At 34.3% G+C, this 54074-nt stretch overlaps 1 protein-coding gene and 1 pseudogene across 2 annotated transcripts; both read left to right on the forward strand.

Moving 5' to 3' along the window:
• The first annotated feature begins 9452 nt into the window (after positions 1–9452).
• UBXN4 (UBX domain protein 4) lies at positions 9453–49638 on the forward strand. 2 transcript variants are annotated; one of them, XM_074301926.1, is made up of 13 exons: positions 9453–10833; positions 14212–14314; positions 16401–16429; positions 17073–17191; positions 18096–18273; positions 29080–29188; positions 34047–34101; positions 35305–35490; positions 38318–38445; positions 38815–38917; positions 42421–42552; positions 44924–45126; positions 49425–49638. In XM_074301926.1, exons 1-13 carry the CDS (start codon positions 10752–10754, stop codon positions 49561–49563), a joined length of 1566 nt encoding a protein of 521 aa, XP_074158027.1. In that variant the 5' UTR covers positions 9453–10751; the 3' UTR covers positions 49564–49638. The 2 variants fall into 2 exon arrangements, with proteins under 2 accessions (XP_074158027.1, XP_074158028.1); XM_074301927.1 differs by having other exon boundaries at positions 35326–35490.
• Positions 22189–26059, forward strand: LOC141561828 (large ribosomal subunit protein eL6-like; annotated as a pseudogene).
• Positions 49639–54074: the final 4436 nt, after the last annotated feature.

Genomic DNA, 54074 nt, shown 5'->3' on the forward strand with positions numbered 1-54074 from the left:
GATGGTGTTGGTTAGAGGGAGAGGATGGAGCATGGAGAGGGAGGTATACAGTGATTCAGCCCATTCTGCCCCCTGAACTAAAATGTTTCCCTGAAGCTTGAGAAATTATCTCTTCTGCTGTGGCCAAGAGGGTTTCAGATAAACAGAGTTTTAAACTTGTGAATATATAAAAATTAATATTGAGCTTAGCTAGATCTGGCAAAGATCTATAGAGAGTGAATTTGCTGCATTATGCACCCTTAAGTGGCTTCCCTTCTTCTGGTCTAAGGACATTATATGCATCAGATAAAATATTTCCTGATTATACAAGGTGTTGTATCTCCTCAATCCTTTCTCAGATGTCATTCAGTAATCCGTTAAAAATGTCTTTGCTGTTGTTTACTCACATTATAATATCATTAGCATGTATTAGCATGGTCCTTGTCAGTATAACTTTTAATTATCAGGGTCCATTTTCAAATATATCTTTTTCCCATGGTCTATTGCTACTTCTCCTTATTCAATCAGAAACTGTCCTACATCCTTAAGATAATATGCTGGCTACCCTTTGATCCAGCAGTATTACTACTGGGCTTATATCCCAAAGAGATTTTAAAGAAGGGAAAGGGACCTGTATGTGCAAGAATGTTTGTGACAGCCCTCTTTGTAGGGGCCAGAAACTGGAAACTACGTGGATGCCCATCAATTGGAGAATGGCTGATATAAATTGTAGTATATTAATATTATGGAATATTATTGTTCTGTAAGAAATGACCAACAGGATGATTTCAGAAAGGCCTGGAGAGACTTATATGAACTGAGTTGAATGAAATGAGCAGGACCAGATCGTTGTATATACTTCAACAACAATACTATATGATGATCAATTCTGATGGATGTGGCCCTCTTCAACAATGAGATGAACCAAATCCGTTCCAATAGAGCAGTAATGAACTGAACCAGCTACATCCAGCGAAAGAATTCTGGGAGATGACTATGACCCACTATGTAGAATTCCCAATCCCTCTATTTTTGTTTGCCTGCATTTTTTATTTCCTTCACAGGTTAATTGTACACTATTTCAAAGTCCGAGTCTTTTTGTACGGCAAAAAAACTGTATAGATATGTGTACACATATTGTATTTGACTTATACTTTAACATATTTAACATATATTGGTCAACCTGCCATCTGGGAGAGGAGATGGGGAGAAGAAGGGGAAAAATTGGAAAAGGTTTTGCAATTGTCAATGCTGGAAAATTACCCATGCACATATATTGTAAATAAAAACTATAATAAAAAAATTAATATGCTGGCAATAATATATTCTTTCTCCCCACCCCAATAGTCACATTGTAAAAGAAAACAGACCAAATCACACACACACAAACACAAAATAAAGTGGAAAATAGCATGCTTAGATCTACTTTCAGATTCCATCATTCTTTCTCTGAGGTAGATAGCATTTTTCATTATGGTCCTTCAGAATGGTCTTGGATCATTGTATCGCTGAGAAAAACTGAGTCATTCAGTTAATCCTCATTTAATATTACTATTACTATATACAATTTGTCCCAGTTCTGCTTACTTCACTTTGCATCAGTTCCTGTAAGTCCTTACAGCTTTTTTTTTTTAAACAATCCTGTTTGTCATTTTTTAAAACACAATAGTATTCCATGACTATTATATACCACAATTTGTTTAGCCATGCCCATGAATTGGAAATTCTGGAAGAATACATAGTTTTATAGCCTTTGGACATAGTTTCAAATTGCTCTCCTAAACATGAGTTCACAACTCCACTAAAACTGAATTAGTGTTCCAATTTTTCCATATCCCCTCCAATATTTATTGTTTTCCTATCATATTAGCCAATCTGACAGATATGAGATGATACCTTAAAGTTGTTGTAATTTGCATTTTTTTCTAATCAATAATTGATTTCTGATTTCATCTGAAAACTGTGTTAATATCTTTTGACTTGTTTTCTTATAAATATAACTCCATTCTCTCTATATTTGGAAAATGAGGCCTTTATTAAGGGACATCTGCTATAATTTCCCCCTAACTTTCGGCTTTCCTCTTAAACTTGGCTACATTGGTTTTATTTGTGCAAAACCTTTTTAATATACTCAAAATTATCCATTTTGCATCTTGTAATGCTCTCTATCTCATTTAGTCATAAATTCTTCCCTCATCCATAGATCTGACATGTAAACTATTCTATGCTCTCCTAATTTGCTTATGGTTTTTCCCTTTTATGTCTAAATAATGTACCTATTTTGACCTTATCTTGGTATCTGGTGTGAGATGTTAGTTTGTACCTACTTTCTGCCAAATTGTTTTCCAGTTTTCTTAGCAATTTTTGTCAAATAGCAAGGCTTTGTCCCAAAAGCTTGGATCTTTGGGTTTATCAAACTTTAAATTATGGCCATTTACTACCGTATACTGTACCTAATCCATTCCAACACCACTCTATTTCTTAGCCAGGACCTGATTGTTTTGATGGTTACTGTTTTATACACTTTGAGAGCTGATAGTTTTTAAAAATTAATTCCATTAATATTCTTGGCCTTTTGTTTTTCCAGATGAATTTTATTACTTTTTCCAACTCTATGAAATACTTTTTTGGTAGTTTGATTGAAATGGCACTGAATAAGTAAATTAATTTAGGGAGAATTGTCCTTGTTATTATGGATCAGTCCACCCAAGAACAATTTCCAATTGTTTAGATCTGGCTTTATTGTGTAAAAAGTGTTTTATAATTGTGTTCATATACTTCCTGGGTTTGTCTTGGCTGATGCAATTATGTATTTTTAAGACTAAAGCTAACAGAGTTAATGCAAATACTATATCAAGGGCTTTTTACTTCATAGCCCTACCCCTTGGACAATTTAATACATTTGGTTATATCATATTCATCTCATATCTCCTATGAAGTCCCTATGACAATATGCTCAAGATTTGTTTTATCTTTCCTTATTGGATCTATGTGGGGAAAAAAAAACATAAAAGAGAGCTTTTTTACTTCTCAAATTTTCCTTTTTATTGCTGGCAGTTTAAATCCTTAGAAGACATTAATAGGGCTATATGTTTGCTTTGGGTAAAGGAATACAAATTCTGACTTTTTCATTACACAGATGATAAACTTTGGCCCAGAAAAGTTAGATGATTTACCCATAGTCATATAGTTAGTTCAATGGTAGAATGAAAAGAAAGAATGGAAGAGTTTAGGGGTTTTGGAGATGTAAAAATTTCATTTAAAATAAAAAAATCAAGTTAAGAAAACAAGCCACCAAAAGGGGGATATCCTATATAATAAGATCTTTCTATAACTAGAATTAAACCTTAATTGTTAAATGTTATCAATTGGAAACCTTTTTGATAAAACACAAAATGCTGGGAATCATATTGGAATGCAGTCTGTTTATGGTCAGTTGGATGTTCATTGTCCTACATTCTCAAAAAAGACCAAAAGACATGATTATGTTAGAGTCAGTCGCCATCCAGTATCCAAGTCAGTCGCCATCCAGTATCCAAGTCAGTATCGAATTGTGGCTGATTAGACCAAGATGAGTTTGAAATACTCTGCCACAGGTCAGACACAAATAGTCCCTGTAAATGTCTGGGGAGGATTCTCTAAATTTGCATATCATGTGTTTCTTTTGAGCTACTTTAATTCTGCTTTACTCAGAGAATGGCACCTTTTCTGATGAGGGCACTCCATGCTGGGCAGTCCCATGCCAGTGTCTCCCATTTTATACAATCAATTTCCAATTTCTTGAGAGAGACTTTGAGAGTGTCCTTGTAACACTTTTTCTGACCATCTTGTCAGTGCTTGCTCTGTGTGAGTTCTCCATAAAATGGTCTTTTTGGCAAGCATACATTTGGCATTCGAACAATGTGCCCGTAACAATGGAACTGTGATAGAGTTAGAATGCTTGGTAGTATGAGAAAAACTTCAATTCATGGTACCTTATCCTGCCAAAGTGATCTTCAGGATTTTCCTAAGACAACCCAAATGTAAGTGACTTGTTTTCTTGACATGGCGCTAGAATACTGTTCCGGTTCCCAGGCCTACAACAAAGAGTTATCACAAAGCCTCTATAGACCTCCAATTGGGTAGCTGGACTAATACCCCCTTTCTCCCATATTTTCCTTCAGAATCTTCCCCAACTCTGAGCCAGCCCTGGCAATGCATGCACCAACGTCATTTTCAGTGTGCACATTGCTAGACATGCTCCTACAGTCCCAAAGCAAAGGAACTTCTCCCCATCATTCAGAACTTCTCTATTTGCTATAAGCAATGGTTCCACACATGGATGGTGTGGTGCTGGTTGATGCAGCATCTGTGTTTTCTTGGTGTTGTTAGACCGAAAAGCAGCAGAGATTGCTTGCTTCTCAGCTTTAGAGGACACAGTGAATGCATAGTCATCTGCCAAAAAAAAATCATGAATCAGCATTTCCTCTATTTTAGTCTTGGCTTCTAGCCTTTTTCAAGTTAAAGAATTTTACTTTTAATGTGATAACTGACTTTGATGCCATGTTTGTCCTCACTGGCAGCAGCTCACAACATGCTAAAAATCATGGGAGCAATCACAGCGCCTTATTTCACTCCCTTGGTAACAGGGAAAAAAAGTTAAGTGACTTGACCAGCTACACACATAGTCCAGAAGCGAGATTTGAACTCATGAAGATGAATCTTCCTGACCCCAAACCCCACACTCTTGTGCTACCTAGCACAAATACAAAATATTGGAAATCAGATTGGAACATAGTCTGCAAACTAGTGTAAACTCCTAGTGAGGAAGAAATTTTGGAATGTGTCAGCTTTTTATCCTTACAAAGATGATGTTGTCCTAGAAAACTGTTAAATGATCACATTATTCTAAGAGGAATTTAATTAATGTAGAAGTTAAATTATTCAGCTTATTCCATCAAGACTATTCAGTCTTTAGACAAGAGCTATGGAATGAATAGCAGCTTAATGAAGCACATTTGAGGTTTAGGCATTTCATGAAAAGCCTCAGCTAGAAGTAGAAAAATTCTTCTTAAAGGCAACTAACCACAAAGTGTTTCCCTTTTCTTGATTACAAAACAATTATGTAAAAGTATTTAGAAAACAAACTTGTTTGTACTTTCCTTTTGTTTTCTCTCAGGAAAAGTAGCTGTCATAAAAATATGGCTAGAAACTGATCTTTGGAAATGATCAGTACTAACAACTGTAACCTGTGATCCAGAAGGTACATAGGATCCAACATGAGATGGAAGGGACCTCAGAGCCCCTTCCCGATCCTCTATTTAGGTGAGAAAAATGAATATTTAACCAAGATGACATAGGTAATAATAATCAGCAGCATGGTTTAAGTCCAAGTGTTCTAATTGCAAGATTAGTTTTCTTCCTACTGTATTAGATTACCTCAGTATTCATAATTGTTTTCAACCTTTTCTTTACTTCTCAAGTCTGGGTGAAATATATATGTTTCACAAAATATTCAAAAGCAAAATTTGGTGTCTAAATATAATGGCATATTCACTATACATTGGACTATAAAGCAAAGATAAATATGAAGAATTCAGAGAAAGTTGGGAAAATTTGTATAGACTAATGATCAAGTAGAAAGTAGAATCAGGAGAGCCATCAAAACTTCTACTGTTCTGCTGGTGCTACAGCCACATTTACGGAAGACCTGGAAAAGAAAAGTTCTTGTCACCAAAATTCTTGAAACTGAAAAAATTGTTCAACATCAGAAACTGATAGCATTTTATCAGTGAAAGTGATATCCAAGAGGAGGAGGTACTGTTTGTTTCGCTGCTGTACCCTATGAACCAAAAGACCTTTCCAAATGAATCGCCCTGAAACCTTCCATGTGTTTTCTCCCCTAGAGTAAGAGCTCCTCAAGGGGAGGGATTGTTTTATTTGTATTCCTAGCTTTCAGTATAGTGCTTTGCATGTAGTAAGTGTTCAATAAATACTTTTATTTATTCATTCAATAAGGTGAATAAAAACATGAAAAGACATTATAATCTGGCTAATTACTTCAGCTTTAGAGAATTTTTTATGAAACACAATCCTTTCAGTTTAAAGATAAGGGACTATGGATATGGATTGTGGTATCAACTACCAGATATGTTACATGTCTGGGTTTTGGTTTTAGGTTTGTTTGTTTTTAGTTTTAGTTTTAGTTTTAGTTTTTAGTTTTTAGTTTTAAAGATGGAGTCAATGGAAGAGAATGTAGTTCAGAGGAAATGACTTTGGCATTAACAGTTATAAACTTTAAAAATCTTTTTTAAAAAGTTTGCATAAGTGCAGTAGTTTGTACCTGATAAAATAAAAATAATAAATAAAATAAAAGTTATGGGTCAAACCCCACAAATGGTTCCAGACAAGAAAAATTATTTTATAGCTATGTACTATATCCCTGCTCCATAATATATAATAAGTAATTTATATATCACTTTAAGACATGAGTAGTACATTTCCCCAACTACCCTATGAGGTAGGTACATATAAGCATTTGGATTCTGATTTGAAAAAATGCTGAAACTGCATCTTGAGAAACTTACCTATGTATTATATAGATATGGCTTACCTATAGAGTCTAAGAGAAAATTTTTAAAAATTATTGGAAGTCCAAGTTTAACATTCTACTCATCACACCTTTGTACTTCCTCATTCCACCTATGTGTACTTCATAAGGGGAAAGAGGTAAAAGCAAGACTGATCCAGGAAAAAAAAAATCACTTGTACTAGGAAAACAACTCAGTGCCTAATAGTTACCAAATTAGAAAAACCAAAAATTAGGACATGTGATCTGACAAAGAATTTTGCCTTTTGCATAGGTTAATGAAAAGTATACTTTATTTTCTTAAAATCAAGAGTGTCCTAGAAAATACTGGATTGTGTGATTACATTGAATATTGTACAATAAGCCATGGTATTAAGCTCTAAGAATCATAAGTTGTTATATTAATGGCATAACCATGTGGCCAAGAGCAAATAATTTAATATTTGCCTCAGTTTCCTCATCTGTTAAATGACTTTGAATGGTTGTTGCAAGGATCAAATGATAACTGTAAAGCACTATTACTATTATTAGAAACAGCTAGGTTTAAATACTTCTTGAGACATTATCTTTTGTGAACCTGAGGCAAATCATTTAACTTCATTGTGCTTCAGTTTCCTCAAGCATAAAATGAAGATTTAATGACTTCTAAAATCTTTTCTGGCTCTAAATTTATGATTCAATGAACTTTTCAATGAAAAAGAGAATCTTTCTTTTTATGATGTTTTCTGTTTTTCAAGAGGTAGATTTTCACAAATTGCAGCATGCAACAAACATCTTTATAATTACAAAAGTACTTAATAAATGCTTCATTTATTCATTAAATAAAGAAAAATATGAAAAGGCAATAGAACTGTGTTAATTTTAATGACTAACCTCAGCCTCAGATTGATGATGAAATACACCTTCCTTCTTTCAGTAAGAGAAGTAGGGGACTATGAAGATTGTGATATATTTTATCAGACATGATTTTTTGGGTCTGTTGGTTTTGCTTACATGCTTTCTTTAGTTGTAAAGAAGAATTCAGTGGGGGTGGTACAGTTAGGGAAAAGTAACTGGTATAAAAATTAAAAGCAACTACTGTTGCTTTAAAAAAATTTAAATAAGTCAAATCTAGTAAGCTTATGGTGGGCATATTTTTTTTGGTCAACTATATTACAATTAAAGAAAATTTATTCTTAAAAGCTTTCCTCTAAAGGAATTTATGACCAGAGGAGAATTAGAGATCATTATTAATCACAAAATAGAAGATTTTGATTACATCAAACTAAAAAGTTTCTGTACAAACAATACTAATGCAAACAAGATTAGAAGGGAAGTAACAAATTGGGAAAATACTTTTACAGTTAAAGGTTCTGATAAAGGTCTCATTTCCAAAATATATAGGGAAATGACCCTAATTTATAAGAAATCAAGCCATTCTCCAATTGATAAATGGTCAAAGGATATGAACAGACAATTTTCAGATGATGAAATTGAAATTATATCCACTCATATGAAAGAGTGTTCCAAATCACTACTGATCAGAGAAATGCAAATTAAGACAACTCTGAGGTATCACTACACACCTGTCAGATTGGCTAAGATGACAGGAACAAATAATGATGAATGTTGGAGGGGATATGGGAAAACTGGGACACTGATGCATTGTTGGTGGAGTTGTGAAAGAATCCAACCGTTCTGGAGAGCAATTTGGAACTATGCCCAAAAAGTTATCAAACTGTGCATACCCTTTGACCCAGCATTGCTGCTATTAGGCTTATATCCCAAGGAAATACTAAAGAGTGGAAAGGGACCTGTATGTGCCAAAATGTTTGTGGCAGCTCTTTTTGTAGTGGCTAGAAACTGGAAGATGAATGGATGTCCATCAATTGGAGAATGGTTGGGTAAATTGTGGTATATGAAGGTTATGGAATATTATTGCTCTGTAAGATATGACCAGCAGGAGGAATACAGAGAGGCTTGGAGAGACTTACATCAACTGATGCTGAGTGAAATGAATAGAACCAGAAGATCACTGTACACTTCAATGCTGTATGAAGATGTATTCTGATGGAAGTGGAAATCTTCAACATAAAGAAGATCCAACTCACTTCCAGTTGATCAATGATGGACAGAAATAACTACACCCAGAGAAGGAACACTGGGAAGTGAATGTAAATTGTTAGCACTACTGTCTATCTACCCAGGTTACTTATACCTTCGGAATCTAATACTTAACATGCAACAAGAAAATTGGATTTACACACATATATTATATCTAGGTTATACTGTAACACATGTAAAATGTATGGGATTGCCTGTCATCTAGGGGAGAGGGGAGGGAGGGGATAATTTGGAAAAATGAATACAAGGGATAATGTTATTAAAAAAAATTACTCATGCATACTGTCAAAAAATTTTATAATAAAGTGACTTTTCAATTAAAAAAAAAAGCTTTCCTCTAACAAGGTATCTTCCATTCACATGTCAAAATCATAAAAAAAACCAAAACAAAAAAAAAAACACTCCTTAAAACATGGAACAATAAAGATAACTTCATCTATCTTCTCATTGACTTCAGTCGAGGCAGGAAGCAGGTTGAATTCTCTAAAGATGAGGTTTCCAAATAAATGTTTTTGTTTGCGGATTATGCTAATTATATCAAGTAAATAGGAAAAAACAAGTAGCTTAAAACTAGTTTATATAATTGTAGTTAAATGGACAGCCCACAGAGCTGGTTCATGTGAGTGCTTGTGTGTATGAATTTATAAGTGTGTGCAAAACTTGGACCTAATTTGAACAACAAACCAGCTCAAAATTGTGTAGGAAGAGAAAAGCAGCTTATATTGCATTTGGGAAAGTGAGCTTTCAATGATTCTTAAGTTTCTCCCTAAAACAAAACACAAAATCACACAGCTCATTTTTTGAATACCAGTATTCCTCCTCCATTAGAAATCAGTCACTGAAAAATCAGATGGGAGTTACTCGGGACAGCAGATCAAGTGACACTGAGGGCGAAAACGGGGTGTAGCGTTATCACCACAGATTAGCGAGAAATAGCTTGAAAACACATATGCCTGGAAAGGACGGCATCAATGTAACAAGAGCCAGGAAGGATAAATGGACAGTGGAGAGTTCCAATGGTTGATAGGAAGAGCACCAGCATTTGGGGGGGAGGGGGTTCCGCCGAGGAGCATATCTGGGACCCATGAACCAGGGCAGCAGAGGATGAGGTTTGGATGGGTCGCGATCTACTCCGTCCGAGGGACTATCCACATTGATGACATCACAGATCCATCAAAGTCAGCTCTCTCCTCCCCCCCACCCCGCAACCGGACCAGGAGCTCCCTGAGGGTAGGCGGGGGGCCCTGTGTCTCCTGCTTCCCCTGTCCCCCTTCCCATGGTGGTGACCGACGGCCTCTGCCTCCTTTCTCAAGGCCCTTCGGAGGGACCGAGAGAGGCCAGGCTCGCCTTCTTTGCCAGAACGCCATGCTCTTAGTCTAGGCAGATGGAGGTTGTGAGGTCCAGAGAGGACAGAGCTCTGTGAGGGAGGCCTCCCAGAGGACCGGCAGGCAGACCCGGCAGAAGCCACCTGCTTCTGACAATGAGGGAGGCCGCTTTCCTTCTCTTCCGCGTCATTCTAATTCCGCTTCAGGCCCGGGGTGCTTTATTATAGCGAGACAAATCTGAGCTGATGAAATCACAGTTACCCCTGACTCATTTCAACATGGGCGGAGCCCCTCTCAAAACTACAATTCCCGTGATCCCTTAGGGGAAGTGGGGGAACGAGTCGGCGCGTGCCAGCGGTTAGTCATCCTTTCCAGTTTCCTACCTCCGCTCCCTCGGCCCCGGTCTCGACGGGCACGCGCGCGCCTGTACGTGTCTTCGCGTCACGCAATACGTACTCCGGGGCCTCTTTTACTCTACCGGAGCCCCCGACGGGTTCTACAGACTGGGACGAGACCCGGAGACGGGAGAGCCGTGCCCGTGACACGCCGTGCGCGCGCCCTGGGAGACGGCTGAAGGGAGTGTGTTCGTGTGTGTGTGTGTATGTGTGTAGGGGGGGAGTTGTGTGTGCGTGTGTTGTGTGTCAGGGGGCGGGGGCCCTGGTTGCCGGCCTCCCCGGCGGCTGCGGTGAAACAGAGCGGGCGACGCGGGGGCGATAGCGACGGCTGCCGGGCTTCTGTCCATCTGACCGTCCGTCCGTCCGGGCCCGAGCGGGACGATGCTGTGGTTCCAGGGCGCGATCCCGGCCGCCATCGCGGCGGCCAAGCAGAGTGGAGCAGTCTTCGTGGTCTTCGTGGCAGGTGAAGGGGGCGTCCCAGGCCGCGGCAACCTCCCCCTCACCCCCTCAACCTCACTATCCTTGGTTCCTTCACTTGCCAAGCCTTCCTCAGCCTCCCGCGGTCCATCCCCGGGCTCCTTGCCCGTGACGGCCGTGTCGCGGAGGGTCCCGCCTTACCCCCGGTCCCTTCGTCACTCCCCTCACGTTCCCCCGGGGCCAACTTGACCTCCCCCTTCTATCCTCAGCCTCACTCCCCTTCTAACGTTGAGAGACACCGAGATCCTTCTCTTCTCGTCTTTCCTCTCTATCTCCCTCCCCACGTCCCCCCTAGTCTCCTTCCCTTCCCCGCGGTCCTAATTTTCTCCTCCCTTCTTGCTCAAATAAACCTGACCTTAGACAGACATTCCCTGCCTCTTGCAGCCCTTCGTCCTTTGACTACCGAGAAATGCTCCGGGTCGGGTCTGTGTGCCTTGGCCTGGCTTTCTGAGACAGCCGGGGCGGGGGAAGGGGGCAGGGGTAGTAGTGGTGTCCTGGGGTTCTTTTCTACCTTCATCTCTCCCCTCCGCTGTTACCCTCTCCCTCCCTCCTCCCAGCTGGCTGGGTCCGAGGAAATGTCATTTCCAAGCTAAAGCACCGTGGTGATGGCGACTACATATCCTCATCCATAGCTAATGATAGGTATCGAGGAAGAGCTTTCCATCACCTAGAGTTTCAGAATGCCTTAGAACTACACACTTAATTTCAGAAGTTTTGGATGGAGGCAGGGCCACAGTTAGAAGTGATTAGATTCATAATTAAGTTATGGAAGACCAGGAAGAAAGCTGTGTCATTGGTAAACAACAAAGAAAAACCACCTGATGATCTTAGTTACCGTTGTTAGTTTAGGAAATCCAAAACTTTTGATCAGTACAATGTGAAAGTGTTATTGTAAGGTGAGTAAAAAAATCCTTTTTTATTTTTGTTTAACATTATATGGATCTTCAGGACTTCTCCCTCCCCCCTTTTTTAAACCTCTCAACCATTTGTCACAATTGAAAATGTGGCTTAATTAATTTCTTTAATTATGCTCACAGATTGTATTTGTCTCCACATTCTCACATTTTATTGCTGTCACCCAGATTTTCAGTGTGCCTTAACACTAATCTGTGTTTTTTTTCAGATTTGAATTATGGGAATCTGAGCAGAATATCTGTGGCTACTATTAGATCAGAATTGACTAGTTATTTTTGTTTAATAGCATTAATACATTCTCCATTTTCCCATTTCTCTTTTGGACAGTATAACACAGCACCAAAATCACATTTATAGCAAGTGAAAAATATATAAAACCATTATATTAAAGTCTGATTTTCCTGGGCTGATGAAGTTTTCTATTTTTAAAAATTTAATTCTAAGGCTCTGGCAAATGGAAGATCATTTTAATCTAATCTTGAATCATTTCAATTGATACATTCTATACCATGTTTTTGGAGATCATATAGTGCCTACCATATTTCAGAAAAGAAGGGAAATCAAGTGGCATATAATTATTTTTTACTGAAATAATATTTTATACTCATTACTTTAAAGATTTCAGAGCATTTTCACATACATTAATTTGATCTTTACAGTTACCTGTTATAAGTAGGCAAGGCAGTTATTAATCCCTGTTTTACAGAAGAGCAAATTGAATGAGAGATTAAATAACAAGCAGATAGTAAATGGTAAAGCTGGAACTTTTTAACCCTCTTCTGATTTCTTAATATAATGGCAGTTTAATGGTATAGTTGTTTTAAATGGTTCTAATGATTTAAAATTCAATAGTTTTGTTCACATTTTACAAATAAAATTACCATTGGGGGTTAAACTTGTCAGCTTTATTCTTAATCTAGAAATTTAGTTTTAAATATTAGTTTTGCCAAATACACTCTGCTGTTTTCATTCCATAAAAGCATGGCAATTTTGTGGAATAACTATGGACTGCTCGATTTCTTAAATTGCGCAGAAATTAAGAAATCTAGCATTCTGGAGTCTTAAAAGTCCTCATTTTGTGCTCGGAACAGGCAGACATATCTTTTTACAAGAAAATGCCCTTAAAAGTTTGTTATATTTAAAATGATGTGTCAGAGGTTAGATTAGATTTAATTACATACTTAGGAATCCACTCATATTAATGAGATATATTTATAATAGGATAAAATATTAAATATTTTGCTTTAAAACTTAGCTCTTTGGAAGTTGGTTCTTTTTAAATTAACTTTATACTGACAAATATATTGCATTCAGTTAGCATTCTAATTATGACTGTTTTGTTGGAAGGTTTGTACATTGATTCTTGGCAATCTTTCTGTGCCTATCTAATGACCTGTTCCAAAAAACTGTTGGCCTTCCTACAATTACAGCAAATTAGCCCTTGTGCCTAGCTAGTCTGAGATTTTCAAAGTAGTATTTGTAGCTCTTTTGCAAATATATAAGCAGTGGAAGTAGGAATTTATAGCACCTGCCAGCCCTCTGGAACTATGTCCAGTCAGGGTTCAGATTTGGGACCATTATAGCAGTATACATATTTAATATAAATAGAATATAAGCCAGTAGAAAACTTGAAAGACAATTTCCAAAGCTTTAAAGAATCTTGATTTTAGAGGTAGCTTTTGATTCCTGTAACCTTTTATTTGTTAAGATTCTGTAGCCAGTCCATGCTTTTGACTAGTGAAATTTTCATATATAAATTGAAAAAATCAGAATTGTTATTGTTATGAAACTAAGATTATTATATTTCAACAAAACTATTAGGATTTCTAAGGTAATTTAGATATAACAAAAAGAGCGTGTGAAATTGCAAAAGAGTTTTTATTTTATACTTGGGAAAATGAACGAGTCTACTGGAAGCAGCCTAGGAAGACTTTGGAGTCATTGTGTCTGTTAGACTGTTTACTAGCATAGTGATTTTAGACAAATCTGTAAAAGAAGAGAAAAACATACTTTGCACTTTTCTACTTTGTTGAGATTTTGAATGAACAGATGTCCAATTTTATTGAAGATGTTGAGCTCTTTCAAAGAAAGGTGCTATTTACCAATTCAACATATTAAAATCTTATTTTTTGAAGTCATATAATGCCGGTGAACTTTTTGTTCCTGTCATACTTTTTGCTTTATATTTTGAATATGTTTCATGAAAATAATTCCATATGCAAGAATATCATTTCCATTTCAAAATATTCTTTAGAATATTTTAAATATTTTATGAAAATTTCAGTTTTCATATTTGGCATGAAAAGGTATTCATGGCAATTACACTTTCAAGGAAATGCCCTTTTTTCCCCCCCATTTAATATTTATCCCCAGAAAAAATAATTTCATGAATTGGAAATTTGGGATTAGTAGATCTTTAGGTTCTAAGAACATTTTAAATGTTTTACAGGTGATGATGAACAGTCTATACAGATGGCTGAAAGTTGGGAGGATGAAAAGGTTACAGAAGCTTCCTCGGACAGTTTTGTGGCAATTAAAATTGATACCAAAAGGTTTGCTTACATCTTCATATTTTTTTCATTTCAACTTTTCTAGTCATAGTTATTGTAGTCTTTAATTATGCAGTATCATAGTATACATTGGACTATAACTGGATTTGGCAGGGATTAGAATGTTTTAACAGGCTAGAAACTTATATCTTGTATTTTCTAGATTCATCAGTATTTTTGATTGAAACTGTTTAAACTTTTAATGGTCTGCCATTGTGTAAAATCTGATTTCTCCAATATTCTAACCAATAGCTTGCCTAAGTGTTTTACGTATTTATATTACAATGATAATTGATGTTCATAATAAAGACTGTAAACTTCTGTAAGATTCTAAAGGATCTTCCAACACATAAAAGAAAAATTAGGTGCCATGTGCATCAATGCCTCAGTTAAGAAATCCTCTGGGAACAAAAATGTTTTGACAGAGTTGGTAAAAGTTCTATCACTAGATCAGTGTCAATAGTAATCAGAGAAGTGGACTTAAGTATAGGCTTCTTCATTTGGGCCAAGGCTCAGCCAGAAGGAGGGACCTCGGGTATTTTCAGGACTTATATAGCTCAGCCATTTGTGAGTATGGAAGTAACTGCCTACCCTGTAGGCATATGTATATGGAGAGATCCTCTTGAAAGGATGTTCCCTAGTTCTTGAGGAAGGTTCTACTTTGACTAAGGGAGAAAAGGAGTGTTCCATGGAGATTTGTTGGCTAGAGAATCTGTCTTAGAACACATCTATTTGCTTGCTGTATTATAATTTCTACCACAGGTAATGAAGGTAATACAATATTTGAGCCACATCCTCTTTGTTAATAGAAATGTTTTGCATAATAAGCATGCTGTCTTATATTTTTGTAACTTAAAAAACTGGTCATTTACATATACATGGGACACATAATAGCTTTTTAACCAGATAGCCCATTCCCAAAGGCATTAAAAATTTAGGTGATCTGTTGGTAAATATGTAGAACCAAAATATGAATCTAGATTTTTTGACCCAAAAGACAGTGTTCTCTCTCCCCTTTGAACCATATATCTTTTCTCCCATGATGATTTTGAGGCATTGATAATCATGCTGTCTGGAAATAGGAATTGGGCTATTGTACAAACCTAATTATTCAATCAGGAGAGATTGTTTTTTGGAAAGAAATTAATACTCCAGGTGGCTTTCTTTTTCCTCTTAGTATAACTATTTCTTCTATTTATCTCTAAAAACTGCTCACTTGATATTCATAGCCTCTGTAAAATTGATTAGTAGAATTGTAAAATGTTGGAATGCTAGATATTTTCTGCTTCCCAAATAAAAAACTGGAAATTAAAGTAAAATTAAATAATCAAATGGCAGTAATTGTGGGATCTATCAAACTTTGAAAATGAAACAAATTCTTTAGTTCTTGGGAAAAAATTAATTTGGTTTTGAAGCAGTCACCTTAATCAGTCAAAATTTATTAAGAGAAGAGCTTTTTAATGCAATTCAGCACTATTTTCCTATGAGAAAATCTGGTGCAAATAGTTCTGGAGAGTTTAGCAATAAGAACATAGCAGATAAATTCATAGGGGACTGGTGATTGTATTCATCTGAAAAGAATGATATAAATCACTCCCAAATTACACGTAATAAAATTGGTGGGGATTTTCTTCTCTTTTAGTTGATTTTTATATCTTGGAGAAATGACTGTAGTGAGTTAGGATAATTCATAAAGTCTCAATTTGGAAAGGACCTTAGAAAGTATTTGGTCCAACTTTTTTGTGTTGCAGGTGAGGAAATGGTGTCCCAGAAGTTAAAATTTTAAGCACATAGGCAGGCAGCAGCTATGATGGCACAGTGGGATAGAGCCCCATCCCTGAAGTCTAGAGCACTTGAATTCAAATCCAGCCTCAGATGCTTAATAGATCTTAGCTGTGTGGCCCTATTCACAATCCCAATTGCCTCAAAAAAAGAAAGCACATAGGTAATAAGCAGAGCCAAGCATCATCTCAAGTCCTCTGATTCCAAACCCAGTGTTTTTTCCACTAATAACTTTTCATTTAAAAAACTAGCACTTAAAAAACATTCTTAATAATCTATTCACTATGTATTTGGTTTTGTTTTACAGTGAAGCATGTCTACAATTCTCACAAATCTGTATCCTTTGAATGGAAAAAAAATTGTTATATAAGTTTGAGGGCAATAACTTTAATGAATTAAGTAGTAGTAGTAGTAATAGTTCATGAATTTTTTTTTAAATCACATTTTTTTAAAAAGAAGTAATGTATTTTTATTTATAGTGATATACCTATTATTTAAGATAACATATGCTGATTTCAGTGTGTGTCAGGGAAGCCACAGAGGGGCATCTTCTTGTAGTTTTTAGAAGTTTTCAGGACAGTTATATAGGGAAGAGAATGAGAGTCACTTGTCAAGAGAATAGAAACAGTACATTTGACCTATTTAATCAGAGATATGAGGGGACATTAAATCATACATCTTAAGGTACAAGATTATGGTTTGATAACTTTGTTAGAATACTTTATTTTAAAAGTGATTAATAAGCTAGCCCAACCTCCTGTTTATAGCTGAAGAGAATGAGGCCCAGAGACAAGAGTTAGCTCCAAGGTCATACTGTTAGTAAGTAGCAGAGAGCATAATTGGTTATTATGCAAAAGGCCTCAATTTATAGAAGTTAAAATGGAACTGCTCTTATTCTTTTTTTCATATGCCATCAGCATATTATAAAAATAACCAGTTTTTTTCAAATAAATTTGTTAGCCTTTATTTTATTGCACAGATCCTGTAGTATGTGTCCCATCCAGTTTCTTTATAGGGGATAGTGGAATTCCCTTGGAAGTAATAGCAGGAAGCATTACAGCAGAGGAGCTTGTTAACAGAATTCACAAAGTCAGACAGGTAAGAAACGGCAGAAGTATACTTTTCATAAAAATAAGAAAATGCAGGGGTTCTTTTTTACTCAGTACAGAAAAGGTTTTGAAGCCCCTTTTTGTATTTAGAGCTAGCCAGTTACATTGAACCTTTAAGGTAAAATTAATCAGAAAGTAATAATAAGCCTTGTTTTGGTTTTGCAAGCTGTTCTTATAAAGGAAGCATCCTTTAAAAAAATACTTCTGTCTGTAGGATAAATAGGACTGTTGTGTATAGCCCCATATTCCTTTTTTTGTCCCTGCTTCTCCTATTCCCGTGGTTCCAGTACTGTATACTTCTGTGTTCCTTTTACTTTCTGTTCCTGTAAAAAAATCATTTGTTCTTTACTGCTTTTTGATTGCTGCACCCCTTCTGCATTCTGTTAGAATGAAGAGAAACTCTCCTGAGCTAACAGCTGCCCCATTTCATGCCCTTGTTTTCTTTCATTTTTAAGATTAATTTAGGGGCAGCTAGGTGGCGCAGCGGAGAGAGCACCAGCCTTGAATTCAGGAGGACCTGAGTTCAAATCTGGTCTCAGACACTTAACAATTCCTGGCTGTGTGACCCTGGGCGAGTCACTTAACCCCAGCCTAAAAAAAAAAATAATGCCTAAAAAAAAGATTAATTTAAAGTTGATTTAAATGGAATTCAGTATTGTCTTAAACCCTTTATGTTGCAGGAAATAACAAAATTCTATAATATAGTTATGAAATAATTCTTAATTAGAGATTATAGATTTGTTTGTTTACGCTAGTTTAAATGTGTTACAGGAAGTCTTGGCACATGTTTTTAATCCTACATAATAAAAATCATCTGAGCTCACATTTCAGGCTTATCTGTTAATACAGGCTTAGAGCATGTGTTGATTAAATTCTCATTTGTTTTTCTTCAGATGCACACACTAAAAAGTGAAGCATCGATTGGAATTGGGAGCCAGTCAGCTAATCTAGTTTCTAACCCTTGTTCTTCTTTTGAACATAACAACACTTCAGAAAATTCTCAAGCCAGAAATGTAGAACTTTGTGAAACACCATCCACATCTCCTGACACACAATCAAGCTTTTCTATAGGTAATTTTAATATTGTCATTGTTAGATATGCCCATCCAGTTCACATGATAATACTATGTCTAGTGTAATGTCTTTAAAAACAATTGTTGTGCTTAGTTACCTAAATGGATGAAGACAGCTGCAGAATATGAAGTCCTAATCCAGATAAAATTCACTCGCTTAAAAAAATGTGTTATATAATAATTCAGAGAATTCCATCATAACTTTTTTTATTTTTTAAGTTTCCTCAGTATGTGAACTCTGAAATGGCTGATCATATGAGAGATAAGAGGTAAAAGTTCAAAAGAGAATATTCAAAAGATATAAAGGGAAATTAGTATATTTTAAAATTCTTGGAGGTTCTGAATAGAGGCAATTATGCTTTCATTCTTGAATATATTTTTTAAAAAGTAGCATAGTGGAACATACCTTTTATAGTAAGATAACATGTATGTGATTAAAGAAATTTAAAAGTTAAAAGTTATGGTATATATTAGTGGGAAGTGACCTTTGGCACTTAATCCCTTCTCCAATGTGGCTGATTTCTTGTCTAGCATCTGCCTGAACATTTCTGATGCTATGGTGAGGGTAATAGGGTGAGTGATAATGCGATTACTTGTTGAGGCAATTTGTTCCTCATCACTGAGTATATCTTCTCTCTCAGGGAACTTCAGTTATCTTTGAACAAAGCAGCCTTCTGAGGCAGCCCCAATCTTTCTTAGCATTATTTAGGCCTTATATGTCCTTCTGTCTTTAGTCCTCCTCCCATCTCTCTTTGCTCTCCCACCATGAACATTAGATTGTAAAGTCTTTAGTGAGAATCTTTTTTCTATTTTCACTATTATTTAGTTCCCTGTGTAGAGAATGTTATCACTATTAATAATAGTTTTAATTGTTAGAAAATTTTTAAATTGGAATTAACTTCCTTTAACTTCTTGCTTCTTCCAGGACAAGATAGAAGCCAAGTTCATTAATAACATCCTAGGTCTATACCTACACACAATGCCATCTTTTTTAAAATAATTTTATTAAGTTTTTTTGTTTTTATTTCATTTACATTTCCTGTATTCATCACTATCTATCCTTCTCCACCTCAAAGAGCTATCCTCCCCCCCAAAAAAAAGGGAAAAAAAAATAAGCCTAGTAAAGGCTTGGTCTTGACATTATGTGTAGAGTTCTGTACCAGCTCTGCAAAGGAGGAGGAAGCTAAATTTTTATAACTCATTTTTGGGGTCAAGCTTGGTTATTATAATTCCACAACATTTCTTTTTGATTGTTTCTCTTTCCTTTATATTGTTGTACTCATTAGGTCTATTCTTTTACTGCTTCTGCTTACTTCACAATTGATAATCTTCCCATGTTTCTTTATTGTAATCATTGTTTCTTATAATGCAGTAAAATTCCATTATTTTCATGTACCATAACCTATTTAGCCATTTCCAGCTGACAGTATACCTTTCATGGTATGTCATGTCACAATGCTACCTTATTGAGCTCATTGCCCAGTAAAACCCCCACATCTTTTATAGACAGGCTGCAATTTAGTTGTGCCCATCTTTGTCTTTTACTTGTGAAACTGATTTTCTTCAGTCATCCCACATGGTAACTATTCCTTCTAGCTTTTCATCATAAAAAGTTTACAAGTGTACCATTTTTGCCTTTATGCAATTTGATGCTAAAAATGTTTAGTCTAGCACAAATCCCAGTAATATTCAACTGACGATCTCTTTCCAAATTGCCATGGAATTGTTATCAACTCCTCTTTAGATCTAGTAATTCAGTAAGACAGAATCTATCTAACTGTCCTGTCATTTCATTCACATCTTGCCATCCATAAATAGCTGTGATGTAAAAACAAAGGGTATCAATTTAAAGGGAAAAAAATACCAAACTAATCTTATTTATGTTTTTGACAGGGTTACTCGACTAGATGGAACATTTGCCCTTTAATCCTGTGGGGTTTTTTTTCCCCACAATCTTTGGCACATTATTGATAGAGTCTTAGCAATTATATTTACCAGTTCTTTCAGAAATCTGAGATATTTTTCTTCTGAATTGGAGAAATTGAACTCATTATGGATATCTAGATCATCTCTTATGATGATCTTACTCATCATCTTGTTTTCAACTCCTTTTTAGCTTTTTTCCTTTTTTTTCCAGTCCAAAGACAACAGACAGCCAAATCCGTCTGCCTTCTCTTCATTGTTATTATCCATAATACCAAGCCCGTGTTTTCTTTGAGCTTTCTCTTTTTACCAATATACAATTAAAAATAATTTTGTTTTCATTAGCTTTCCTAACCAGCATCAGCTTATCCCATGCTTTAGGACTTCTTTATTATTCCTTTTTTATACTGAAATTATTTTTAAATTATTATTGTCACATTTTTTATATTAACCTTCTATTATACTTGGCTTGTTTCTTTTTAAGATAGAAGTTGGTCATTGAGTTAGCTGTGTAGTCATATTGATCTCTTTAAACAGCTCTTCTCTCTCGTACTTGCTTCAGCTTCTTTTTTGAGTTTCTTTTTCCTTCTGGGTAGATTTCCTTATAGAAATTTTAGTTCAGAGTCCTATCTGTATTGTGTCCAGTGCCCTAAAAATGTGTTCTCCAAAAATCTAGTCAGAATATATTTAGCACTCATCTTTGTCACAAAATGTAAGGAGTATTCATTTTTCCATAAGTGCCCATCATTTCTACTTCAGCAGCAAAGTCAAGGATAGCATTTCCTTTAATTTCCCCTCATTCAGCCTATTGAAAAAGCAAATTGTCATTAAGGCAAGTCAGAAAAATTACATAGTTGCTCTGCTTTTGATAGAAGGAAATCTCTAGAAAAAATCTGGATAATTAAAGTCCCCTATAATATATTTCTGTGAGAAGTTTATAACCTGTTTCTCAATTCTCTCATTTATTTTCCTGTTTTGTCTAGGTAGTCTGTAGTATTCTAACAATCATGTCTCGTTTTGCTTCCATTGATCTCCATGTTAACTCCTTTGGTTCCCAGACTTCTCAGACATGAATATATCTTAATCCGCAAGCCCACTAGGCTCCTACTTTCTTTCCCTTTGTCTGACCTATTTCTTTTTGGAATAAAATATTTTTTGTCAGTGCCATAGTCGATAATGGGTCCCAAGTCTTAGTGAAATATCTGAAATTGAATTTCCCCTCTAAGTAGAATCTTTCTTTCACAAACTTGCTTGTAAACTATATATTTTGTTTATATAGAGGCATCTGAGGCTATAACTGTCATTTCTGGTTCCTTTCTTGAAATTTATTTCTTACATCCCTATTCTATTTTTTTCTCCTTACATTATACTCTGTATAGTTTATCTGGTCAAAATAAATAATTTTCTCAATTACTCATGCTTTTAAATTTAGTCTTTTGATTACATTTTAAAGCTGTAAATGAATACATTTTTACTGCCTTTCTTGGTTGTGCTTCATTCCAAATACCATCATTCTATATTTGAAGCTATAGTTTAGAAATCCAAGTCTTTTGGTTAAGAAGATAAACTACATCTTCTCAACCAGTATTTTCCTCCTGGACTGACTCCTCAGTCCTTTGTTATTCTTCTTAGTAGTTCTGTTTACCAATTGCTGTGGTACAGGTCTGTGTGGGGTTTCTGCTCTGGAAGTGTTCATTTTCTTCACCTCATTAGCATCTTCTCATTTTGACAGACTCTGTTTCTTTTCATTAGTTTTAATGGCTAACTTTTTTTTTTTAACATAATAACAGCTTTATATTTTTCAAAATACATGCAAAAATAATTTTCAACATTGATCCTTGGAAACTGTGTTCCAAGTCTTCCTCCCTCCTCTAGACAGCAAGTAATTCAATATAGGTTAAACATAATGCAATTCTCTCTCTCTCTCTCTCTCTCTCTCTCTCTCTCTCTCTCTCTCTCTCTCTCTCTCTCTCTCTCTTTATATATATATGTGTATGTGTGTGTGTGTGTGTATTTCTACATTTATCATCTTGCACAGGAAAAAAAATCAAAAGAGGAAAAAGCAATGAGAAAGAAAAAACAAGCAAACAATAACAAAGATGAAATGTATGATCCATATTCAGTACTGACAATCCTCTCTCTGGGTGCAGATGGCTCTCTCTGTCATGAGTTTATTGGAATTGGCCTGAATCAGCTCAATGTTGAAAAGAGCCATGTCCATCACAGTTGATCATCACATAATCTTGTCATGTAAAATGATATCTTTATTCTACTCACTTCACATAGCATCAGTTCATGTCTCTCCAGGCCTTTCTGAAATCATCCTGCTGACTGTTTTTTATAAAACATTAATATTCTGTAATATTCATATACTGAAACTTACTCAGTCATTGTCTAAATGATGGGCATCCACTCAGTTTCCAGTTTTCTTGTCACCACAAGATTTGCACATGTGGATTCTTTTCCCTTTTTTATGATCTCTTTAGGAAAAAGACGCAGTAGAAACACTGATGGATCAGATATGCTGGGCATATTTGGGCATAGTTCCAAATTGTTCTCCAGAATCATTGAATCAGTTCACAACTCCACCAACAATGTATTAATGCTCCAGTTTTCCCACATCCCCTCTAGCATTTATCATTATCTTTTTCTGTCATCTTAACCAATAAAAAAGAAGTCGTCTTCCTCAGCAAAGTGATTTTCTTTTCCTTAATCTAAAGTCTTTCTCAAGTTCTTAAGAATATATGTTCATCTCTGACTCAAAATTCACATCCTCCAAATCATCTTCATAAAATTATTATTCCCCTCCCCCCCAGTCTGGGGTTAAGTGACTTGCCCAGGGTCACACAGCTAGGAAGTGTTTAAGTGTCTGAGACCAGATTTGAACTGGGTCCTCCTGAATTCAAGGCTGGTGCTCTATTCATTGCGCCACCTAGCTGCCCCCCATAAAATTATTTTTTTCTCTCCCTGGCTTCTCCTTTGGTTTGGCAATGCAGTATGTATGACATTTAAAGAATTTTTTTAGCTAGCTTGACATTGATGAATGTTCTTTGGTTTTAGGGCATAGTTTCATAGCTGGGAGTTGAAAAAGACTATATATTAAAAACATAATTCCCTAGGGCAGCTAGATGGTGCAGTGTATAGAGCACCAGCCCTGAAGTCAGGAGGACCTGAGTTCAAATTTGACCTCAGACACTTAACACTTCATAGCTGTATGACCCTAAGCAAGTCACTTAACCCCAATTACCTCAGCAAAAAAAAAAAAAAACCCAAACAACATAATTCCCTTCAACAACAGATTTTGATCAAGTCAGTTTCAATGCCTGTGAGCTTCAATTTCCTTTTCTTGAAAAGAGGGAGTTGGTTTCTTTTAGCTCCAAATTTTTAGAAGCAATAACTCTTAACAAGCATTTGTCCAGCCTTTCTTGAACATTTTTATTGATTCTTTAATTCTTAAGAATTGACTTAACATTTATAGGACAACTATCAATTGGCTCATCTTTCTCTATCTGGTCTACAAAACTAGTAATTATTTTGTTAAATGCTTTGCTGAAATCAAGGAATATGTTTGGGGATTTGTGTTCTCTTTAATCTAGTAAAAATGTGAAACTAGGATGTTAAGTTAATTTGTTGTAGCTCATTCTAATCATAGCTTTATTTCCTAATTACTCAGAAGCTTGTTTCCATTCTGTTATCTTCTAGAAATTTTGCTAGAATAAGAGAAGAAAAAGAAATTAGAGGAATTAGAATAAGCATTCATGAAATAAAACTATCACACTTTGCAGTGGTATGATTGTATCCTTGTAGAATCAAAAAAAAACTACTTGAAATAATTAACAACGTAAGTAAAGTTTTAGAATATTAGAAAACATACTTAAGTCATCAGCATTTCCATAAATTACCTACAAAATCCAGCAGCAAGACATAGAAAAAGATATCCCACTTAGTCTTTCCCTTCCTCTCAAGATGGCCGACAAAAAACCCCAAAAGGCACCAAAGGAAAAGAAAATAAAAAAGGAAAAAAAGGAAAAGAAAAACAAAAAGGAAGATGCAGCCGAAAAGGTGGTGGAAAAAGCCTCAAAAGCATTGCAGTAGGAACCCAGTTCTGGCTCAAGGAATCGGCAAATACTCCAGGTCTGCCATGTATTCCCGCCCAGCCATGTACAAGCGAAAATACACTGCACCAAAAACCCGGATTGAAAGGAAAAAGAGAGAGAGAGTGCCGGCCACTATCTCCAAACCAGTTAGTTGGCAGCGATAAGAATGGAGGAACCCGAGTGGTAAAGATTCGCAAGATGCCTAAGTATTACCCTACTGAGGATGTGCCCAGAAAGCTGCTAAGTCATGGCAAAAAGCCCTTCAGCCAGCATGTGAGGAGACTTCGCTCTAGCATCACCCCAGGCACCGTCCTGATCATGCTCACTGGCCGCCACAGGGGCAAGTGAGTGGTTTTCCTGAAGCAGCTGTCTAGTGGCTTGCTACTCGTGACTGGACCTCTGACCATCAACCGTGTTCCTCTGCGAAGGACCCATCAGAAATTTGTCATTGCCACTTCCACCAGGGTTAACCTTTCTGGTGTAAAGATTCCAAATCATCTTACTGATGCCTACTTCAAGAAGAAAAGGCTCCACAAACCTCGACACCAAGAAGGAGAGATTTTTGACACGGAAAAAGAGAAATATGAGATTACAGAGCAGCTCAAGGCTGATCAGAAAGCAGTAGATTCTCAGATCCTGCCCAAAATCAAGAAAATTCCTCAGCTCCTGGCTACCTGCGGTCTGTATTTTCACTCTCAAATGGAGTTTATCCTCACAAACTGGTGTTTTAAATGCCTTGCAGAGAACTCTTATTAAAATATTCAGAATAACTAAAAAAAAAAAAAAAGATATCCCACTTAAAATAACTGTAGGCAATGTGAAATACTTGGGAGTCTACTTCCCAAGACAAACCTAGGAACAAAACGCTTTTCACATAAAGTCAGATATAAATAATTGGGAAAATATCAATTGCTAATAGACTGAGCCAACATAATAAAAATGACAGTTCTAATTAATTTACTTATTCAGTGCTATACCAATCAAACTACCAAGAAATTATTTTTGGAGTTAGAAAAAAGTAACAATTTATCTGACAAGAAAAGATCAAGAATATAAAGTGAATTAATAGATAAAAATTCAAAGGTTCCCTTTAGTCATGAAAAAAACTTTCACCCTTCACTTCACTTGGATTAATACGACAGAAAAGGAAAATAATAAATGTTAGAGGGAATGTGGGAAAATTGGGTCACTAATGTATTGTTGATGGAGTTTTGAACTTATCCATTTGGAATTTGCTTGAAGGGCTATACAACTATGCAATACCTTTTGATCCAGCAATAGCATTCTTAGATCTAAATCCTAGAGAGATCATAAAAAAGGAAAAAAGGCCTACATATACAAAAATATTTGTGGTGGGCTCCATTAGTGATGACAAAGAATTGGAAATTGAGGAGATGCCCATCGATTGGGAAATGGCTGAATACATTGTGGAATATGGAATATGATGAATGTAATAGAATACTATGGTACTATAAGAAATGATGAGCACTCAGATCTCAGAAAAAACTGGAAAGATTTACATGAAATGACACAAAATGAAGTGAGCAGAACCAAGAGAACTTTCTACATAGTCACAATAACATTTTGTGATGATCAAGTATAATTGGCTGAGCTCTTCTCAGCAACGCAGTGATCTAAGATGATTCCAATAGATTCATGATAGAAAATTCTGTCCATATCCAAAAAAAACCTAATGAAATCTGAATGCAGCTCAAAGAATACTATTTTCACTTTCTTCACTTTTTTCCTGGTTTTTTTTTTTTTCCCCTTATATTCTTTTATAACATGACTAATTTGGAAATATTTTACATTTGCACATGTGTAGCTTGTATCGAATTGCTTACCATCTAGTGAGGGGGAGAGAATATTTGGAACTCAGAATTTTGTTTAAAAAAATGTTAAAAATTGGTTTTACATATAATTGTAAAAAATAGTATTTTTTAAAAATTGTTTTACTAGAAAAAAAGGAAAAAAAATTTACTTTAGAATTTTTTTAGAGGTCATTATATTTACTGGACTTAGTTTCCTGAAGTATTTTATCTCTTTTTGAAAATTAGAATAAAGACAATTCCAATAGGCTCAGGATGGAAAATGCCATCTGCATCCAGAGAAAGAACTATGGAGACTGAATGTGGATTGAAGCATAGTATTTTCACCTTTTTTCTTTTTTCTTTTTCTTTATCATGTCTTTTTTCCCTTTTGACATGACAAATATGAAAATATGTTTAAAAGTATTGTACACATATAACATCAGATTGCTTGCTATCTTGGGGAAGAGGGGGAGTTGAGAGGGAGGGAGAAAAATTTGGAACACAAACTTTTTTTTATAATACCTTTTTTAGTTTCAAATTATATGTAAATAATTTTCAGCATTCACTTTTGCAAAACTTGTGTTGTGTTTCCAATTTTTTCTCCTTCCCTTCCTTTCATTCCCTCCCTTAGACCGCAGGTAGTCCAATGTATGTTAAACATGTGCAATTTTTCTATACATATTTCCACAATTATCATGCTGCTCAAGAAAAACCATATCAAAAAAGGAAAAAAAAGAGAAAACAAAAAGCAAGCAAACAACAACAAAAAAAGATGAAATTACTATGTTGTGATCCACATCCCCACAGTCCTCTCTAGATGCAGATGACTCTCTCCATCATAAGTCCATTGGTTGGCCTGAATCAGCTCAGTGTTGAAAAGAGCCACGTTCATCAGAGTTGATCATAAATAATCATCTTGTTGCTGTGTGCAATGTTCTCTTGCTTTTACTCACTTCACTTAGCATCAGTTCATGTAAGTGTCTCCAGGCTTTTTTGAAATCATTCTCCTGATATTTCTTACAGAATAATAATATTCCATAACATTCATATTCCATAACTTATTCAGACATTCTCCAAATGATGGGCATCCATTCAATTTCCAGTTTCTTGCCACTACAAAAAGGGCTACCACAAACATTTTTTGCACACGTGAAGTCCTTTTCCTTCTCTTTGGGATAGAGGTCCAGTAGAGACACTGCTGCATCAAAGGATGTGTACAGTAGAACACAAAATCTTTAAAAAATGAATGTTGGAAGACTACCTTTACATGTATTTGGAAAAATAAAATACTATTGAAACTTTAAAAAAAAATGAGGATAACATATTCTTCCTTATGATGTTCTGATACCTCTACCATTATCCATGATTTCTTAAAGATTTCCTATTTCTGCAAGTTTTTTCAGTCTCTTGAATGTGATTTCTCTAGGTGTGAATAATTTGAATTTTAAAGATGTGATTAATTGATCTCTTAATTGCCTTCCTAATACTCTATGCCTAAAATTCCATTTTAATGATGTTTATTCCACTATTTTCACTTTGAAGATCATTTTCCTTAATACAGTTGATTGAAGTGAATGCAAGTTGAGTAGTTCTTTGTTTTCTGGCATTTGTTAATATTATACCAAGCAGTGGGTCTATCTTTTCTTTATTCTTCTGTTTTTATCCCAGACTTCAGAAATTCTTTTGTTGTATTTAGAATTTTTATAAGATTTAGCATATTCAGAATTTTGGCTTTTTTCATAATGTGCTCACAAACTCTTAAGAGTTTAGCTAAAGGGTCTAAAAAATGCTATATTTCAGATTCCATGGATAAAATTGAAATGATTTATTTCAGTTCAAGGTATAGTGAAGATAATAAACATGAAAAAATTGAAGATGGTGAGTAGAGAAGAGTTATAGAAATGAAATTGTGGGTGAGGTATAAAAATTGAAAGACAAAGCATAAGAGAAGAAAATAGACTAAAGGTCATTCCTTTATATTTCATCTTCATTGTGCATTGATTTAAAAGTATGTAATAAATATTTTTCAATGAGATTATTGTCCTTTTGAGTTAATAAAATATAGTATTTCAGAGTAATAAAACATGTTGGACATCACCAATTATAATCTAATATGCTCTCTGGAGAGTAGCTTTTATATACAAAATGTGTATGAAATGTGGAAACTATCCAGGAGATTTCTACTAAGGGAAAGGGTAAAAGACAAGACATAGGAAAACAATGTTGCATAATCTGGCAGGATTGTGATGCAAAAATATTTGAAAACAGTTAATTCTTGGCTATGGGTGCCAGATCTGATTGGCCAAGTTTGTTCTTAGCAGGTGAGTCCAGAACTTGGGATTGCCCCAATATGTATTGATCCAGATTCTACCAGATCATCTCTTTTTGGGTCTATTTGAATCTGCTTTGTAAAGTCTCTTGAATGATCGGATCCATTTAGACATCACACTAGAGATTTCTTTCCCTTATTTGTTCCATGGAATGATTTAAGGCATAACTCCTTCCTTGTGTATTCTTAGAAATAGTTATCTGTCTTTATGGGAGGTGGACAGGAGAGAGTGTTATAGGTCTACACAGATTTCCTAAATCCATTCTGTAATCCAAGGGACCTGCCTCTTTAAAGTATTCTTTATTTTAATATATTATAGGAGATATTCAGTGACTCATTATTAGTGACACTTTCTTAGAAACTCCAAATAGTAGAGATCAAAGCCTGGTTATAAGTTGTAGATCAAAGGAAATAATTTTTAAAATGTTGAATAAATTAGGACTTCAATGAAAACCAAGATGATTATCCGTTAAGATGGTGTGTTATGTGTATTATACATATATAATAGGACCAAGTATATAATAAGACTAAGAAATAGAAGTATTAACAAATGTTAAAGTATACCGTTTTGTACTTTAAAACTTATTTTAAAAAATACTGTATTTTTCTTTCCCTTTTTCCCTCTCCTGCCTTCCCTTTTAAAGGTGGAGAAAATTCAGGTCATACCAGTCCCATTCAGGAAGCTAATGATTGTTCAGATGAGAGAGTGATGAGTCACCAAGCTGAAGAAGACCTCACAGTTAAAGTCGAGAGGTTTGCCCTTTTAAAAATCTATTTTTTAAAATGGAAATTCCAGTTATTTATTGTTTGTTCTAGGTATTCATAGAAAGAACAAAAATGATTGGTAGAAATGTTAAAGTTGGAATTTTTGATTACTTGGCTGACTTGTATATTTACAGATAGATCATATTTGAAATTTATAATTTATAAAAGCTGCTTGGTTTTTGTCTGTTTAAAATATATATTGATTTGTTTTAAATTACTTTCTATATATGTCCCTCTCTTTCCTTCCCATATAATTAACTCTGAATTTTTTTTAGAGAAACAATTTTGGAAACCTAACCATCATTTCAACTTAATCTGACTAAGTATTATACATTTATAGTGGCATCTATCCCTGGGAAAAAAGAAAAGGAGATAAGATTTTCTTTTATCTCTTCAAGGTCAAGTTTGGTCATTATAAATATAATGTTCAGGTTTCTTGTTTACATTGTTGGAATCATTATATATATTGTCTTCTTATTTGTTCTTTATTCTGTATCAACTCACGTAAGTCTTAAAATTATTCACATTTTTTCTTATAACACCATATTTTATTACATTTATGTCCTACAATTTGCTAAGACATTCCTAATGACTGAACATAGACTTTTTTTTTCCCCGTTCTTTGTTACTACCACTATGAATTTTTTGATGTATATGGATCTTTAGTAAATTTATCTAGTAATGAGAGCTCTTGAATCAAAGATTATGAATATTTTAGTCATGTTTCTCAGTATAATCATGAAACTTTATTGCCTATTTTCCTCTTATTTGGTTTATGAGACATACAATTGAAATTAATTGGACATATATTTCCATGTTTTTACTACCTGTATTTTCACCTTTATTTTTCTGTGCTGTAGGACTGTAAACAAAGATATACTGGAATTTCTGTTAATTGCATAACTATGTATAAAACTTGATATTCTGCATACCATGAGTGCTTAGTAAATATCATTTCTTGAGTGATATGGTTTCCTTTTCATAAATAAATATTTAGCCTTTTGACTTGTCTAATTGCCCGTTCTCCATTTTCTGTAACTATAATAATACTTCTTAAGTGGACATAGGGAGAATTTCCCATGTCTCTTAGATACAATTATTCTTGATTGAAATCCAATTAACAGTAGTAGTCAAGAGTACTTTGATTAATTATAACTTTTTTTTATGCCCTGGGAGAAAGCTTATCACAAAAAAAGGAATCTCAACTCCATTTTTGAGTATTCTATAACCCAAAGTAATTTAAAAAAAACTATTCTAAGACATACTAAGTTTTTTGGTTTTAAAGTGACATTTATAAAGCAGAGAAAGCTTATTAGAGCACCTAAAAAGAGAAACTTCTTCACCTTTTAAATGAAAATTGGCCCCTGTTCCTGAATCAGAATTTTAATATTAACCTCAATAATTTGTTAAAGTTAAAAGTAGAAAGATTATTCAATTTTAATCTCATCAATTTGAAACCTTAAGTTTTCATCATTATACTTTTTTTGTTTTAGAATACCCACTTCTCAAATTATGTTTCAAAAGTTTATTTACAGGTTGATTGTTTGGAACTCAGTGTTCGGTTTTTTGTTTTTTGGTTTTTTTTTGCTATTTTTCACAGAAAATCTTACAAACAGTAATTAGTTTCTAAGACCAGTCTGAAAAATGTTCTTTAGTTCATCTTGTGTCTAAAATATAGAATGAATAAATTCTACTCTGAGATTACAGGAAAACACCTGCTGCTGCTGTGTGTCTCCCCACCCCCATTTCACCCCCATTTTTGTTTTTGTTTTTTTAACCTGTATCCCTGTTAGTGAAATTGCTACCTATTCACTTGCTGGAAGATAAAATGTCCCTTAGTGCCAGGCCACTGCTGATGGATATTGAAATGTGGGGCAATAGTTTCAGCATAGTTGCATATTTGCCATATAACAGGGACTGCAGAATTTCAGGTTTGGGAAACTATCTGTAGCTTTTTAGCAAAAATCTGGGCTAAGAGTAAGTAGTGAGAAGTAGGAACTGAATCTTGTTACTTTTAGAAACCCCTAAGGAAATGTTTCTGTTCCTAGATTGGGGTGCTAATTTCTATTTGAAAGCTAAAAATGTTCCTCTTTTTATGTACTCTTAAGTGGCTTTGCTTTATAATCCCACTTAGTAAAAACAAATATGATTTAAAACAGTTTGTTTATTTTGATTGTAGAATACTTAGAAATCAATTTGAGATACTTCCTTTTATTTCATAGACTTAGTGTACTGATTATCCTGCTTCTCTTTCTGATAACACTATGTGTTGCTTCTAACCAGGATTTCAACGCTGGAGAATTTTGCTTTCTTTGCTTTTGTCTTGTCCCTGAAGAAAATATACTGTTCTTTTAAGTTCTCCCTTTCTTTCAGGACTTACAAGTTTCAGATTCCCTTCCTCCTTTTCTCCCCTCCTCCTTGAGAAGGCAAACACTATGATTGATATAGATTTTACCTGTGAAGTTACACAAAACATTTCTACATTTGCCATGTTGCGAAATAGAACATGGACCAAAATTTTAAAAAGTCCAGTAAAAAAAATAAAGTATCCATCAATCTGCATTCAGAGTCCATCAGTTCTTTCTCTGGAGGATAGACAGCATTTGCCATCAAAAGGCCTTCAGAATTGTCTTGGATTATTTCATTGCTGAGAATAGCTAAGCCTTTCAAAAATTATACCGTATACAGTATTGCTGTTACTGTATATAATGATCTCTTGCCCTCTGCTTGGTTCACTTTATATTAATTCATTTTCACAGGTCTTTTTGAAACCATTCTGCTCAACTATTTCTTATATGGTGTGTGTGGGGGAGTGATACAATAGTGTTCTTTCACATTCATATGCCACAGTTTATTCAGACATTCCCTAATTGGTGGGCATCCCTTCAATTTCCAGTTCAATACCACCACTAAAAGAACTGCTATCAATTATTTTTTTATATTACTTTGTTGTATAGTTTCCTTTTTCTTTTTTTGATCTCTTTGAGTTACAAACTTAGTAATGGTATTGCATGGTCAAAAGATATGCACAATTTTATAACACTTTGGGCATAGTCCCAAAATTACTCACCAGAATGATTGGATTAATTTACAGTTCTACTAAGAGTACATTAGTGTCACAGTTTTCTCACATATCATCTGACTTTTATCTTTTTCTGTGAGGTGGTACACCTCAGTTGTTGTCATTTATATTTCTCTAATAGTGATTTAGACAACTTTTTCATCATGACTATAGATAGCATTTATGATTTCTTCAGAAACTACATGTTGACATCATTTGACTATCACTTGGAGATTGACTTATATTATAAATTAGACTTTGTTTTCTATACAATTGAGAAATGAGGCCTTTATTAGAAACATTAGTTATAAATATTTTTTTCCAGATTTCTGCTTTCCTTCTAATCTTAACTGCATTGATTTTATTTATGCAAAACCTTTAATTTAGTGTAATCACAAACATTATCTCTTAACATCGTGTAATGTTTTCTATCTTGTTTGGTCATAAATTCTTTCTTTTCCACATCTCTGACAGGTAAACTATTCCACATGTTTCCCTAATTTGCTTATGGTAACACTCATTATTTCTAAATCGATGAGCCCATTTTGACCTTATGTCTCATGTACAGCGTTAGTCTATACTTACTTTCTGCCAAATTGTATTCCAGTTTTCCTAGCAGTTTTTTCAAATAGTGAGGTCTTGTCCCAAAAATGTGGATCTTTGTTTATCAAATGTTATTGTGCATCTTATGTATTCCACTGGTTCCACACTGTTTCTTGGCAAGTACTATATTGTTTTGATAATTACTGCTTTGTAATACAGTTTGAAATAGGGTACTGTTATCTATCTTAATATTTTTTCCTTTGATTTCCTTGATATTCTTGGCCTTTTGTTCTTCCAGATGAATTTACTTATTCTATAGTTCTATAGAATTCTATAGTTCTATAAAATAATTTTTTGGTGGTTTGATCAGCATGGTACTGAGTAAGCAAATTAATTTAAATTAATTTAGTTAGAATTGTACTTATTATATTGATTTAGCCTATCCTGAGTAATTAATATTTCTCCATTTATTTAGATCAAATTTTTATTTGTGTCAAAAGTGTTTTTTATTGTTTTCATATAATTATATGGAACTTCTGGGTTTCTCTTGGCAGGTAACCTCTCAAGTATTTTATATTGTCTGCTTTATTTTTTTAATAATTTTTATTTTTTCAAATACATGTAAAGATAATTTTCAACATTAATTTTTGCAAGACTTTGTGTTCCAAAATTTTCTCCCACCCTTTCTTTTAACTTCCCTCTCCCCAAGACAGCAAGTAATCTGACATAAATTAAATATGTACTGCAGTTATTTTAAATAGAATTTCTCTGTCTTTTCCTGCTGGATTTTATTGGTAATGTATAGAAATATTGATAACTTACGTGGGTTTATCTTATATCCTGCAACTTTGTGCAGACTTGCTTTTATGAGGTATTATTGAGTTGCTTAGTTTCATTTTGGGGAAATATGTAAATGTAATTTATTCAGATAGGCATATATGAGTTATGTATTTGGAAATCTCATCATATAATAGCATTTTGGAATAATCATTTACTAGGTTTGTCATTTAGTGGAAATTGGAAATAAACAAGAGGTGTTGAAATTACAGTTGAAGACATGAATAATGGATTGGGTCACTGAAATCTTTGGAAGCCAAACGCAGATGTTGTTACCTTGTCTAGTGGGGTTGTTATTTTTTTGAACTAAGAGGGACTTCTGTTTATCCACTTTTTGTCATTTTCTTAACTGAATTAAGTTTATTTTATGTCAAACCATGACTCACCTGCTTTTCTCAAATGTAGACTAACAAAAAAACTTGAAGAAAGACGAGAAGAGAAAAGGAAAGAGGAAGAACAGGTAAAGTGTTCACAAACTCATGGCTATCCAATTTTATAGCTCATTATGCTTATCTTTAAGAGGAATACTTTTATGAATTCTGTTTAATTTGTGACTAAACTCGGAATAACTTGATGATAGAGTTTCTTGGATTTAGATGATTTCTCATCTCATTCTAAATCCCATGTACCATCATATTCTACAGCAGATCTCCTTTTTCATTTGGAATATTTTTTTGCATAAATTAGAGTAGGTTCTACCTGTGGCTTTTCCCTTTGCTTCCAAAATTAAATTTTGTTTTCTCACTGAAAATTAAAAAGGACAAGGAGGTTATATAGCTAAAAGTGGATAGTCTTATGGCAATAGATATCATCCTTCTTCCTGATTGGTTTGGTTCTGCTTTTTGGATTTATTCATTTAATTATTTATTTATTTATTTATTTATTCGTTTATTTATTCACTTATTTGTTTATTTATTTATTTTTTAGCTTCATTTGTTTTTCTCCTTTTAGTGCATTTCTATAGAACTGGCCCATTTTCCTTTTTTAGAACTAAATTATGCTAATTACCATTTTAACAGAATGGTAGTGTAGTAGTAGAAAGAACCTTAGATTGAAAGTAGAAAATTCTGGATTGTCCTCTGGATGCTGTCCCCAACCATTTTTTTTGCCTTTAGGAAATTGATTTAACCTAACACTCTGGCTTACCCCACCTGTAAATTGTGGATAAAATACATATTTTCTGGCTGTTTTGCAGAGGTTTTTTAAATTATTATTATTAGCCAATTATTATTTATTACAGTTTTATTAGCCAATGAGATACTGTTAAAAATTTGTAACAACAGAATTTATAGACTGGAAATATATTATTTCTTTGTCCCAATTTATGTTTTCATCAAGCATTTGATCAAAAAAGTCACATACCCAAGAATAAATAAATTCTCTGTAGCCCCTACCCCTTGCCCCTGATCGTTAGTCTAGAAACTGAGAGACCTATAAGCAAGACATGCTATCAAATAACACTATGTCATTATCACAATACAGCGATTAACAAAAATTCATAAATAATTGGCATTTGAATGTAATTCACTATAAATAAAATGCATAATATGTAGAAATGATAGTCTGTTTATAATCCATATATAATCTATAATTTTTGAACAATCCATATATAATCTATAAATTTTGAAAGAGATTTTTTAATTTTCATTTTTGACTTCTATAGCTTACTTTCTTTTCAATCCAGAAAGAGATTAAGAAGGAAATCGATAGAAGGAAAACTGGTAAAGAAATGTTGGACTATAAAAGAAAACAGGAAGAAGAGTTGACAAAAAGAATGTTAGAGGAGAGGAACAGGGAGAAAGCAGAAGATAAAGCAGCTAGGGAGCGGATAAAGCAGCAGATTGCTTTGGTGAGTTTTACTCTTTTTAAGAAATTTTTGTATATAGATTTTTAAACCCTCTGGGACACTGCAAAAAAAAAAAAAAATGGAAACAACATGGGATAGTGGGAAAAGCACCAAATCTGGACTCAAAAGAAACTTGAATTAGAATTCTATATTTGACACTTAATATGTGGCCATGGGAAAGTTATTTAAACTCTCTTAGTCTTATTTTCTTTATCTGTAAAATGAGAATAATAAACTATCAATTTTTTCCTCCTTGACTTTTATCCCTCATTTGATGCGATCATGTCAAAACCATTCTTTCCTCTCTGGGTTTCAGTAACACTGCTTTCTCTTGGTTCTCTTACCTGTCTTATTGTTTCTTCTTGGTCTTTGCTGGATCATAATCATCATCTCCAACATGTTTCTAAGGCTCCATCATTCTTTTGCACTCAGGACAATTTCATCTGCTCACATGGGGTTTAAGTATACATCATATGTGATGATAATTAGTTTATTTGTAAATAAAATTTATATTTTCAACTCTAGTTTCTTGAGCTTCAGTCCTGCATTATTCCTTATTCAATGGACATTTCAAACTAAATAACTCAAACTCACATGTCTAAAACTGAACTCATTAAATATTTCCCCTTCCCTACTTCTTTTCTGACCTATACTGTTTCTCTCTGAAGTATCACTAACTTTTAACTCATCTGAGATTTACAATGATGGCATTATTCATGCTTCATTCAGCTCATATTTCTACTTGTTTGGCAGATTTTGTCTTTTCTATCTCCACAATTTTTTTTGCATTACTGATTTTCCTGAAGCTCACAAATTTGACCGTGCTACTTCTGTATTCAACCCTGTTAACTGTAGGATTAAATATAAACTTCATTACTTCAGATTTGAAATGTTTTACAACCTGGTACCAAGCTAACTTTCTTTTCTTTTCTTTTTTTTTAATAGCTTTTTATTGACAGAACATATACATGGGTAATTTAACCCTTATAAAAACTTTTGTTCCAACTTTTCCCTTCTCTCCCTCCACCTCCTCCCCTAGATATGGCAGATGGTCTCATACATGTTAAACATGTTAAAGTATATCTCAAATACAATATATATGTGTACAGATCTGTACAGTTCTCTTGTTGCACTAGAAAATTCGGATTCAGAAGATAAAAATGTAACCTGGGAAGAAAAACAAAAATGCAAGTAGTCTACATTCATTTCCCAGTGTTCTTTCTCTGAATGTAGCCGATTCTGTCCATCATTGACCAATTGGAACTAAATTGGATCTTCTCTAGTCAGAAGATAATCACTTCCATCAGAATATATCCTCATATAGTATTGTTGTTGAAGTATACAATGATCTCCTGGTCTTGCTTATTTCATTTAGCATCAGTTCATGTAAGTCTTTCCAAGCCTCTCTGTATTCATCCTGCTGGTCATTTCTTACAGCACAATAATATTCCATAACAACGTATACCACAATTTACACAATCATTCTCCAATTGATGGGCATCCATTTAATTTTCAGTTTCTAGCCACTATGAAAAAGGCTGCCACAGACATTTTTGCACATATAGGTTCCTTTCCCTTCTTTAAGATCTCTGGATCTACTGGATCAAAGGGTATGCACAATTTGATAACTTTTTGAGCATAGTTCCAAATTGTTTTCCAGAATGGTTGGATCTGTTCACAATTTCACCAACAATGCATCAATGTCCCAATTTTCCCACATCCCCTCCAACATACATCATTATCTTTTCCTGTCATCTTAGCTAATCTGAATAGTGTGTAGTGGTATCTCAGAGTTGTCAAAGCTAACTTTCTAATGCCACTTCATATTACTTAACTCCAAACATATTGAAGTCTAGCCCCTCCAGGCCTTCTTGCTAATACCTCATTGATGTTATATCATATATGTCCTATTTGTATGCCAATGTATTGGTTACTAGTTATTCCCTAAGCTTGGAGAGAATTCCTTTCTCACTTGAATTATCTAGATTCCTTCAAAGCTTATCTAAAGCACTACTATCATTATTATACTATTCTATTTATATAGTTTGTGTTGTCTTCTTGACTAGTTAAGATCTTGGAAGGCAAATAATGTTTTCACTTTAGTCTTTGTGCATCTTCTATATCTAGTTCATCTGCCTGAAAGATAATTGATCTTAATAAAATGCTTATTGATTGGTAAATTTTTTTAATCTCACATCATGCTCATCAGAGGGAATGTTTTATAAATTTTAAAGAGCTACATTGACAAGAATTATTTTGCTTTATTAGTCTAAGATAATGCCAAAGAATAAATATAAAGTAGCTCTTATAAAATATTTTTTTAAAAAAATATTAAAAAATAAAATATTTTTAAAAAGATTTATGGTTCTTTTGCTAAAATCTCATTTGGCAGACTTCAGATATTATCTTGTTCAGCTTATACTTTGTCTTCTCAGTATTTTACAAATATTTGGAAAAATAGCTTTTCAAGATTCTCTGGAATCAAGCTAAACATTGGTCACATAACATTCTCTTGAAACCAGAAGAATCCTTTGTGGAGAAAAAGTACATCGAATCAGCTTTGAAATAATTTCTAGCAGAGTTGAATAGAAAACTTGTTAAGTACCCAAATTGTCTTGGGCTTATTTAAAAAATACCTTCCAACTCCTTCACATTTGGTAGGTTGGGAAAATTTTAAACACTAACTTCAAAATGAGTAAGTTTCAAATCAGTACATTTGATGTGAAAGAGCTTTGTTCTGTGCATATATGTTGCTTCTGTCTTGAAACTTAATGATTATTGATGCAAGTGTCTGGCCATGAATTGTAACTGGTGTTTGATCTTTTTAAAGGATCGGGCAGAAAGGGCAGCACGCTTTGCAAAGACAAAGGAAGAAGTAGAAGCTGCCAAAGCTGCAGCTTTATTGGCCAAACAGGCTGAAATGGAAGCTAAGAAAGAGTCTTCTTCACGAGAAAGAAGGTATTTATTACATACTTTATTACATACTCAAAAATATTTGTTTAAAGGGGGTTGAGGAAAGGAACAGATGTGAGCGACTTTTAGCTTTAATGTAACTTGTTTTAGCTCTGATGCCATAATGTTGTGGCCATTACTAATTGCCCAACACTGCACTCTAGATATGACAAACTGATTTGGCAAATGGCAGTGATATTTTTCAGTAGGTCCCTTTGAAAGTGTTGCACATATTTCTTCCTGGAAAAAGATCTTAAAAATCTGTTTTGATTAAAGTCTAGTACTCTTGTTGTCCCTTATAATTGGCTCTAAGCAAAATTGCATGAGAACATATAATTGGAAATCTATGCTGACTTCTTTGGTTATTTTTCATAGTGCTATTGCAAGAATTCAATTCCGCCTTCCAGATGGATCTTCCTTTACAAATCAGTTTCCTTCTGATGCTCCTCTAGAAGAAGCAAGACAATTTGCTGCACAGGTAAATTGATATATAAGTTACTAAAGAATCCAAACTATAGGTCTCTATTAAAAAGAGAAGAATTCTAAGCTTGGAAATTATGAGTTATGTAGGAAGTTCCACCAGAGGGCAGTACAAAAGACCTCAATAATGGTTGGCTGAGCACATATTTCTGAGAAAAGTTACAAAATTGTATTTAGAGCCTGGCTGTGCATGCCATTTAGTTGAAAAAAGAGAGCAAAGTATTATTAGTATTAAGCTTTTTTCCTATTTTTTGAAGGAAATTTAGTGATGTTTTGTATATGCAGTTTGAAGATATTTCTTCTAATCTGTTAGGACAAATAACTTATGGAGTGAAAAAGTTGTTGTTTCCCAAGAGATATTCTCATGCATTTGGTTTCCAAGTGAAACTGGACTGCTAAGTATCCCCAGGAGCTTTGTCACTTCCCTGTGGTAAGCTGAGCTGCTGCTCTCTTCACATACTGGTGTTGTTTTGAGATTGCACTGGGGCTAGTCATATTTTTTCATCTAGAATCAGATTTAAATTAGTTCATCTTTATTTGACCTTTCTTCTTCTGGAAATAAATACATTGGTGGTCTTTCTTCAGACCTTATGTTTTAAAAAGCTATTGTAGCACTGACTAATAAGTAAAATAAAAATTGTTTATTGTAGCACTAATAAGTAAAATAAAAATTGTCCTTAGATTTAATTTTTTTTTTCCTAGCTGGCCACTTAGCATGTAGATTATTAACTTACTAATGGTTTCAGAGTATTCAGGTACTCATAAAGATGAAATGTGAGAAACTAGACTTTTTTAAAAAGATTCTTCCCTTGGGGTAGGGAAGGTAGTACAGTAGTTAGAGCACCAGCCCTGAAGTCAGGAGAATCTTGAGTTCAAATCTGGTCCCAAATACTTAACAATTTCTAGCTTTGTGACCTTAGGCAAGTCACTTAACCCCTTCCCTTGCCTCAGAAAAAAAAGGGGGGAAAAAAAAGGTTCTCCCTACTTGTAAGATTTATGAAATCCAGATTTGTGATGCCATAAGAGGTAAAGAAGTGTCATTTTCTGTATATTTTTGATCAAAGGGTAGAAATCTGGAATAATTTAAATATACTTGGGTCATGATTATGAAGGATGATGATTGTTGTTGCTGTTTTATGATTCTGAAGGAGCTATTGGAACTTAAGAAAAGATGTTAAATTTTTTGTAATTTGAAGACAGAAGTAGATTTAAATTTAAAGACAATGACAGGTCTTGTTCTAAAACACTTTAATTTTTTAATTGAGAATTTAATAAACACCAAAATGAGCACTTTACAAAGTAAAATGTAAAAATAGGATTGTATTTAAAATATGAATCTGTGTCCTATTCAGATTACTTTTTAAAAATATATAATTCAACATGTTAACTTACAAAAATGTACCCTTCCCCCCCCCTTTTTTAAAGTATCATATTTGTCATTCCTACTCTCTCCTCCATATCCCCCCAACCTCATTAAAAGAAAAAGGGAAAAAAATCATCTGCAACAAATTATTCAAGCAAAACAAATCCATGCATTGGCTGTATCAAAAAATGTATATTAATTTACCTTGAGTCCATCACCTCTCTCTGTCAGGAAATGAGTGATATGATTTTGTCCCTGTAGTCATTTGGAATTGTAGCTTATAATCAGGATAATTAAATCTTCCAAGTTGTCTGACTTTATAGTGGTGTGGTTATTGTATAAATTGTTCTCCTAATTCTATTCACTTTGCCCTTTATAATATCTTCTCAAGTTTCTTTGAAACTGTCTGTTAAATCTTTTCTTACAACACTGTAATATTCCAGTGAGGTAGAATACTCCATACTCTTCATGACCACTTCTAGACTTCATAACTCAGTACCCTCTCCTCCTTTGAGATGTATTCAATTCATATTTATCACCCTATCAGAATTCTAATAGCTATCATCTAACCAACCCCCAAGATACATTCCTTTCTTCCCCAATAAATGAATCACTTGGCTCACAGTCTTTGTCTCTATCTTAAGATCTGCCTTTATACTAGAGAACTTTCAATATATATATTATCTTTTTTTGGAATACTTTAACTTCCCAGTTCCTCTTGTTTACTCATTTCCCATGGCATATTCCATCTCAGCTATATACAGAGTTGGTCATACTCTTCAATTGCCATGAACTCTTCTAGTTTCTTTATATAATCATAATTTTAGCATACTTTCCCCTCTGCCTTGTACTATTAACCCATTTCTTTGTCTTCACATTGATCTCTAGTTCCTTTACCCCATCTTGCCTAGGTCATCACTCCTTTGTTACATGCTCCTCTTCTTTTACCATCTCAACTCCTTGGTGAACTGTTAAATCTACATTGCCCTCAGTACTCAGTCCCTTGTTCCCTCATCCTTTTGTTAGTCACTCTTGCAAACCTCCAACCATACTTTACTCCCATTACATGTTGCCTTTGTTTATTTTCACATCCTGCTGTAATGAGGTGTAGAAAATGAGGAAACTGCTGCCTAGGTCCATTACAAATCTGTTATATAAGCATAACTAGGTCTTCACTACAGCAAGGCAGTCGTCTTATACCTCTCTAATCAATTTGCCATAGTGGCTGTGCCATACTTTTTTCTTCCTTTCTCAGATATCCCACTGGCACCCTTTCCCTTAATTACTGACTTTTCTAGTTAAGAATCTTACCTCATACTTAACCAAAAAATTGAGATCATTCACTCCTTTTCATCAACTTCACTACATTGTTTTCTTTCTGTACTTTCTGTATTCTTCTTTTGCCTCCATCTCACATAAAGAAGTAGAACTTCAGACAGGTAGGTGGTGCGGTAGATAGAACACCAGCCCTGAAATCAAGAGGACCTGAGTTCAAATATGACCTCAGATACTTAACACTTTCTAGCTGGGTGACTTAACCCCAATTGCCTCAGCAAAAAAAAGAAGAAATAGAACTTCTTGCCAAGACAAACCGCTCCACATATACATCCTTAAATCCCATTCTGTTCTACCACCTCCAATAAATTTTGCCCTCTCTTCTTAATCTTTAACTAATCATCAATATATTATCTATTGCTTGCTTCCCTGCTACTTATGTAGATCTAACTCTTGATCCAAGGGATAATGTTCACAAAACAGCTAAAAATTAGTGAAAACCCTATTGGACACTTTAAATAAAGTATAAGATTAAATTCTTTAAAGAACAGAGTAACTGACTATTAAAAAATTCAGTGACCTATACATTGTCATTGTTTTTTAAGTTGTGTAGTTCTTGGAGCTGTGATTTATCATTTTTTTAACTTAACAAAAGTATATTTTTGATTGTTGTAAAAGAGTGAATCTTCCACAAAATTTCATTGTGAAGAAGTAAAGTTATGGATGTACTTAAGAAGTTATCATTTGCATTTCTTTGGACAATTGTTTTGGTTAATTTTAAAAGAAGAGCTGAAAAGGGCAAACAGTAAATTAAATTTCATCATACCATATAACTTACATTTCTGAATTCTTTTATGTTACAGATGGTTGGTAATACTTACAGTAATTTTTCTTTGGCTACCATGTTTCCAAGGAGGGAGTTTACCAAAGAAGATTACAGAAAGAAATTATCAGAGCTTGAGCTTGCACCAAGTGCTTCCGTGGTGCTTTTACCAGTATGTATATATTTATCTGTCTAATCTACCTACTTTCACCATTTTATTCCCCTTCAGCTAGACACTGCTTTTTGGCAATATATTATTAATGGGTTGGTCTATTCTCAGCTGTTTCTGGTAATGTAGAGATAAAGTAAATAATTGAATTCTAGATGATCAGAAATTTCAGATTTCACTCAGGGCTCGAGAACTAGCTCTTAACAATAAGAATGTATACAAAATAAATTATATGTCATAAAAGAGGCAAAAAAAAGCTTTTACAGTAGAAGGAAAGAGGGGGGAGAGAAGAGAGTGAGTGAACCACATTTTCATCAGAATAGCTCAAAGAGGAAATAACATACATACTCAATATGGGTATGAAAAAAATCTATCTTACCTTGCAAGAAAATAGGAGGGGAAGAGATTATGAAAAGGGGGGCTGGGAAAGGGAGGGTAATAGAAGAGGGGCACATGGGGGAGGAGATAGGTGGTCAGAAGCAAAATTTTTTGATATTTTGATTTTTTAGTATAATAGAGAATAGAATAAATAGGGGGAAATACAGTAATAGTTGGGGAAAAATTTGAAGTAAATTTCTTTGATGGTTTCATTTTTCAAGTGCATGAGGAACTGAGTCAGATTTATTAAAAAAAAAAAAGAGAGAGAGAGAGAGAGAGAGGGACCTTCACCCATTGATAAGGGAGCAAAAGATGTGAATTATGCCCAAAGAGCTATAGCATTGTGCATATCCTTTTGACTTAACAATACAGAAACTCCACAATGGTATTTAAATTTCAAGTCTCATAATACTCAAAGCCAGAGAAGTAACTTTTTTTTTTTCCTTCTCTCTAACATGCATTCAAATTTTACTACTAAAATAGCTTGAACATCTATGTGGAATTTCTGGTTGCCATTGTGATAGCTAGTACTTGGTGCTTTTTGTTGTTGTTGTTTTTAAGCCCTAGATTGGCCCCTAATTCTTTGCCAGTACAACTTTTGATCAGAAAAGCTTAGAAGAAACAAAATAGAAATAACTAGAGCAGAAAAGTAGAAGGCAAAATGTCTAACTAGTGCTTACATGGTATCAAGATCATTCACTATATCCTATGCCATTGCTAGTAACCTTGATTTATATCTTACCACTAGACTTGGATAACTTTGAAAGAGAGAGTAAGGCTGATGTCTTTGTAAAAACTGCATCACTTAAATCCAATTCATGAGAAAGACAAGACTTGGTCTTTGAAAATAAAGGATAAACAGTAATGCTTTATAGCAGTAGTCCTTAAACTTTTTAAATAGGGGGCCGGTTCACTGTCCCTCAGACTGTTGGAGGACCGGACTATAGTAAAAACAAAAACTCACACTCTGTCTCCGCCCCTCAGCTCATATAAACTCTCCTCGGCAACCAGATCTGGCCCACTGGTTGTAGTTTGAGAACCCCTGCTTTATAGTTTGTAAAGTGCTTTATTTATACTATTTTATTTCATCCTCTTGAAGTGTAGATACCTATTGTATGATTGAGGAAACTGAAAGTAAAAAGCTTTAGTCCCTTGTGTAAGATAACATTTTGTGTTTGAGAGCAGATTTAAATTTGGGGTTTCTTGACATCAAGTCCAACATTTTGTCACTTGTCCCACCTAGATACCTACATGATTCTTTAAATTTTGCAGGTTTTATGATACAACATTTTAAATCTTTCTAATATTGTTAAGGACTACTTATAAGTCATTACACTAGTTTTACACACTAAATTTATTTGGTTTTCTTAAAGACTCCATGAAGTCTTGCCTGTCTCATTTTACAAGAACTACTTTCTCACTTTTTGTGCATTGTTGTTATTGCTTGCCAATCTTTAGAAAATGCAAGATCTAACTATTGCTTAGCTATTTTACACCCTAGTAAGAGAGGGTAGAGGGAGACAATTTTTGTTGCTTTATGATAAACTTAGACAGTGACAGTGTGATATGTCAAGCTGACTAGTTGCTAGACACTGTTCTGAGCAATTAAGGATGCAAAGAAAGGAACAAACATGATTCCTGTTTTCAAAGTGCTCACAGTCTAACATAGTGGAGAAAAATGAATTGGCTCTGCAGAGTCTGGAAGGCATGTATTCTAACTTACCACCTCTAATATAGTGGATGTGGGACCCTGGACAAAGCACTTTACTTCTCAAGGTCCTTGGCAACTCTGTAAAACTACATATTACAAAGAAAGTGCTAGCCTGGTGTGGTAGAATTTCACCCATACCAGTAAAATTTAATTTCTTTCCCTTTGGTAAACCAGAAAGATTTTATGTACAAAGGTCATTACTTCAGGTGTAATCTTGTTTATAGTTCTCCATGATATACTTAAAAATGCTTTTACTTAACCATGTTCTTGTTTCTTAATTATTAGGCAGGAAGACCTGCTACCTCTGTGGTACAGTCGTCGAGTGGAGAACTGTGGAAGTTTTTGGGAACAGTACTTTACCCATTCTTTGCTATATGGAGATTGATTAGCAACTTCTTATTTACCAGTCCTCCTCCTTCTCAGACTTCAATAAGATCAACACCTTTGGAGCACACAAACCCCACAGCATCTGGCAGCTCAGAAAACAGGTATTTAATCATCTTTTCCTCATTTGCAGGATAGTTAGGAAAATTAAATAGAAATGCTGTACTTTATAGAAAGACATCAACATGACTTTCAGTTCTTTTTTCTAAACCATTGTATTTCTACTTCTAAGAAGAAAAAGCAAGCATTTTCTTATAACTTTTGCTGCCTTTTTTTTTTTATTATAGCTTTTTATTTACAAGATATATGCATGGGTAATTTTTCAGCATTGACAATTACAAAACCTTTTGTTCCAATTTTTCCCCTCCTTCCTCCCATCCTCTCCCCCAGATGGCAGGTTGACCAATACATGTTAAATATGTCAAAGTATAAGTTAAAAACAATATATGTATACATGTCCATACAATTATTTTGCTGTACAAAAAGAATCGGACTTTGAAATAGTGTACAATTAGCCTGTGAAGGAAGTCCAAAATGTAGGCAGACAAAAATAGAAAGATTGGGAATTCTATGTAGTGGTTCATAGTCATCTCCCATAATTCTTTTGCTGGGTGTAGCTGGTTCAATTGTCCAATTCTATTGGAACTGATTTTTTTTTTTATCTCATTGTTGAAGAGGGCCATATCCATCAGAATTGATCATCATACAGTATTGTTGTTAAAGTATATAATCTCCTGGTCCTGCTCATTTCACTCAACATCAGTTCATGTAAGTCTCTCCAGGCTTTTCTGAAATCATCCTGTTGGTCATTTCTTACAGAATAATAATATTCCATAATATTCATATACCACAATGCTGCCTTTTCTTTTAAAAAAGTATGTGTCATTGATGTATTTGTATTCATTTTAAATTTCCATTTTAGCCCTTCCTCCCTCCAGATTGAACTTTCCTTTGTGGAGTGCATTACCATCTTTTCTCTGAGACAGATCCCCGAGATTAGAGTAATGTTTATTTTGCTTGCTGAAACCCTAAATTATCAGATAGTTTACTAAGTTGTGTTTCTTTTCCATCCACAATATATCTTGGATCTACCCCCTACCTTCTACTCACAAGGTCGTTACCCTAGTTCAGGCCCTTATAATAATTCATCTGAACTATTGCAATAGCCCCTTTATGGGTCTCCCTGTCTCAAATGTATCTTTTTTCACTGCATCCTCCACACAGCTGTCAAGGTAAAAGGTCAAGTCATTTGCTAGCATTTCTAAAGTACATGTCTGGCTTTGTCATTCCTTCTGCTCAACAAGCCCTCCTATTCACTGTACAAATTCAAGTTTCTTCACATTACTAACTCTAGCCTACCTTTCCAGGCTTCTTATTCTCCCATTATATCCTCTTCGGTCCTTCCAAACTAACTTACTGTGCAAGTTCTTTTATCTTTATGTCTTTCCCTTGTCTCTGCTTCCTGGAATTCTTAGTGACCTTTAAAGTTCAATTTCATGAATATGTATATTACTTTTGCAATCCCTCCCCATCCTCCTCAATTCATCCTGTGTTCATTTTATGTAACTTTTTAATGTATTTGTATATATATCAGTTAATTTCTCCCAATAAGATAGAAGTCTTGCATTCTTTTTTTCTTAGCCTGTGAATTGGGGGATGTCTCATTTCTTCTCTAAGAACTTTTATGGGTTTTTCATTTCCTCAATTCAGTTTTCTTGTAGTGAGCTTTTCATTTACATTGTTGTAGTCATTGTGTATAGCTGTTCATACTAATGCTTTATGCTGCTCTTCTCCTGTTTCTCTAAATTCCTCCTCTTTATCATTTTATAGCATAATGCTCATTCCATTAAATTTTTGTATCATGGTTTTTTCCAGCCATTTCTCACTTGATGTATACCCTACCTTTTCACTTCTTTACCACCAGAAAGAGTTCTGCAAGGGATATTTTGGTATATAGTAGAATAGAATTCTGCCTTTGACTTACTTTGGGTTTGTGCTCACTAGTAGAATTGATAAGTCATAGAATATGGACTGGTCACTTTTTTGCATAATTTCACATTGAAATCCAGAATATATGAACTTGATCTTTAGTGAATCAGCATTATTCTCACTTTACAATCCTTCCAAAATTGATGATTCCTAACTTTTGTCATCTTTTCTAGTTTGTATGATATGAAACAAAATTTAAAGTTGTTTGATTTTTTTTCTTATATTTGCCTTTTAACATCATCATTCTAATCCCACTTGTAATCTTTATAGGAAAAATATTGAAGGAAATCCAACTAAATAACCTATCTGATAACATATACTGCATTTCACAACTGCAGTTCCCTACTTATATAGGCTATTACTTCTCCATACTAAAGAGTGTGAATTCTTCATTATCAGTTTTCCAGGACTAGGATTACTCAGTACAATTTCACTCATTGCACATTATGCTTTTAAGTTAATATTGCAGTGGTTAGAGAACATTGTTCTCTTTGATACACTTTTTTCATTCTGTATCATTTTTTTAAGTCATCTTATTTTTCTGAATTTTTGTCCTTCAGGACAAAATGTTAACATTCTTCTTATTTTCTATTTCTGAAATCTGTTCTATGCAAAATATCTTCATTGTTTCATTCTCTTCAATTCTATGCATATTCTTTGCCCTATGACTATAAAATGATTTCTCTAGAAACTCCTTTCTTCCCATAGGATGCTTGATTTGATACTTCTTTACTTTTTGAAATTTGACTTCACTTTTTTTCATCAGTGCAACAGGATAACATTAGCCAGGGTCATTGTCCCTTTATAGCTACGTTATAGTAGAATAGTAAAGCAAAAGGAGGGATTTTAAAAGTTTTCTAGACTAACTTTACTTGTACTCAGGTACTTCTTTCTATACCTAATTTGATTGTTTGTGTGTTAGCTGAAGAGTTTGAACAAGAAATATCAGTGTTCATTCCCTGACTAACTCCCTTAGAATTATTCTTTCACTCAGACACATAAGTTATTTTGTGAAACAGGGGGTAGTTAAAATGATAGTGTAATCTACTTTTAACTTTTTGCCTCTTAAGTCAGTTTAAAAGGTATATAGTTTTGCTGGGACACTGATACATTGTTGGTGGAATTGTGAATACATATAGCCATTCTGGAGAGTGATTTGGAACTATGCTCAAAAAGTTATCAGACTGTGCATACCCTTTGATCCAGCAGTGTTACTATTGGGCTTATATCCCCAAGAGATCTTAAAGAAGGGAAAGGGATCTGTATGTGCAAGAATGTTTGTGGCAGCCCTCTTTGTAGTGGCCAGAAACTGGAAACTGAGTGGATGCCCATCAATTGGAGAATGGCTGAATAAATTGTGGTATATGAATATCATGGAATATTATCGTTCTGTAAGAAATGACCAACAGGATGATTTCAGAAAGGCCTGGAGAGACTTACATGAACTGATGCTGAGTGAAATGAGCAGGATCAGAAGATCATTATATACTTCCAACAACAATACTATATGATGATCAATTCTGATGGATGTGGCCCTCTCCAACAATGAGATGAACCAAATCAGTTCCAATAGAGCAGTACTGAACTGAACCAGCTATACCCAGGGAAAGAACTCTGAGAGGTGACCATGAACCACTACATAGAATTAACAATTCCTCTATTTTTGACCGCCTGCATTTTGGATTTCCTTCACAGGCTAATTGCACACTATTTCAAAGTCCGATTCTTTTTGTACAGCAAAATAACTGTATGGACATGTATACATATATTTAACTTCTATTTCAACATATTTAGCATGTATTGGTCAACCTGCTCTCCGGGGGAGTTGGGCGGGAGGGAAGGAGGGGAAAAATTGGAACAAAAGGTTTTGCAATTGTCAATGCTGAAAAAATTACCCATGCATATATCTTGTAAATAAAAAGCTATTTTTAAAAATGTAGTTTTGAAAGAAGATAAACTTTCCTCATAATGATCAACACTTTTTTTTTTTTAATAGCTTTTTATTTACAAGATATGTATGCATGGGTAATTTTTCAGCATTGACAATTGCAAAACCTTTTGTTCCAATTTTTCCTCTCCTTACCCCCCCCCCACTCCCTCAGGTGACAGGTTGACCAATACATGTTAAATATATTGAAATACATGTTAGAAATGATCAATGACTTTAAAAAGTTCAAAGCTAGGCAGTTTAGATGCTAATTACAGAGTGTATCTTATTGATGCCTTATCAAACAATCTCTTTCTAGATGTTAAAAGTGAAAGCTAAGTTCTAATCTATAATGGAAGATTGTGTTTGTCATTGATGTCTAATTGAAATCTCAGATTCTTTTTTAGTTTTTATGTTCTTACTCAAAAAGTGGTGTTAAAAAGTATCTTTTTTTCTCCCCTCCCCCTCTCTTTTTTTGAATAACAGAGAAGGAGTCAGGAAAAGAGTGCTAGAAAAACGTGGAGAAGACTTCAAAAAAGAAGGAAAAATATATAGATTGAGGACTCAAGATGATGGTGAAGATGAAAACAACACTTGGAATGGAAATTCTACCCAACAAATGTAGTTTGACAAGTTACACATGGGCAATAATCATTGTTTCTCTTATGATTTAATTCAACTAAAACTCTACTGGACAATTGGGGCAGCTGTATGTTTTACTGACAAGTCTCTATAATGTCTCTCTTTATTCTTGCGTAGAGAGGGTATGGGTTGAAATTGCCTAACTCAGAAAAGTCAAGAGATAGTGTAGCTGACAAAAAAGATTTTGCATATGGTAATCAACAACTAGCTCAAAGAATCAAAAGGATTTATAAAACCTCCATCAGCTTTCAAATTCAGTATTTCATACACTCACAATCCCAACTATGCTGAGAAGGTGGCACTTTATAGTTTGCGCCCAAAATCTTGGGGCCTATACAACTGGTAAGCCACAGAATAATTTGACTTTGTGTCAGAAGCATTCTATTCTAGTTAGCCAATCAGATGATAACTTATGTTTAACTTTTCTCTATCGCTCTGCAACTGCAAGCCAAATCTTGTAGTTTTTAATCTGTTATTCAAATGCTAAATAAAAATCTTTTCCAAAAAAACTGATTGTTAGTATTTCTATATAAAAGTTTTTAGTCATCAGAACTTTTTGAGTTTATATGACCTCCCTGTTTCTTATCTACCAGTCTTAGTAAAGTGGAAAGACTTCTTTTCCTTAAATGTCTCCAGAGGAAGAGATTTATCAAAAAGCCATGGATAACGTCCTTTGTTATAAATTATTTTGTCTGCCATTTGTTAACAGACTTTTTAATTCTATCCTTTGCACATACATAACCTTTTTTAGAAAGTAGTTTCTTTTTTTCCTTTTGGTTTTCTATAATTCATTAAAAAATGATTTTGGCAGAACAAATACGGCCCATGGAGTAATAATTGGGTCAAAATGCCCTCTGAACTTTACAGCTGGATAAGATAGGTGACAATGTTTAGAGAATTGTCTAGCTCCATACATTATACAATTTAATTATTTTTCTTTTCTTTTTCAGGTTAAATTATATTTTTGTCACTTATATATTGCTCTAAGTTACTGAGATACCTTATCTGTCTTTAACCTTCTTAGAAAACACTTTCTTGGAGTTTTTCATTTTTTGATAGAAAATTTTCTTGTGCTTTCCACTAAATAAATTAGTTGTCATAGAACACAGCATTATTTTCCTTTCCCTCAGTAGAATAAAGAAATGGTTTCTATTGTAATCCCCTTGAGTAAAAGATACCTGGGAAGGTTGAGGGCACATAGAAATATCAACAACTACCAATTGTGAAGTTAAATTTCTCTTTCCTGCTTTAGACCTGGAAGGGCTCCCAGTAGCTCAAACCAATACTTGGGGATATATCTCTTAAATGTTTCCTTTAGGCAAATTTAGTAAGCAGATTTGATAACTTATACAAAACAGTGTGGAAGATAGGGCCAGTTATATGGTTGTGTATTAATTAGCTGAGACAAATAGTAACTGATTTCTGAGGCTCTTCCAGCTCTGAATCTGTGATAATTAACATTTCTAGCAATTTTTATTGTCCATGTTTTCATGTAATTTATTTCCTTGATTTCTAGCCAATTAAAAGGAGTAAAATAATTGAGAAACAAATTATTGAATATCTTGTCTTTCCTATTGGATATTAATGAAATTATCTATACAGGGTAGTGAGTCTGTTGGTGCTCCTATTTTCTGTTTTCTTTAATCATGCACAGTCAGTCAGTGAAAAATACCTAACTACTGGCTAAATCATGGCAGAGAGCCTCTGTTGGCTTCTATCAAACTTGGCAATTATCATATGTGAAGGGGAAATTGTTTCTTTTGTGGTAATATCAGTAATCTGAAATTGTAAGAACTATCCCATCACTTTAAAGTATTTCTGATGCAAAAGGAATATACATTAAAAAGATGACATTGCAAATTCAAGTAGTCAAATCCTTTAGGAATCATTCCAAATTTCTGAATATTTCAGATATATTAATTTAGAGGCTACATTGACATAATAAATATAGGTCCTCTATCTGTCAGGGAGCCCTACATTTAATCTTAGATACATCATGTGATCTTGGACAAGTCTCCTTCCTCTCTCCCAAAACAATAACAAAAACCTCTTTAAGGCTATCAGTTGCACAACAACTTGTTATGCTGAATTGCACTGTGAAAGAAGTTTGTTCACCAGAAATTCTTTACGACTAATGAAATTGGTCTGTATTGCCACCCCTCCCACCTAAAAAATTATTCAAGTACAAATGGAGCTTTAAAAACAAGTGGATTTAGTCTAAGATTACGGACAAGCAGTAAAAAAAAAACGATGAAGCCTTTTGTGATAGCATTCAGAGCATTTTTGATTAGCTGTTGAAGAGAATATAATTCTAGTCAGATATGTCTGAAACATTCAGAAAAATAAAATCATGGAATTTGAAAAAAATTATTGAAATAAACCCTTTTATCCTATCAACCCCTCTCTGATACAAAAGATTATAAATGAAATATAGGATACTTAAGTAATTTTGCCTCTCAAATACATGTTTCAGAAACAATGAATTAAGACCAAGTGAAGATTCAGAAGCAAATTGTTCTGTATAGATTGCTATTTGGTCTGTAGATGTAAAAGATATGAAAAAAAGGTAATTGCAAAGCATTTGGAAAATTATTTTACTTGATCCCTAGGAAAAAGTAATTTAAAGGCACTTGTTCTTTCTTGGGTTTCATACTAGGTATTGTTCTGGCTAGCTTTCTGAAGGTCTCAGGACTTGTCTGAAATCTTGGTCTTAGTGGAGAAGTGATGAAGGCAGGAGAGTCACCATGAGGCTGTTAAAGTTCTTTCCGTGGCTAAGTTTGTCCCAAGTTTATATACTCTATTACAATTCATCATACTGATTAGAAGCCAATCATATCACCATTATTTGTTGTAAGATTAAATCAATCATACTGAGAGAACTATTAAATCACCAAACTAAACTAAATAACCATTGCTAAACTAGATAACCATTGTCTTATCAATTTCATGATTTAATACCTTGTTGTAAGAATACTTGGCCTCAAATATATTTCTTCAGAATTCTGGCCCATTACAACATATAACAATTGTTTCATTAATGCATTCAAGGAAGAGTTGCTCTAGTTTTAAGTTTTGTTAATAGGTGAACCAATTATTAACTTCTGTGACAGCTAGGATAGTGCTTCTGTATGTCTACTTTTTCCAACTGGAAAGAGCATAAAATTTTGCTAAGTGCAGTAAGGACTATCTATGCTATGTCATATATTTTTGAATTTCAGTAAGAAAGTAAGTATTCAACCCAATGGTACATCTTAGTTGAATCGAGTATAGTCACCTAAAATCTGCTGAGCCCAGGATTTGTAGGTATGTATAGAAACATTTTTGTTATTTAAAATAGATGTAAGCAATGGGCAAACCCTGTCTCACTTCTGTATTTGTGTATAGTGTGTAGCATATAGATATTCAGTTGACAAGGGGAAGATGATGTAGCATTCATAAGTCCATTTTTATTTTTTACCAGAAAGTAGGAATGAGGAGAATTTTTTAAAATGTTAGGAGGAAAAAACCCATTCGGATAATTCCCAAACTCTAAAGCAAGGCACCCAGTTTAATGTTCGTTTGCTTTTTAAGTTTTATTATGTACAATAGGATTATGGTGGCTTTTGTCCATGTCTGCACTTTTTAAATTAAATGGTAAATAACTTAAATCTACTTATTTACTTATTCAGTGCCATACCAAACTGCCAAGTTATAAAGCAATAAAAAAAATAATAAAATTCACCTGAAAGAACAAAAGGTCAAGAATATCAATGGAATTCATGAAAAAAAAAATGTCAAAAAAGGTGGCCTAGCCATACCAGACCTAAAATTATAAATTATAAAGCAGTGGTCATCAAAACCATTTGGTCCTGGATCAGTGGAATAGATGAGGTACACAAGACACAATAGTTAACTACTAGTATTAATCTACTGTTTGACAAACTCAAAAGACTCAGCTTCTGCAAAAACTCACTATTTAGACCAACAGGATGATTTCAGAAAGGCCTGGAGAAACTTACATGAACTGATGCTGAGTAAAATGAGTAGGACCAGGAGATCGTTGTATACTTCAACAACATCATATGATGATCAATTCTGATGGATGTGGCCATTTTCAACAACGAGATGAACCAGATCAGTTCCAATAGAGCAGTAATGAACCGAACCATCTACACCCAGCAAAAGAACTCTGGGAAATGACTATGAACCACTACATAGAATTCCCAATCCCTCTATTTTTGTCCACCTGCATTTTGGATTTCCTTCACAGGCTAATTGTACACTATTTCAAAATCCGATTCTTTTTGTACAGCAAAACAACTGTTTGGACATGTATACATGTATTGTATTTAATTTATACTTTAACACGTTTAACATGTATTGGGTGGCCTGCCATCTGAGGGGTGGGGGAGAGGGGGGAAAAATTGGAGCAAAGGGTTTGGCAATTATCAGTGTTGTAAAATTACCCATGCATATATCTAGTAAATAAAAACTGTTTAAAAAAAAAAAAACCTC

The sequence above is a fragment of the Sminthopsis crassicaudata genome, chromosome 3, assembly GCF_048593235.1.
Source record: "Sminthopsis crassicaudata isolate SCR6 chromosome 3, ASM4859323v1, whole genome shotgun sequence".
Taxonomy (NCBI): Eukaryota; Metazoa; Chordata; class Mammalia; order Dasyuromorphia; family Dasyuridae; genus Sminthopsis; species Sminthopsis crassicaudata.

Bases quoted from the DNA above. Each gene is read 5' to 3' on its own strand.
- UBXN4 (XM_074301926.1), top strand. From the start codon at position 10,752: ATGCTGTGGTTCCAGGGCGCGATCCCGGCCGCCATCGCGGCGGCCAAG. The intron at 10,834-14,211 runs GTGAAGGGGGCG...AATGTTTTACAG, and splicing joins CTTCGTGGTCTTCGTGGCAG to GTGATGATGAACAGTCTATA. The intron at 17,192-18,095 runs GTAAGAAACGGC...GTTTTTCTTCAG, and splicing joins GAATTCACAAAGTCAGACAG to ATGCACACACTAAAAAGTGA.